Raw genomic sequence first — 60,948 nt, 5'->3', positions numbered from 1 at the left:
GGTGGGGACACTGCCCGCCCAGAAGCACACGGACAAGCAGGGGGACCACGGCCGGAGGACGGGCCTGGCCCTGCTCCCCCCTGGGCCTGCCGCGGCTCCGGGCCAGCCCAGAGCCAGGGGCACACGGAAGGAAGGAAGGAAGGCGTTCTGAAAGGGCCTGACTGCCTCCGGTGACCAAGCTAAGCTCGGGAGTAATCCGGTCACGTCAGGCCACGTGGACTGGAGCTCGCGCTCAGAAACCAGATAGGACGAGGTGTTCCCCTGCTCTGGCCTAGCGACTTCCCACCCCCAGGCTCTCCAGTGAATGGTGTGTCCCCTCTGGGAGTTGTGGTGGCGCAGCGGCTGACACAAGCCAAGGTCTAGTGCATGCTTCATGCCCGCCCCTGGGCCCAGAGGAGGCCTGGGGAGGGAGGACGGGGAGGAGCAGTCCCAGGTTCCTCCTCCAGTTATTCATCCCGCACCCAGCCGTGCTTGAGAGTGCCTCACCGGCTCGACAGTTCCTAACAGCCTGCAGAGGGCACAGTGTCCCTGTCCCAGAGGCTGCCGGTTCCGGAGTGTCAGGTCAGAAAACTTATCCACCCATCCATCCACCCACCCATCCACCCACCCACCCACCCATTCATCCATAAATCCACCCATCCACCCACCCACCCATCCACCCATCCATCCACCCATCCACCCATCCACCCATCCACCCATCCACCCATCCATCCACCCACCCATCCATCCACCCATCCATCCACCCACCCACCCATCCATCCACCCACCCATCCATCCATAAGTCCACCCATCCAACCATCCACCCACCCATCCACCCATCCACTCACCCATCCATTTATAAATCCACCCACCCATCCATCCACCCACCCATCCACCTACACACCCATCCACCCACCCATCAACCCATCCATTCACCCACCCATCCATTCACCCACCCATCCATCCATCCATCCACCCATCCACCCACCCACCCACCCATCCATTCGTTGGGTCATCTCTTCACAGCACCGAGCACTGTGCTGTAGGGAATATTGGAAGCGCAGGGGGGCATCCTCAGGCCATGAGAAGCTCTGGCATAGCGCCAGGGAATGAGGCAAGGCCTGGACCCAGTGCAGTGATGCCAAGGCAGGTTCGAGGTCACAGCCAAGGCAGCGTGCAGCTCTGGTGCCTAGGAATTCAGAGTCTAGATTGGCCCCAACAGTTTCTGAGGAAGATGCCTTGGTGTGGCACTGGGAGGAGACCCTGGCGGACGGGAGTGAATGCCAAGACAAGCAGAGACGGAAAATGGCAAGGACTGTTACAGGCTCTTGTTTACAAATTAAAAGTCGAGGTATTTTAATTGTTCACTTTAAAATGGCTTTTACCTTATGTGATTTTTGCTTTAATTTAAAAAATCTACACAAGATAGGTATGTGTATGTGTATATACATTTTGATTTATTGTTGATCTAGGTAACAATGCTCATGGTTCAAAATCCAGAGGTAAAAAGTAAAAATTCTTTATTTAAAAATTTTATTTTTCAGTTACAGTTTGCCTTTAATGTTATTTTTATTATTTTTATTTTGTTTTGTTATTTTTGCCCAAGGACACAGGTAAAAGATGCAGGGTAGGCAGGGCCGGCTACATAATTTGCGGGACCCAGAGCCAATGAAAATGTGGGGTCCTGGCCCATGGCAAGGGAGTCAGTGCCCTCCCTGTGGGGTCTGGGCGGCCCCAGGGGATGGCTGTGTGCCCGGCCACACCAGGGCATCGGGACGGAGTGGGTGAGAGGCCCTGACCAGACACTAGGGCAGGGATGGCTACTCATCTCACCACAGACACAGGAATGAGGGGGGACTGCACCCAGGCACTCAAGGGGGTGAGAGGTGGATGGTGACAGTGGAAGAGAGTCCACCCTTGTCCCTCCTGGCCAACGAGGCCTCGCTGCTCTGCGCTCACAAAAGTTGGCAGCTGAGTCTTAGATTGGGGGGGTAGGGCCAGGGTGCCAGGGCATGGTGGGCACCCAGCAGGGGTGGGGAAAGGATGGGAGCTGGCACTTTGCAGGAGTTGAGGCTGCAAGACGCCAGGTTGCCTCCATTGTCTCATCCCACTTCACTCCAAAACCACAGATTAGAGATACAGCGATTCCGAACCTCAAGCTGCGAGCGCAGAGCATGAGATGCCAAGCGCTTCTAAGTGTGGGCCTGTGGGGCTGCACCAGCGCATGTCCAACAAACCAGCCCGGCCATAGGGACCGCGCTGACATACCGACTCTGGTGGGAGATCACGGAAAACCCAAGTTATTTGAAAAGTAAGGAACTAAAAATTTGCTCAGAACGTCAGCCCTGCCCTGACAGGTTTGGCTCAGTGGATAGAGCGCCAGCCTGCGGACTGAAGGGTCCCGGGTTTGATTCCAGCCACGGGCATGTACCTTGGTTGCGGGCACATCCCCAGTGTGGGTCGTGCAGGAGGCAGCTGATGGATGTTTCTCTCTCATCGATGTTTCTGACTCTATCCTTCTCCCTTCCTCTCTCTAAAAAATCAATAAAATATATTAAAAAAGAAGAAGAAGAAGAAAAAAAGAATGTCAGTTCTGGTTGGGCGGCTCGGTTGTGGCAGCGTCGTCCGCTCACCAAAAGGTGGTGGGTTTGGTTCCTGGCCAGGGAGTGCACCTCGGTTGCAGTGCCCTGGCGGGGCTGCCTCTTCACTGTGAAAAGTGAAAAACTGTTGTGAGATATAAGGTGGTGTTCTCGGTCCTGACAGAGACCTTCATTCTTCAGCGCCTCCTGAAGGAGGGTCTTTCTTTACGAAGCTTGGCTTGGCCTCCCCCAGTAGAACGGACACTTTCACGGTGCTCTGTCCTCGTGGGCGTAATTATAATAAAAAGAACATGGGCTCTGGAACCTGCCACTGGCTGGAATCCCCGTTCTGTCGGTAACTAGTTGTCGGACCTGGGCAAACGACTTACATCTGTTCTCTCACCTGGAAACAGGCTAATGCAGCTCAGTGGTGGCGACGGCGCTGAAAACAGGGTGGGCTTACCAGTGGCTGTCTTGTGGGAAATGAGGCTGAGACCGTAGAGGAGTAACACACACTCCGTCTTCGCTGAAACAACTCCATCTCAGTAAAATTCTGCAGTTAAAATGACCCAACACATCCTAGGATAGTAACATCATGTTCTGCAAGATAGTTGTCTTGTCAATTAAATGGTAACGAGCGTTATTTTACAGGCCCTTTGGGGCCCAATGACCATGGGGAACATGGTGTGGCTCCCCCGAGATCACCGCCCCCAGAGGATGCTTTAGGGACCTCCGCCTCATGCCCAAACCCCGCACTCACCCGAGGCTCCTACAAGAACCCAGCCGAACCCGGTGGATAGAGAGTTGGCCTGCGACTGAAAGGTCCCAGGTTTGATTCTGGTCAAGGGCATGTACCTTGGTTGCGGGCACATCCCCAGTGGGGGGTGAGCAAGAGGCAGCTGATTGATGATTCTCTCTCATCGATGTTTCTAACTCTCTATTCCTCTCTTCCTCTGTAAAAAATCAATAAAATATATTAAAAAAAAAAAAGGAACCCACAAGAACACCCCAGGGAGCTCAAAGAGACGGAGAGAGGGACACACATACACACACGTTTGTTTTCTACTTATTTATGAATTCACTTAAGGCCCAATGCATGAAATTTGTGCAAGAGCAGGCCTTCCTTCCCCGGCTGCCGGCACTGGCTTCCCTCTGGCACCTGGGACCCAGGTCTCTCTTGCAGCCCAGCTTCGTTAGGAGGGTTGGCTGGAAGGATGTCCAGTCTAATTAGCATATTACACTTTTATTATTATAGATAAGTTGATTCTGGTATCAGCTCTGACAAGGTATTGAACTTGCAACCTTTACGTATCAGGAGAACTCTAATCAACTGAGCTACCCAGTTAGGGCCACAAGTTCTTTTCAATAAAGTAATAAACTCCAGCTGCTTGATCTTGTACTGAATTCAGTGCTTGTTTCTATGAGATTGAAACTCAAGACGTGGCATTCAAGGTCTGGGAACAAGGCTATAGGACTTGTCCTAAAACTATGTTTGCAAAAGCAAGTGCATTCATTATCTGTTAGATTTTGGATTTATTCAGAGTTGCTTGGAAGAGTGTGGGTGAGGAGCATTCATGGTAATGAAGAAGGCAAGAGCATTAGTTCTTGACATAGAAAAAATTAACTGCAAATATTTATTAGCGTTTTCCACTAGAATTTAATTCTAGTGGAAAACACTAATAAATATTTGCAGTTAATTTTTTCTATGTCAAGAACTAATTGGTTTTTAGAGAGTGGGAGTGAGGGGGAAAGACAGAGAAACATCCATCTCACACCCATTGGTTGCTTCCTGCATGTGGATTGAGCCTGCAACCGAGGTGTGTGCCCTTGGCTGCAATTGAACCTGGGACCACTCAGTCTCTGGGCCCACAGTCTATCCACTGAGCCAAACCAGGTAGCCAGGGCTAGACGGAATTCCTTGAAAGCTGTGCCCTGTATTTATCCATCTGAGCCTAACAGTGCGTGGCGCCAAATATGTTATTTCAATGAACTTTCTTTGCAATCTTCACTAAAAATGAGGGTTTTATTGGTAACTTGGGAGAGTGGTTAAGAGAAGTCTCTTACAAAGTCTTTGAATATTGTCAGAAACACAAAGAAACAAAAAAATTTTGGAAAACGAGATCGACAAGGCCTTTTATAATCAAACATTAAACCTATTCCCAAGTGCCTGTTAACTCTTGGTTTATCTCATTTTTTTTTTCCAACATTTAAAATAAACCTGAAGCCGTTAATGTGGATTTGGAACTCACACGTAGCGATCTGATATCCTATACTTCTGCGAAGTTTTTTTTTTTTAAGTTTTTATTTATTTTATTTTGTTATTTTTAATACACACACACACACACACACACACACACACACACACATATATATATATATTTTATAGAGAGGAAGAGAGAGGGATAGAGAGTTAGAAACATCGACAAGAAAGAGAGACATTGATCAGCTGCTTCTTGCACATCTCCTACTGGGGATATGCCCGCAACCAAGGTACATGCCCTTGACCGGAATCGAACCCGGGACCCTTCAGTCCCCAGGCCGACGCTCTATCCACTGAGCCACACCGGTTTCGGCACTTCTGGGAAGATTTCTTTCTTTCTTTTTTTAATTTTTTATTCTTTATTGATTTCAGAGAGGAAGAGAGAGGGGTAGAGAGAGAAAAATCAATGATGAGAATTATTGATCAGCTGCCTTCTGCACGCCCCCTATTGGGGATCGAGCCCACAACCCGGGACCCGCAGGCCGAGGATCTATCCACTGAGCCAAACCGGCCAGGAGGCTGGAAAGTCTCATTTCAAAGCAACAAGACAACTGCTGTGAAGCTGCTCCGAGTTTAGTCCCCGCCGGACCATTGGACGACGGCGACATGCTTGCTATCCAATCGCCGACGAGCTCCGAGAGAACCCTCTCTGGATTGGTCAGAGGAAACATCTCTCCAGGTGCATTCAAACAGAGGCATGGCGCAGGGGGTGGGCCGAGAGCGGTTCTGGCCAATCAGAGAAGCAGAAGGGCGGGCTTTCCCGCTGGTGAAACAGCCAATCTCAGATGGCGAATGTCCGCCAGTTGGACGAGGGGAGGGGGCGTGGCCCGGCGGGGAGTGGGCGGGGCGGGCGCGGCGGGCGGGGCGCGCGGCGCCGGATGCGGGCGGCGGCGGCCTCGCGGGCCTGGGAGGGGCGGAGCCGCGCCTGAGCCGGCGGCCGCGCTCCGAGCCGGGGCCCAGCCGCCGCCTGTGCCCGCGCGTCGCGGCCCCGGACGCGGGGATGCTGGGCAAGGGCGTCGGCGGCGGGGGCGGCGGCTCCCGGGCGCCGAAGCCCTCCTTCGTGTCGTACGTGCGCCCCGAGGTGAGCGGGCGGGCGGCCGCGGCCGGGAGGGCCCGGGGGGCGGGCGGGCGCCGGGGTGGAGGGCCGGGCGGGATGAAGGGCCGGAGCCCGAGGTCCGCGGCCGGCGCCCTGGGCCCGTCGGGGAGCAGCCGGGCCGGGGAGGAGGCGGGGGCCGGGCCCGCGGGGCCTGCCCTGCCCGGGTTTCCCGCGTCCAGCCGCGCCCTGAGCTCCGCGGGCGGGACTGCGGCCCGGCCCCCGCCTCCTCCCCGGGGGCGCCCCCTCCGCCGCTGCCGGCCCCCACCCAGCCTCCCCTTCGCCTCCTCCCCTCCTCCCCCATCCCCCGCTCCCCGCACCCCACCTTCCCTAGTGCTCCTGCCAAGCCCGTCCATTCAGTCGCTCACTCACTCACTCACTCATTCACTCACTCATTCACTCACTCACTCATTCACTCACTCATTCACTCACTCATTCACTCACTCATTCACTCACTCACTCACTCATTCACTCACTCATTCACTCACTCATTCACTCACTCATTCACTCACTCACTCATCCATTCATTCACTCATTCATTCACTCACTCATTCACTCACTCATTCACTCACTCACTCATTCACTCACTCACTCACTCACTCACCCACTCACCCATTCATTAACTCATTCATTCACTCACTCACTCATTCACTCATCCACTCATCCATTCATTCACTCACTCATTCACTGATTTACTCATTCATTCATTCACTCATTCACTCACTCACTCACTCACTCACTCATTCATCCATTCATTCACTCATTCAGTGATTCATTCACTCATCCACTCATCCATTCATTCACTCACTCATTCACTGATTTACTCATTCATTCATTCACTCATTCACTCACTCACTCACTCACTCACTCATCCACTCACTCATCCATTCATTCACTCACTCACTCACTCACTCATCCATTCACTCATTCACTCATCCATTCACTCATTCACTCATCCATTCACTCATTCACTCATCCATTCATTCACTCATTCACTCACTGATTCACTCACTGATTCACTCATCCATTCATTCACTCATCCATTCATTCACTCATTCATTCACTCATCCATTCATTCACTCACTCACTCATTCACTCATCCACTCACTCATTCACTCATCCACTCACTCATTCACTCACTCATTCACTCACTCATTCACTCACTCACTCATCCATTCATTCACTCATTCACTCACTGATTCACTCACTGATTCACTCATCCATTCATTCACTCATCCATTCATTCACTCATTCATTCACTCATTCATTCAGAACATGTTTCTTGAGCTCCTGCCCTGTGTTGGTCCCTGTCCTAGGCAGTCGGGACCTGCATCCATGGACAGAAGGGGCATCTGGGTGTCAGAGAGAGGAGCGAGCGGCGGGCAGGACAGCGGGGAGTCCCATGGAGTGTCTGCAGGCCGCCAGGGTCTGGGGGAAAGCGCCCCCATTTTCTTCCTTGCAGAGGCCTGAAGGGTGCTTGGGTGGGAGGACAGGCCTGGGTGTGTGTGTGTGGGGGGAGCACCCAGGGAAACCGCCTGGTGTGAGAGGGGCCTGGCGAGGGGACCACTTGTGGGTGCTGAGGGCCTCTGGAGCAGGGCCAGGGCTGGTGGGCTGTGAGGCCCCAGTCTGAGGCCTGTGGGTCGCTATCTTCAATGCCAAGACGTGTGGTGTCTTGGGTGGAGCCGGCGCCGGCCCAGGGGCTGATGGTTAGACCTAATTTTAAAAATAAAGTGCAAACCACTTCCTCTTCCTCTGTAAGTGCCTGATAAGGAGTCGGGGTCACTTTGAATTTCCAGCTGGCTTCCCTTGTCGTGTCCTGGGCAACCCTGAGTCCGTTGTCTCTCTCTCTCTCTCTCTCTCTCTCTCTCTCTCTCTCTCTCTCTTCTCTCTCTCTTCTCCCCCCCCCCCCCTCTCTCTCTCTCTCTCTCTCTCTCGGTGGCTTTTGATTTTTTTACTTATTTATTTTTTTATTGCGCCCTGGTTGAAGTACAACTGATCTTTAACCTTCCCTTGTAAGTGAGGTTAAACTGCAAGTGGAGAAACTTCTGAAATGTGGCCACAGTTCAGGAACGCTCAGATTTTTTCACCGGCCAAGTGCACATGTTGTAATCAGGCGTGCTTTCCCTCTGCCCGCAGCGCCGGTTCCATTTCTTCTGAGGGTGGCCAGGGAAGGGAGCCTGCAGCCTGCAGTGACCAGATCCCTACAGCTGGCAGTGTTTTCAGATCCTTATGGCTGGCAGTTTTTTTTCAGATCCTTAAAGTTGGCAGTTTTGTTTTCTTGCAGGAAAATAGTGCTGTGTAGGTTGTAAGCAGTCTCCAAAAATGTTTTGTGACAGAGGGTAAGGCTCTGATGTAAATTGTGGGTGGTTTTTAAGAGACGCGAGAGCGGGGGTGAGGAGACAGTTGGTGTGGAAGTACGTGTGCCGCTCTGCCAGATGTCACGCTGGAGATGGTGAGCGCAGCCTGGAGGCCCAGCCCGCGTGCGTCGGAGGGCGCTGGGCTGGTGGCACGCTCTGGCTCTCCGCGGGGGCGCTCCTCATGCTTCTCTGAGGACGGGCCTCCTGCCGTTTCTCCTTTCCTTGGGTTGCCTTCACCTTGCTGCCTGTGAAGGCTGGCTTCCTAGCCCACTGGTCGGCAAACTGCGGCTCGGCTCGAGAGCCTCGGTTTGCTGCTCTGCTGTAAGGCATTACCCTGACCCAGCAGTTTTGACTTCAGGTTAAAGACATCAGTACATCATTAAAATGTTTCTTAAGTGTTTTTCCCGAAGGCAGTGGTCTGCAAACCGCGGCTTGCGAACTGCATGTGGCTCTGGAGCCGCAGTTTGCTGACCACTGTCCTAGCCCTTCTTCGTATGCACGTTCCTTTTGTTAGCGGGAGATCCTGGGTTTGCGGGACGGTCTGAGCTGCCAGGACAGCCTGCACGCCTCCTGATACCATGGTATCTGTGCCTGGTGATGAACTTGGTCCTGGCCCATCAGGCCTGGGGCGTTCAGCGCGGCTGCTTTTGCTATGCCAAGCAATCTGTTAGGAGCCAGCACTTCCTGTTAAAGGCAGAAGTGTTTAACTGGAAAATGGATTTGACGATGATGCTTTTCAACATCATGGCTTATTTTTCATTCTTATCAGAAAGGATTGGCTCAGCCGGCCTGGCTCATGGTTGAGTGTTGACCTATGAACCAGGAGGTCACAGTTCGATTCCAGGCCAAGGAGGCAGCCGATCAATAATTCTCATCATTGATGTTTCTACCTCTCTCTCCCCCTTCCCTTCTCTCTGAAATAATAAAAACATGTTTTAAGAAAAAAAAAAAGGAAAGGCTTGCATTGGCCAGCTTAACTCGAGGGCTAGAGATTAGCTCCAGTTTATAACTGGATCTCCGCCAGAGTAACTGTCCTTCTGTTATTGATCCCTAACCGATGAGGGTGAGAGTTACATCCTGAACTGCCACTGAGGACCTTCGGTCAGTGTGTGAGCTCTGCCCAGACGCTTGTGAGGGGAGTGGAGGTGAGCAGGAAGGAGAGGGCTGGGCCTGCTTGGTGGTGCTTGACGGCTGGCACCATGTCTCCGCGCCCCACCCCAGCTTAGCCCCGGTACATGGTGCAAAGGGTGCTGGGGAGCCCCTGTGCGGAGCCCCTGAGCTGTGCCTCAGGGAGGCATCTGTTGATCGGGAGCCAGATCCGTTTTTCTTGTTACATAAAATGTTTGAATTATTTCAGGAGGTATAAGTGTTCACTGTAGACAAATAAGAAAATTGTTTGGCCGGCGAGGCTCAGTGATTGGACATCGACCTATGAACTAGGAGGTCACAGTTCGATTCCTGGTCAGGGTATGTGCCGGGGTTTGCAGGCTTGATACCCAGTGTGGGGCGTGCAGGGGGCAGCTGATCAATTATTCTCTCTCATCATTGATGTTTCTGTCTCTCCCTCTCCTCTCCTCTCTGAAATCAATAACAGTATATTTTAAAAAAATAATAAGAAAATATAGATATGCAAACATTTTACAGAAAAGTTATGTTTATTGACAACTTGGAGTGTATCCTATGGGTGTGTGTAGTGTATCCATATATATATATTTTTTTTTACCAAAATAGGATTGATATTGTTGATTATATTACTTTGTAATCTGCCTTTTTCGCCAGAAATATACCGTATATTGTAAATGTCTTTCCATGTCATTTGTTAACCTCATTTTGATTTGACCCCTTTTTCTCAACAGAGACATACGGTGTCTTGGGGAGATAGATGTTAAGTAGGTAGCCAAAGAACCAAGAACGTAATATGGTAATGTGATTGTGAAGTGTTTTTCCACTTAGTCATCTTCTCTGGTGATGAGAGACAGGTCTGATTCTTCAAAGCTGTCAGCTTTCTGCTCAGTTAGCTTGAAATTGTAAACACTGGTTTGGTAATTTCTAGTGATTAGAAATGCTTGCCTGGCCGGTGTTGCTGGTTGAGTTTCGACCCATGAACCAGGAGGTCTCAGTTCAGTTCCCCGTCGGGACACATGTCCAGGTTGCAGATTGAATCCCAGTGGGGGCCTGCAGGAGGCAGCTGGTCAGTGATTCTCATCATTGATGTTTCTATTTCTCTCTCCCGCTCCCTTCCTGTCTGAAATTAATTTAAAAAATTTAAAGAACATATATGTAATTAAAAAAAAAAATCTAGTGTCTGTAACCAGAAGCTTAAGAGGTCCTAAGAGAAAGCTGTGATTCAGTAATAGTCCGTTCCGTTGTGATAAGGAAGTTGAATGGAAACTTCGGGAACTTGTGTGTGTAGAGCTGCTGTACTTTGCCCATATTTGTGCAATATTCCAGATACGGTCACAACGCTCTTTCCAGGAGAATCTGGTCAGTGTTTGACTTCAATGCACTAATGGTAATAGTTTTCACCGTCTTCTTTGTGGAGATGGAGATTGGAAGGAATTTGAAGGTCATCCAGTCGATGCTGCGCCCTCTGTGACCAGATGTGGAAGCGAGGCCCGGGGTTCGTGTCCTCCCTGCAGCCAGCGCCATAGCAGGACAGCCCGGACCTGCCGCTGAGCCGCAGGCAGGGGCGCGGGAGAAAAGGCAGGAAGAGAGGAAGACGGGGAAGGGGCAGAACAAGAATCCAGACTTAAGAGCTGACTTTTTTTTCATTTGTCCCTTTTAGGGAAAAGAACCCATTTCATTGCTTGTCCTCACTAAGGTTATTTCTTCGGTGGGGAGAGGTAAGCCTGTGTCCTGTGTCTTCCCAGAGACGGGACTGTGGGTCTATATCAAAACTGAAAAACCTAGTGATCGCTGATGGGTGTAGGTCCGTCTGTGTTCCCGAAACAGCACTGGCCTTTTTCCTCCTTCCCCCCGTCTCCTGGGGGACACTGGTGCGGTTACCTCCCTTTCTGTGTTTAGAGGCGGAAAGGGGCCCAGAGAAGGCGAGTCGTCAGGGTCCCAGCTGGCGAAGGGTGTTGGGTGTCCACATTCTTCCTCCTCATGTGTATGAGTGCAGAACATGTTGTCCGGAAGCATGCGCACACCGAGTGCCTCCTCACAGTGTTCTCAGCAGCAGTGTCTCCTTGGCTCTTGTTAGTTCCCCTCCAGTGACAGTGGAACAGGCTCCATGGAGACACGTTAGTTAGTTCCTCGGTGTTTCCTCAGCACCTAGTTCCAGGCACTGCTCAGTGCCGGGGTACAAACAGATGACGTATTTGAGCTTATTTTGTGGTAAAAGACTACTGTATTGGACCACTCATTTTGATGGCTGATCAATAGATGACAAGAAGAGATTGTTTTATCCTAAAATAGCTCTACTTCCCCAATCCCAGCAATAAAACTACCTTTAAAAGCAAAATCTAGATCCATTACCTTTTTCTTTATTTTAAAGATTATAACTTTTTCTTTTTCCAAAAGACTTTCTAAATGGCAGAATTTTTTCCTTTTATAGAGTCATTGCTAATGACTTAACAGGCCACTAAAGGACATGACAAGTTCTTCCTGAAATGACCACTTTCTTAGCTGTGGCTTCAGCCTGCTGACCTGGCCCGCGCTTCCGCTCTTTCCCTGCTGCATGTGCTTCCTGCGGGTCCGCCTGGCCGCGTCCAGCCCACACGGCTCCTGCTCGGGGCCGCCAGAGCCTGTCAGGAGGCTGCCAGGCAGCACTTCCTGGTCCCCCAGCTGCCATCCGGCAGCCGCCGCCCCCAGAGCCAGACCCGCCTCCGCACGCCTTCCCTCTCCGGCTGCCCTCAGAATCTTGGGCTCTGGGGAACCCGGACTTAGAAATCCAGAGTTCTAGATTTTTCTCTGAATATCTATCCTCAACAGGACGTTAATGGTCTTGGACTACTTCCACATTAAACCGTCCTGTATGGTAGCGTACGCTAGAGAAACCTAGTTTCGGGGGCCACAGTGTTTTTTATCACTATGAGATGTGCACCCTATTTTTATGATAAAGACAGTGTAATAAAGTTGCAGACTTTACAAGTTAGAGAAATAAAGTCACCCTTAGTTATGCTGTCCTAATGGAAGCACTTGTTTTCTAGCATGCCCAGGCTCTGTGTGTGTCTGTCCTACATGGTTGCAATCACATGTGTACAAATTTTCACCTGCATGTGGTTGCCGCGTTTGACCGTGTACTGCTGGTCTGTGTCAGGAGAGCTTATACTGGGAGTTGTTTTTCCAGCAGGAAAACACCCTCAATTTCTCTTCACATTCTGCTCCTGACTTCTGATGTGCTACTTTTTAAGACCATAAGGACAGTGGGTTTGCAGTTTAATGAATCATTTAAAAACACTTGGTAAGATAGTGTAGATCGAACTGGAATAATTCTTAGGTAGCCTCTAATCTTCTGTTGCTTTGGGAAGGAAGAGAGGAGGTGAGGGGGAGAGGGGAGGACAGGAGGAGGGAGTGAAGCTGCAGGAAGGGCTGCAGGGTCTACGGCCCAGGAGTCCCTTCTGCCTGCCTGCCTGCCTGCCTGCCTATCTGCCTGCCTGCCTGCCTGCCTGCCTGTCTGCCTAACTGCCTGCCTAACTGCCTGCCTGCCTAACTGCCTGCCTGCCTGCCTAACTGCCTGCCTGCCTGCCTAACTACCTGCCTGCCTGCCTGCCTGCCTAACTGCCTAACTGCCTGCCTGCCTGCCTAACTGCCTGCCTGCCTGCCTGCCTGCCTAACTACCTGCCTGCCTGCCTGCCTGCCTGCCTGCCTGCCTGCCTGCCTAACTGCCTGCCTGCCTAATTGCCTGCCTAACTGCCTGCCTGCCTAACTGCCTGCCTAACTACCTGCCTGCCTAACTGCCTGCCTGCCTGCCTGCCTGCCTGCCTAATTACCTGCCTAACTGCCTGCCTAACTACCTGCCTGCCTAACTGCCTGCCTAACTGCCTGCCTGCCCAACTGCCTGCCTGCCTGCCTAATTACCTGCCTAACTGCCTGCCTAACTGCCTGCCTGCCTAACTGCCTGCCGAACTGCTTGCCTGCCTGCCTAACTGCCTAACTGCCTGCCTGCCTGCCTAACTGCCTGCCTGCCTGCCTGCCTAACTACCTGCCTAACTGCCTGCCTGCCTGCCTAACTGTCTGCCTGCCTGCCTGCCTAACGCCTGCCTAACTGCCTGCCTGCCTAACTGCCTGCCTGCCTGCCTGCCTGCCTGCCTAACGCCTGCCTGCCTGCCTGCCTAACTGCCTGCCTGCCTAACTGCCTGCCTGCCTAACTGCCTGCCTGCCTGCCTAACTGCCTGCCTGCCTGCTGCCTGCGTGCGCAGCTCCAGGAGTCAGCAGCCAGTTGCTCTCCCATGTTCGCCTCTGTGTCTCAGTGGCGCTGCTGCATGAAACATGGGAATAATAATAACGCCTCTTTACCTGCAGTGTCTGAGTGGTTATGAATAGTAAATGTGATTTATGAACAGTAAATGTGATTTGCAGGGAGAGAGAGCCCTGAGCAGGGTCCAGGCGCAGGGTCAGCCTTCAGGAGCTGGGCTGTCACGGTTGCTGTTCGGAGCGGTGGTCAGAGCCACCTGGGTGGCTTCAGAAAGTGCGTGACCGTTAATCTCAGCACGCAGACATCTCCGCTAAGGCGTGAACGAAAGTGAGTGTCAGTGGTGTGCAGCATGGCATCATGCAGGGAAGTCCGCTGGGTGGGACGCGCACAGAATTTTCCACTCTCTCTCAGAGCTCCTTTTCCTCTTTTCTTGTTCCTTCGTGTCTGAGAATGGTGTGATTACATGTAAAATTCCACCCGAATGGAACACTTAGGAGTTGACTTTTTTCATTGTTCACATTTGGCCTTTGACATTTTGCTAGTTTCAGCCTGTGTGCCTATTTCTCTCTCCTCGCTTCTAAGTCTGTCTGTCATAGAGCAGAATCTGTCCGTTTATCAGGTCCGGTCAGTGGTTCACATGAGATCTGGGTAAGTAAAATCAATGGCCTCCGGGAGTAATAATGATTTCACAGGCAGTTGCAAGACCGTGCTGTTTTGATTCCATATGTAAATCCTGAGCTAACACCGTCGCCCCCTCCTGTGCCGGTCCTCATTGCTCCCAGACACGGCTGGCCGCAGCCTTTCCCTGGCAGCCTGGCGGCCTCACGGCTGTGCTTCGGGGGGAGGGAGAGGTTCAGCCACAGCAAAGCCAGGTGTGCCTGGAAGCCAGGCCACTGTGGTGCGAGGTTGTGGGCCTGCCTTTCCCTGCCAGAGGGCCAGCCCTGCTCCACACAATGCCCTGCGCTCTGAGGCTTTGTTTTTGCTCCGAGAGTTTTAAATCCTGAGAGAACCTCGCAGGAAATGAGCCCAGTGTTTCAGATGAAAAGTCCACTGTTCCCGCCTTTTCTCCAGACTTAAAATGGAATTCCTGTTCTGCTTCTGTCCCGTGAGCTCCGTTTCCCGTTGTGACGTGGGCTTTCTGACTTCCTTCCTCACCTGTAGCTTGGATGGCGTGTGCCCTGCAGGCTTGTTTGGAGCGCAGGGTGGACATGTGGTGGACACTCGGCACAGCTGGATGCTGTGGTCAGCAGTGACGGATCGGAGGAATTCTGGATTGCCTGCCTCCCCTTCGCTAAGCACTGAGCTGGAGTTAGGAAGGCAGGAGGCCAGCCCCGGCACCAGGAGTTCTCCTGCGGAAGAGGGCGTCAGCAGAGGCTGCCAGCGGCTGTCCGGAGCGGTGCTGCCTGCTGTGCGGGAGCACTGAGGAGGGCACCGTGGAGCACGGAGCGCAGAGGAGGAGGGCTGCTGAGCACAGCCTCCGCAGGCTGTAGGGGGACTGGAAAGGGCGGCGGCAGAGGGGCCTGGTGGGGAGGAGGCTGCTGTAGCTGGCAGCCAGAGGGGCGACTCCGAAGGCGCATTGGGACCAGGTGGCTGGAGCGTCCGTCCTCACCCCCACGGAGGCATGTGCACGTGAGAGCGCCCGGAGAGGAATCCCGGCCGCTGCGAGGCCCGCAGGACTGTCTTCCTCTGGAGCTGCTGGCTCCCCTGGCACCGAGCCCTCAGGCAGCTCCTGCTGAAGGCGTCAGCTCGGCACCACTCTCCAGCTGGTCTGGCCCTTACGGGGCAGTCCTGGAGGGGGGGGGCGGAGGCAGAGGGCAAGGCCATGTTCTGCAGCTGCCGCCGGTCACACCAGTTAGCTGGAATGATGAGACCCTGACGCCCCTCGCTGCCACCTGCCACCCTCTCTGAACACCTGCTCACACCCAGTGCTGCCTCTGTCACTCGGGGAGAGCGTGGCTTTGGGCTTGGAGCTCTGTGCTGGCACTGTGGGTTTGGGCTGGAATTTAACTCTCTGAGCTGCAGTTTTCTGACCTGTGAAGTGGGAATTAAAACAATAGGATCGAGCCCATAGATTGTTGTTAGTTCAGTAAGGCAATCCTCGTCACAGTACCTGGCGTGCAGTAAACACTAACTGAATTGTAGTGGCCGTTACTCCTCTCCCAGAAGCTGCAGCCGTGTGTGTGTGTGTGTGTGTGTGTGTGTGTGTGTGTTCACATGTTCTTTGGGCCACCAGTGTGGGTCCCGATAGAAGCAAGACTTGGCCTACATTCTACCGCCCCTCCAGCACTGCTCTCCCTGGCGCCCGTGGGGGCTGTGCCTGGACTGGGTGCTGTCCGTCTTGTGGGCGCTGCCCTGTCCCACAGGCACCACCCCTCTCCCCGGAGGGCCTCTTCCCGCACTTTCCCTCCCAGTGAGCTGACCCTTCTCTGCCCTCCTGAAGCAGTCTGACTCCTGTCTGAGGGCTCCAGCAGGACCCGCCAGCGGCCCCTTTTCCCCGCCGCTGTGCTCCCACCAGGAGTGGTCCCCGGACCTTTGGGGAGGGAGGTCTGTCTGCATGTCCATCGCCATCCTCTCCTGGCATCTCCTCTTGTGCCTGGGACCACACCCCACCGCTCCCGTCGGCAGCGCCCGAGGCAGCCCGGGCACTGCGGCCTGGCCTGCTGCAGCCTCCGTGCATCATTTCCACTGGAGTTCCCTCCCGGCCCCCCACGTCTCCTCTGAGCCACTGGAGTTCACTCCCGGCCTCCCACGTCTCCTCTGAGCCACTGGAGTTCACTCCCGGCCCCCCACGTCTCCTCTGAACCCACTGGAGTTCTCACTCCCGGCCCCTCCACGTCTTCTCTGAGCCACTGGAGTTCTCACTCCCGGCCCCTCCACGTCTCCTCTGAGCCACTGGAGTTCACTCCCGGCCTCCCACGTCTCCTCTGAGCCACTGGAGTTCACTCCCGGCCCCCCACGTCTCCTCTGAGCCACTGGAGTTCTCACTCCCGGCCTCCCACGTCTCCTCTGAGCCACTGGAGTTCACTCCCGGCCCCCCACGTCTCCTCTGAACCCACTGGAGTTCACTCTCGGCCCCTCCCACGTCTCCTCTGAGCCACTGGAGTTCACTCCCGGCCTCCCACGTCTCCTCTGAGCCACTGGAGTTCTCTCTCCCGGCCTCCCACGTCTCCTCTGAGCCACTGGAGTTCACTCCCGGCCTCCCACGTCTCCTCTGAACCCACTGGAGTTCACTCTCGGCCCCTCCCACGTCTCCTCTGAGCCACTGGAGTTCACTCCCGGCCCCCCACGTCTCCTCTGAGCCACTGGAGTTCTCACTCCCGGCCTCCCACGTCTCCTCTGAGCCACTGGAGTTCACTCCCGGCCTCCCACGTCTCCTCTGAACCCACTGGAGTTCACTCTCGGCCCCTCCACGTCTCCTCTGAGCCACTGGAGTTCTCACTCCCGGCCTCCCACGTCTCCTCTGAACCCACTGGAGTTCACTCCCGGCCCCCCACGTCTCCTCTGAGCCACTGGAGTTCACTCCCGGCCCCCCACGTCTCCTCTGAGCCACTGGAGTTCACTCCCGGCCCCCCACGTCTCCTCTGAGCCACTGGAGTTCACTCCCGGCCCCCCACGTCTCCTCTGAGCCACTGGAGTTCACTCTCGGCCCCTCCCACGTCTCCTCTGAGCCACTGGAGTTCACTCCCGGCCCCCCACGTCTCCTCTGAGCCACTGGAGTTCTCACTCCCGGCCTCCCACGTCTCCTCTGAGCCACTGGAGTTCACTCCCGGCCTCCCACGTCTCCTCTGAACCCACTGGAGTTCACTCTCGGCCCCTCCACGTCTCCTCTGAGCCACTGGAGTTCTCACTCCCGGCCTCCCACGTCTCCTCTGAACCCACTGGAGTTCACTCCCGGCCTCCCACGTCTCCTCTGAGCCACTGGAGTTCACTCCCGGCCTCCCACGTCTCCTCTGAGCCACTGGAGTTCACTCCCGGCCTCCCACGTCTCCTCTGAGCCACTGGAGTTCTCACTCCCGGCCTCCCACGTCTCCTCTGAACCCACTGGAGTTCACTCCCGGCCCCCCACGTCTCCTCTGAGCCACTGGAGTTCACTCCCGGCCCCCCACGTCTCCTCTGAACCCACTGGAGTTCACTCCCGGCCCCCCACGTCTCCTCTGAGCCACTGGAGTTCACTCCCGGCCCCTCCACGTCTCCTCTGAGCCACTGGAGTTCACTCCCGGCCTCCCACGTCTCCTCTGAGCCACTGGAGTTCACTCCCGGCCCCTCCACGTCTCCTCTGAGCCACTGGAGTTCACTCCCGGCCTCCCACGTCTCCTCTGAGCCACTGGAGTTCACTCCCGGCCTCCCACGTCTCCTCTGAACCCACTGGAGTTCACTCCCGGCCCCTCCACGTCTCCTCTGAGCCCCTGGAGTTCACTCCCGGCCCCTCCACGTCTCCTCTGAGCCACTGGAGTTCACTCCCGGCCTCCCACGTCTCCTCTGAGCCACTGGAGTTCTCTCTCCCGGCCTCCCAGGCCATCGGCGAGCGGCCTCTCAGTTGGGATCGAGCCGCTAGCTGTCTGTGCGGTCAGATCTGTGTTCGGAGGCTCACTGGCATTTGGGCCTCACATTTCTCTGCAGCTGGAGTGGCTGACCAGGGGGAGTGTGACAAAGCGTTAGGATTGTTCCAGGCCAGGCAATGTGGTGAGAGCGATCCTTGCTGAGGAGCTTGAGTGAGTAATACTTTCACTGCCCTCAGTAAGTGCTGAGCTGTCAGACAGTGAGGGCTCTGGTTTGGGTCTTAGTGAGCAGTTCCTTCCTTCCTTAAAAAAGAGAGACTCTGAGGTAAGGGGAAAAGCGGTCTAAATGTGAACAACGGACTCGCGAGTAAGTATGGCTCGGGCTGGGGTAGCGCGCCGCCAGAGGTGCTGCCTGCTCCTCTGCTGCAGCCGTTACCGCTGGCAGGACACACCGCGGTGGTTTATAACCGGAACCCAGTTTATGATTGGCAGTTGCCTAGGCTGGGGGCGGGGGTGGGGGGCGATAAGGAGAATGAGGGATGAATGCTAATGGGTACAGGGTTTCATTTGTTGTTGTTTGAGAGAGAGAGAGAAAGACTGAGAGAGACAGACAGACAGACAGACATTGATTGGGGTGTCTCCTCTAGGCACAGGACTGGAATCGAACCTGCAACCTTTGGTGTACGGGATGATGCTCCAACCAACTGAGCCACCGCCCAGGGCGCGTATAGGGCTTCTCTGAGGCACGAAAGGGTCTAAAATGGATTGTGGTCATGGCTTTACAACTCCGGGAACATACTAAACCCCACTGGGTTGTACACTCAGGTGAACTGTATCTTACGCGAATTACTAGTGTGTCTTAATAAACGTGGACAGAAACGAAGTTGGCATCAAGATCACTGAATTGGTCACCGCGTGTGCAGCTGTGTGGCCCAGGCCCATCACTCACCCTCGAGGGGCTTCGTCGGCCTTGTCTGGCAAGGGGGTGGGCATACTTACAGGGTTGTTGTCAGGGCAAAGACATAGGCCTGTGGGAGTGGGCACAGGAGAGCCTCCAGCAGATTACACATTGGCATGTTGAAGTTAGATGTATGTTTTGTGGATAATTAATGCTTAGCCCCGAATGCTCGTCGAGTTCCCTGAGAGATGAGCATTTGCGGTGGCTGAGAACTGGTTTGCGTGCTGGCGAATAGCAGTCCCTCAGACAGGGCGCAGTGCCCTCGTGCCGCCTGTCTGCCTCCTGGCTCCAGAGGCTGGCCGCGTGGTGTATCAGCGGAGTAGCTGCTGCAGGAATTGCCAGAGCCAGTGTCCAGTGGGTCACGTTGAGGCGAGCTGGTCATGTCAGAGGAGTGAGCCTGCTGGTCCTGCCGCTGGAAGGATCCCAGGAGCAGGGAGCCAGCAGCCCAGGAGTCAGTTCTAGGAAACGGGTCCTGTTCTGATTCCCAGCTTCCTGGACCTGGACAGTGAGAGTGTCGCTGAGTCCCTAGTCCCTGTCCTCGGTGCTAAGGCTTCAGATTTGGAGTCTGGCTTTGAGAATGCCCCTCCTCGCTTGGTGAGACTACATCAGTGGCCACCAACTGGGGGTTCGTGAGGTCCGGAAGGTTGGCGACCCTGGGCTGGAGTGTATTTCAGAAAGCTGCTAAGGGATGGTCTCTAGAGGTTCCGTAATACCTGGCACTCATCATACACTTAGGTACTGCAGTTGTTTCTCTCTTAACTGTTTAGGATTGAAGAATAGCACCAGGATCAAAAATTATTTGCCTCTTTTTATGCTTTTGTTTATTCATTCTTTCAGTAGACTTTTATTGACAGTTTACTGTCAGGACAGGCTGCTTCTCCATCACATTGGAGTGGGGGACAGTGGATTACCCCAGTGCAACCATGATCATGAAGCATGCAAGGCAGAGCTAACCGTATCCTGGAGTAAGAGCAGCAAGAGGGATGGGCAGACGTGGATGCGTTCTGGGCTGTTGAGGAAGCAGAGCAAACAGAATGTGGAGGGCAGAAAATACTAGTGCTCTTGGGTGTCTGTGTGGCTAACTGGGTGGCTGGCGGGCCATCTACTGAGTCAGAGTCCAGGAGGGTGAACTGGCTTGGTGAGGGACGGGAGGTGACAGGGCTGTGACATGGGCACACTGGGAGGACCTGAGGGACATTCCAGGGCCGTGGCCCGGCGGCTGTTTGGGTGTCCAGGTCTCCAGCGCTGAGGAGAGAGGTGGAGGGAAGAGCCGTTTGGGGCCATCAGCGTCTGTTGTTGGCGATGCTGTGAGTGGGAGGCTCATCCAGGAGCACAGGCCGCCCAGGAGAGACATGAGGAGGGCAGCTGGAGAGTGTGGGTCGTTTGGCCTGTCCTCATTTCTGCTGATTTTCAAGTCTTAGCTGCCCTCTGACTGCGGCTCTGCCATGCTGCCGTTCCCATCAGCCTGGCCTTCCCGAGCAGAGTGAGCAGAGCGTGCTGCCCTGTCTTTATCATGTGTGGCTCCGGGCGCTCTGGGCAGGCCCAGCCGGTGCTTGTTCCTCCTGGGCCCGCAGTGCTGGCTCAGCGCGGTGCAGTGAGGTGACAGCTCAGCAGACGGCAGTGTGAAAGCTGAGGAGGAGGAGCCAGCGCCTGGGGAGGATGTGTTGTAGTCAAGAGTATGAGCGGCCAGGTAAACTGAGGCTCGAGTCCCACTTCCTTAACCAGGGCCAGCTTCATCGCCGGCTCTGGAAGGACAGTGCTGGCACTAAGGCTTTGAGGACTAAACGTGATGAGGAGTCGAGAAGTCACCTTGCAGGCTCTAGGTTACTGCCTGATCGCCCAGCGTTCCAGGTATTTTGTGTGTGTGCACTTGTTGAGAGCAGAGGTCAGTTCTCACTCGTCTTATCCTCGGCATTTGATGCTTAGGGGAGTCGGAGCTGTTAGTGAAATGCATTGGTTTGTGTTAGAGATGGGTCAGCTCTGAGGAACCAAATGTAGGCGTGAGTGCTGACTCACAGTTTTGCTCCTTGCGTCCATAGGAGCCTGTGCCGTGGGCACACCCTTCCTCAGAAACCTGTTTCCGAGGAGCCAGCAGATGGCAGCTTGGTAAGGCTGCCAGCTGTGGGCAGTGGTCCCAGGAGGTCTCCTTTGGCCACAAGCTTGCTGAGGAGCGCGTGACAGTCTCACCTCTAGTCAGGCGTGGCCTTTGGGTGAGGTTCTTAGATAACGGGGGGCATGGCAGCTGGGGGGCCCAGGGGATTGTTGTTATTAGCAGTGGGAGCAGGAACAGATGTCGCTCCTCGTCATCAGTGGGGTAAACCCATGCTCTTATCCTCTTTACATTTTTTTACTTATCGAGTTGAGAGGTGGAGCGAGAGGGACAGAGAAAGAGACACATTGCTTTGTTGTTCCATTTACTTATACACTCATTGGTTGAGTTTGTATGTGTCCTGACCAGGGATTGAACCCACAGCCCTGGTATATCAGGACAGTGCTCCAACCAACTGAGCTACCCGGCCAGGGCTTGTCCTGTTTTTTTTTTTTTTTAAGGATTTTAAAGTTGATTTTTAGAGAGAGAGGAACGAAAAGGGAGGAAGAGAGAGAAACGAGATGTGAGAGTGAAACATTGCAAGGCCCCCAGCGGGCATGGAGCCCACACCCTGGGCATGGGCCCTGACCGGAATCAGGCGGGCAGCCTTTCGGGGCACAGGACATTGCCCAACCAACCGAACCACATGGCCAGGGCTTATCGTCTTCTTAAATCAACCCAACAAAAGCAATTGGCCTGCTCAAAATGGGTCTCTGAGGCAGCCACAAATTTTCTGCTTCTGCCTCAGTGGGCTGCCTCGCCTCTCCCTGACTCAGCTGTACCACATTTCTTCTGATTCAATCGGGATCAGCATCTTCAGAAAACTACCCAGAGCCCCTGTCAAAAAACAAAACAAGATGAAACAAATTTCAGTTGCATTTGCTGACAAACTGGTGGTGTGTTGCATTACTTTTCGGAGTCAGGCTTGACTGACGGCATCTGCATGCTGTCATGGAACACGTCTCTCTGCCCGGTGCTGCTTGTGAGCGGGTGTTAGCAGAGATGCTCCCGCAGACAGATGAGCCGATGGGCAGGACTACTTCCTGGCTGAGTGGAGGGTGCATTTGGAGGCCCCCAGGCCTCTCTTGTGAGGCTGACAGCCATGCAGGACTATTGCTTTGGCCGTTAATTCATGAAGGATTGCTGCCTGTCTTGGAATTTTCAATAAACACTGAGCCCACCAGGGAGGCATTTGAAGACATTTTCATTGAGAAACAGCCACACAGAGCCCGGCCTTAATTCCTTAACCCATTGGCACTGTCCTGGGGTCGTGGGTAATCAAAAGGGGCCCTGGCATTCCAGCTGTCTTTGCTGGTCCTGGTGCCACAGAGCGGCTGCATGGCATTGGCTTCTTTGGTTTTTTACTGTTTTATTTTTTAAGATCAGAGTATTGACTCCATACGTTCATGTTTTCCTGTTCTTCCCGTTAAGCTCTAGGACAGCGGTGGTTTACCTGTCACCCTGCTTCTCCCTGGAGGGGCCGTTCTGTGGGCTGCCTTCCGCCCTCTCTGCCACGGCTGCCTTCTTTCTGTGGGGCCTTTATCCTCAGCCAGGGAGTACCCCTCCCGCCCCTCCACTCTGCCTGGGCGGCGAATAGTTGTCAGTCCTAAATAATTATCTTAGTGCATTGAACTAATCTGTTGGAATTTTCTGTTATCCTTTAGTTATAAAATACTCTTAAAAAAAGTAATTGGCTTGTCAAATAAACAAAAAACTCCTGCAGGCATATTTTCATGAATATTCTGAAAGCATGGCCTTATTACTCATTTTGAGCCCTAAACAAATAAAATATTACCCTTTGCTCTTGTCTTTTAGGAAATTCACACAAACGAAAAGGAAGCAGCAGAGAAGGAAGTCACGCTTCACTTGTTGCCAGGTAACAGTCATGTCAGCATCATGTACAGCTCAAAGCCAGTGACCATCATGTCATTCCTCTGTCACTGTGTGTGCCTTTGTTTCCATCACACAAAACGTAACGGCCGTGAGCTGGACAGAATACCAGGTTTTTAGCTCAGTACTTACACACTGGGTGCGAGGGCTACAGCGGTGTGAAGACCCCCCCACCCCCAGGTGAAAGTAAACCTGGGCGTCCTCATCTCTGTCCGGTCGCTTCACTGGGCCTGTCCAGTATCTGGTCCTCAGTCAGGTCCCCCACAAAGCCTGCTGCCCACACTCTGCCTGCTGCCTAACTGTAGCCGCCCTTACCTGGCACAGCTGCCCTCACCTAGCGCAGCGGCCCTTACCTGGGCTTCCCCAGGCAGGCGTTGGTGAGTGGCCTCACCTGTCATCTCTGCTTGGTCATCAGAGCACCAATGCCAGGTGTGCTGGCTCACCAACGCCATCCCCGGCCACCACGGCTACCAGGACTTGGCTCTGTGGTCATCACCAAGGAGCGTGGGTTGGTGGGTATTTTTTGTTGTGGCTAATCCTCACCAAGGATATTTTGTCCATTGATTTTCAGGGAGTGGAAAGGAGGGGGAGAGACACAGGGAGAAAAATTGGTGAGAGAGAGACACATTGATGGCTTGCCCCCTGCATGTGCCCCGACCAAACTGAGGATGGTCAGTGCAGGGTCAGTGCTCCAACCACTGAGCAGTACTGCCAGGCGGTGGTGTTTTTGAGATAGGGAAAGTGTCTCTGTGACTTAAGTCAAGCTTTTGTCAGATCTGAATTCAGAACCGGAAACTACTTGATGGTGTGTCCTCTTCCTACATGGGGCTGTCCAGTGCATTCAGTTCTTACGCTTTGTTTTTTCTAACCTCAATAGCTTTTTAACATAAGTGTTTAAAGGTGCGTTTTCCCAAAACAATAGGGGCTGTTCTGGTGCTTTTTATTATTTCCATTTTTGGGGGAGTATGTGAGTATGCACAGGTTTCTGGCTGATCCGCCTTATTTGGTAAATATGTTGGAATTTTATAACTTTTAAAAAAAATGCTTTAAGTTTCAAAGGGTTTTTCCCAAAATAATGGCCTAAATCTTAGTCCATATATCCTATTGTATTTCCTTTTCTTGGACTGTAGGTTCAGAAAAATACTTTGTTTTAAGCTGAGTGTTACCTGCATTCTCCCACTTCCTGGTTACTGCTGGTCTCTTATGGGTGTGCAGTGTGAGCTCCCGCCGGCTCCCCCGTTTCTGAGATAGACTGAGAGCCTGTCTGCGCCCACGACCCGGATCCTCTGCGCACACAGGCTGACACGCTTGCACAGCCTCACCGTGTCCATGCTCGGCGCAGGCTGCAGCCCTGTTCTGGGGAGGCCCACCCAGGAGCCGGGAGCTCAGGAAGCCTTGCCCACAGGTCTTCCACCGGGACTTAGGAGGCACCTTTTCTGGGACTGTTTGAACCCCGAGGGCCCGGACCGCATTGTTTTCTGCAGGCTCTGCGGTCTGGCTGGAGGGGCCTGACAGCCATCTTCTCGTCTCCTTAGCAGCTAGCCCCTGGAAGGCAGAACCATCCCCGTGTGTCCCTGACCGCCCAGCGATGTAACTTTCCGTTCACAGGCTGGAGGTCAGGCTGAATGAATCCGAGCCAAACGGCCCTGGAGGAAGCAGCCAGCGCAGGTTCTGGGGTTACTGATTGGGAGGAGAATTTCCTTCTCCTTTTTGTTGCAAAGTGTCTACACTTCACTTCCCCCTAACCTTCTCTTCTCCTGCCTCAGCCGGCCCCCCGCCCCGATGGGCTCCTGTGGGAGCAGACTGTCCCCGCGCCCTCACCTCTGTCCGCAGGACGGCGCTGGCTCAGGAGGGCAGCTTTCCCGCGGGCGGGCCTGGGAGAGAGGAAGGTGACACACTGGGAGGAAACGCTCCCAGTGAAGAAAGAGAGGAAACCGTTCTTTCCCACAGACCTCTGACCTCCCCTTCCTCCATCCCGGACGGCGGGGACGGCGGGGCCAGGATGCTGTGGGCACGTGCAGCCCGGGAGGCTGCCGGCCAGCCCTGCGGCCAGGGAGACGCCGCTCCTGTCCCTGCTCCAGTGGCTGGAGGCCGGGAGGCTGGGAGGCCGGGGAGGCTGGAGGCCGGGGAGGCCGGGGAGGCTGGAGGCCGGGAGGGCCGGGGAGGCCGGGGAGGCCGGAGGCCGGGGAGGCCGGGAAGGCCGGAGGCTGGGAGGCCAGGAGGCTGGGGAGGCCGGGGAGGCCGGGAGGCCGGGGAGGCCGGGAGGCCGGGGAGGCCGGGGAGGCCGGGAGGCTGGGAGGCCGGGGAGGCCGGGAGGCCGGAGGCCGGGGAGGCCGGGAAGGCCGGAGGCTGGGAGGCCGGGGAGACCGGGGAGGCTGGGAGGCCGGGGAGACCGGGGAGGCCGGGAGGCTGGGAGGCTGGGAGGCCGGGGAGGCCGGAGGCTGGGAGGCCGGGGAGGCTGGGAGGCCGGGGAGGCCGGAGGCCGGGGAGGCCGGCGAGGCCGGCGAGGCGGTGAGGCCTGGGTTGGAGCGGAGCAGGGGCAGGCCTTGCTGCCTCCTGTTGCTCCTGGAACCTCTGCTCAGGCCAAGCAGTAACGCCGAGGCCTTAGCTGCGATGTATTGATAGCTGTCACCCTCCCCTCCCCAGGAAACGTCCTGGATTCATAGTGAGAGGCCAGAGGGCCCTGTGTGGAGGGGTATCTGAGGGGCCTCTGCTCCCGTTGAGCAGCTGTGGGAGGGGAGGCCGTGAGGGCTGTGGTGCGGCCTCTGAAGGGCAGGCGGGAGGCTGGCTCGGGGAGCTGGTGCCCGGGGCTAAGAGGACGTGCTCCGTGTCCAGGGGAGCAGCTGCTCTGCGAGGCCAGCACGGTGCTCAAGTGCGTCCAGGAGGACTCCTGCCAGCGGGGCGTCTGCGGGAAGCTGGTCTGCACGGACTTCAAGATCGCGTTCCTGGGCGACGAGCCTGCGCTGGAGGGCGATGTATGTCCGAGCGCCTCGGCTGGGGCGTGCAGCCCCGATGTGTTCCCTCCCCAGCCCCGCTCCCCAGCACGCACGGCGCCGGGCAGGGTCACACTCTGCTCCCTGTCCTCCAGGAACTCCCGCCCGGCCTCCGCGCGGGCTGGGTTTGACCGCAGGCCGGCGCTTTCCCTCGGTCTCTGTCACCCAGTGTCTAACTCCCTGAATCCGGGTCCTCAGATACGCGGCCCCGTGTTCCCTGTACTGAGCTCTCAGTCCGGGAACGGCTCATAGGCACAGGCCCGCGGCAGCGCGGCGTCGGTGTGCTCTGCACCCAGGGGCTGGGACGGGCAGCGCAGCGCGAGGCTGGCCACGCCGCTCGGGAGCGCCACGCCGGCCGCCACCCTCCGCGAAGCAGCGGCTCCGTGGCCTGTGCGCCCGCGGGCGGCTGGCCCCGGCCTGTGAGAGCACCTAGAGAACGAGCCTGCCATGCTCGTCCTGTGCAGCCCTCACCTGCTGCTGTGACCGATCGCAACATCTCCCGGCGCTCCTGTGTGCTGGCCAGGGCGGCCCCGGAGCGGCGTGCCCGGCCTGGGTCTGACACCGGATCCAGCTCTTCCCACACGCTTTACTGCCCCTGCCCAGGCACGTGGCCGCACTTCTGTGCTGCCTAACATGCACACGCAGGACAGCCAGCTGCCCATGCTAATGTCCGGCAGTGCACGGAAAGGAGTCACAGTTGTTCCTTCTGAATCCTTTAGGAAACCCAGTTTAAGAATAAGATCGTAGGAGCAAATGACATCACACTGCACTGTGTGGATCAGATTTATGGAGGTAAGGATCTCTTTTCCCAAGGTGGAGGGGGGAGGGGGTTCTGAAAGTGTAGCTGATAATGTAGTTCCTATGGTTTTCTGTAGTTTACTGAAATTCCTCCACAGGTTTGTCCTATTTAAATCAGTGCCGTGGTTGATAAAATGAGATGGGAAGTGATTGTTTGGGGTCACTTAGCTGCAGGAGCTCGGACTTGACCTTAGAACCGGTCTTTGCAGTGCCCATGGTGCCGCTGCGGAGGAGGTGGCTGTGCCGTTAGCGTGGGCTTTACTGTAGGGGGAATCTGGGGAAGGGCGTGTCCTGTGTGTGGCTGTCAAGCCTCTCGGCTCCCCTCTATTTCTGCGAGAAGGGCTTTTCCAGAAACCACGCAGCAGCCATTTGTGATGCTTCTAACACCAGCAGGAGCCGCACGGTCAAACTTGGGGCCAGGGAGGTGGCAGAGGGCCCCAGCCACGGACCAGGAGTTGACTGCCCTGAAACCATGTTTCTGGGCCTCCGTCCGTCGTCCATAATCTCAGCTTTCAGAGCTGGGTTCTCTCCTTCGGAGGAGGCCGCTCTCCCGGAGTCTAGTGCCCCTCCAGAGGAATGAGGGGCCTGAGCGTCTCAGAGCCAGGCGCTGCGGGGTGCTGGGGGGCCCTGCTGGCTGCTACGGCATTGTTTCTTCAGCTTGGTGCCTTATAACATCGTTTCCCTTCTGACTTATCACGTGCAGTGTTTGATGAGAAAAAGAAAACCCTCTTTGGACAACTGAAGAGATACCCCGAGAAGCTCATCATCCATTGCAAAGACCTGCGGGTATTCCACTTCTGTCTGAGGTACACAAAGGAAGAGGAAGTCAAAAGGGTAACTAGCTGCCTGTGCTCCAGGCCCTTTCCCCCAGGCTCCCACTCCTGTTTGCTTACATTGCATGAAGGTTGAGGGGCGCCGTTTGCTCTGCAAAGCTGAGCTTGGTTGTAATCCCATCGGCTTTGATCAGAACTGAGAGATATTTGGTAAAGCGTGCCCATGTCTTATCCTGGCAAATGCCACTTTAGTCCACAATGTGTTTATTCCTGGAGCCGCTGCAGGGGCCAGGAAGCAGTCAGGGGAAGGGAGCGGCTAAAGCGGCCTCTTACCTGCCCCCAACAGCCTTCCGGGGGCAGCAGCAGGGACCCCAGCTCCGGGGCAGATGGGGTCTGTCTGGGAAGGAGGAGGCGGCACAGGTCAGATGAGCACAGCCGGGTCACGGGTGACCCTGTGTTTGGGGACACTGGAGTAGACTCCATCTACTTACCACAGCAAAAAAGATGAGTAACGGGGTCAGCCGGTCACAGTGGTCACTGTGACTCCTGAGCTCTCTCTCTGAGATACTGAAGAGGTCAGACCTGCCTCCTGCACCAGGGCAGCCCGGCGAGACCCCGTTCATCTTTTCTCTGGCCCCTGAGTTACGCACACTGACAGGCAAGTCCTGATGTTCTCTCGTTCAGACTAGAGAACGGGGCCCAGGTTCTCTCCAAGCCGGAGAGTGGTGTAGACACGGAAAGTTCCCCAAAAAGCTGAAACTCGCTCTGAGCGATGGTTTAGTCATCTACCCAAACTTGCTTTGGCTTGGAACCTCGAACAAAAAAGCACAATTGATTAATGACTTCTTCTGATCTTCTAGAAGGAAGTCCTAAAGGCCAGAAATGGGCCAGGATCACTCCATGTGTTGGTTATTATCTGAAATCAGCTGTATGTTGTTAATGTCATATTTTTAGAGTATCTAAATATAGCTTTTGAGGTTTTTTAGCACTTAGTTTTTGAGAAATTTGACTGGGCTTAAGAAATTTCCCTAGAAATTCAAAGCTCTTAGAAAACCTAGAAGAATGGCTAGCCTGTGTTTGTTGGGTGTTATAAGAGCCTAGAGGCCCAGTGCATGAAATTGGTGCACTGGGGGGGGGGTGTCCCTCAGCCCAGCATGCACCCTCTCCAATCTGGGACCCATTGGGGGATGTCCAGCTACTGGTTTAGGCCTGATCCCGGGACTGCTGGCTCCTAACCACTATCGCCTGCTTGCCGTCTTGCCTCCTAACTGCTCTCCTGCTGGCCAGATTGAGGCCTAACTACTCCCCTGCCAGCATGACCGTCCCCAGCTGCCCTCCCATGCGGTCCGATCACCCCCAACTACCTTCCCCTGTGGGGCTGAGAAGACGAGGGGTCTCTGGCTGGAGGAGGCAGGGCTGAGGGGACTGGGCACCGCCATCTTGTTGCTGTGGGCGCCTCCATCTTGTGAGGGTGTGGTAGTCAATTAGCATATTCCTGCTTTATTGGCTGTGGGCACTGCCATCTTGTGAGGGTGTGACAGTCAGATAGCTTATTCCCCCCTTATTAGATAGGATAGCATCCTGGAAGCAGATCTCAGCACATTGTCGCATGCTGCCTGAGGTGCCTCTTAGCAGAATGAAAACTTAGATACTCTGTGCTTTCTGCCAAAGACATGACGGCTCCATTGCCTGCTTCTTTTCCAGATTGTCAGTGGCATCATCCATCACACCCAGTCTCCTAAACGGCTGAAGCGATTGTTCCTTTTCTCCTATGCAGCTGCTGCGCACAGCAGCACACGTGAGTGTCTTGTGGGCTGTAGTTTGTAGGGGGCGGAGCTTCCGGTTTCTGCCTGAAACCCGTGGGAGCAAACCCATTCATGGGGCATTTCTCCTCTGCTCTAGCAATTGTCACCTTTGCTGAAATGACACGTGCAGGATTCTTTAAATGAAAAAAGTTTCTCCCCCCTCCCCCTGTGATTTTTGTTGCTTTAACTCATCTTTTAGGTTTGTTGCCTTTTTGTGAAGATTATTGGTTTGATTGTTTCTTATGAAAGATAAAATCAATATATTATAACTGGGGATGTGAGACTACAGAGAAAGAAAATTGAAAATTGAGACAAATTTAAAATTGTCCTGTTTGTGCCTGGATTCTTTTTTCCACTTTAATATACTTGGTTCCATTTCATAAGACTCTAGAGGATGCTTTACATTCCAGAAAGTTTTTTTTAATGTTTATATTTTTTAATCCTTACCTGAGGATATGTCTTTATTGACTTTAGAGAGGAAGAGAGAGAGAAAGAGAGAGAAACATTGATTGGTTGCCTCCTAAAAGTGCCCCAACCAGGAACTGAACTTGCAATCTGGGTACACACTGTGGCCGGGAACCGAACCCACCATCTCTTGGTCGATGTGGGACTGTCTGGTAGGCACACCAACTGAGCCACACTCGCCAGAGCCTGAAAGTTTTTAAACAATCAGAACATGCTTGATAGCAGGTGCCCGGGGGAGAGTGGGCAGCTGTACATAGAAGGACACATCAGGCGACAGCCAGAGGTTCATGGGACAGCCTGAGAGGCGGTGTGGACACCGGCGCCAGAACGCCTGCCTGGGTTTGAATGCCACGTCCACACACTGCTAGCTGCGTGGTCTTGACCAAATTATTTACCTTTTCTGTGTCCACTTTAATCATCTGTAAAGTGGAGATGATAATAATAGTATCTACCTCACTGAGGTGTTTGGGAGATTAAGTCGGGGAATCTGGGTGAAGTACTCAGAAGGTGTGCAGTTAGCATTATTTAAAGGACACCTCAGAAAACTAGCTGGTTAGGACACGTGAGAGTCCACACATTTTCCGCTCGGCTCTCTGGAAAAGAGCGCGGCCGCTTAACTAAGAAAGCTCAGCCATCTGAGTTAGCTCTCAGCGAGGCCTGGCACTGCCGTGGGTCCCAGTGTCCGCCTGCCTGCTCCGGGCTCTCCCTCTGCTGGTCCTCTCGCTCTGCCCATTGCTCCTACCGGGAAATGGATGTTTGGTGCTCCCGTGCTGTGTGCTCCATCAGGGGAGTGGCATGTCAGTCAGCACCGGATCAGGCTTTCTGGAATGCGGAGTGCTTGCCTTTGCTGCTGTTCAGCCAGCACTTGTGCACGGCTTGCTGAGGGGCAGGTGAGGGGCTGGGGTGAACAGGACTGAGCCCCCGCCCCAGAGCACCGCTCGGAGCAGCTGAGGGTGTGGGCTCTGTTGGAAGGGCTGAGGAGCAGGAGGACGCCCGGCCGCCTGGGGAGGCGCAGGCTGTGCTGAGCTGACAGGCAGCACGTGGGAATGTGCGGTGGCCCAGAGGGGACGGGCAGAGCGGAGGCGGCTGAGAGCAGGTGGCGTTTAGGGAACTCGGTGATGCAGTAGAAAGGTATGGCTCTCGGGGTCTATCCCATTCCAGTTCACATCCTTGCTCAGCTGCTTAGTAGCTGTGGGGCCTGGGGCCTCTGTTTTCTCATTTTAAAAACCAATAGTATTAATGCTTCCTTTGAAGTGAAGATTATAAATTATTAAATGTGCCACACACCGAAACCGGTTTGGCTCAGTGGATAGAGCATCGGCTTGGGGACTGAAAGTTCCCGGGTTCGATTCCGGTCAAGGGCATGCACCTTGGTTGCGGGCACATCCCCAGTGGGAGGTGTGCAGCAGGCAGCTGATCGATGTTTCTCTCTCATCGACGTTTCTAACTCTCTGTCCCTCTCCCTTCTTCTCTGTAAAAAATCAATAAAATATATTAAACAAAAATGTGCGGCCCAGAGGGGACGGCGATTAAGTTAGAGTAGGGGTGTCGAACTCAATCAGAGAAGGGGCCAAAATCTAAAATCCAGCCTAAATCGCGGGCCGAATGGTTTACTGAACAGTCATAAACTGTCATTGTGATGGAAACGCAGCGGAGTGCAGTGATGACAGCGCGGTGCGGGCCACATTGCAAGGCCTGGCGGGACGGATTTGGCCCGTGGGCCTTGTGTTTGACACATGTGAGTTAGAGTATTACTGCGCATTACACAGGACGGGTTATGCTCAGAGAACTACGATGACATAACATGTAGTTAGCACGACTATTAAGCTGAACATAAAACTTGTTTCTTCATTCACTAAGTTCATCTTTTCACGTTAAAAAAAAATATTTTAAAAATTGATTTTAGAGAGGAAGGGAGAGAGCCAGAGAAACATCAGTGATGAGAGAGAATCATTGAATGGCTGCCTCATGTGCACCCTCTACTGGGGATGGAGCCCCCAACCTGGACATGTGCCCTGGTCAGAAATTGAACCCAGGGCCCTTCAGTCCTCAGGCTGACACCCTATCACTGAGCCACACCAGTTGGGGCCATCTTTCACTTTAGCTGTATGTGCTAGCTTACACCTGCTAGTTGCAATACAAGGTATTGCTGACTACTGTGATTTAAATAAACCTGTATTGGGTTTCCACATGAAAAACCCTCCACTGTTTTTAGGGATTTTGCTTCCTCCTTATACCTGACTCTTGGTCTGGACGTAGCACAGGGCAGTTTTTCAGCTGGCGAGCATGTGCCAGCTGTGTGCCGATGCCCCTGGCAGTTCCCTTTCCTTGTGGTGACTGGTTGTGCCAGAGGCGCAGGGTACGAAGCATCTTGTACTCTATTTTAATTCCAGCTTCTTTTCTCCTCATAACCCACACTTTTGATAAGTAAAGATTATAACAGATCATTGTGACTTGACCAGGTAGTTTTTTCGCTGAGTAGGCGGGTGGAGAGCTGGCTGCTTTGCAATCTGAACACGGGTAACTATTCTCAGGCTGAATAATTCATCAGGGTGCTTGGCTGGAAGGTCTCCTAATTCCTATGATGGCGTTTTGGGGGAGGACCTATCTGTATTGTGGAGAAAATGATCTGTTATGCTTGAATGGAGTGGTGTTATTTATGTCCATGGGGAAATTTTTCTGCATTTATTCTTTTATGGACTTTTAAAAATATTTGCCTAGGTTTCAGTTACAGTTCTGCCATGGCTAGCTCTGTGACTTGGGAAAGTTATTTGACCTTCCTGTGCTGCATCTGTAAACTGGGAGAAATAACGTCACCTAACTCATAGGGTTATAGGACTTAGCTCATTCACGTAGTATGCTCAGAACAGTGCCTAGCACATCCAAGTGCTATATACTTAACTGCTGTGTTTTTAAAATCATTTTTCTTGTTATCATCCTGAGTACAATGATCAGGTTTTATTAAAAAGAGCAGGGGGGAGTTTTATCAAACATTTCACTACCCCCAGAATGCTTGTTTTTTTTAAGATGTGTAAAGGCTTAACTAACAGATTTGTGTAAATACCCCAAACGTTGTGCACGTCACCCCAGCCAGCAGTGCTGTGGCCTGGGCAGGGCCAGGGCCAGGGCCAGGGCCGGGGGCTGAGCTACAGAAGCAGTCTCCTGGGGGTGCCCTCCCTGCAGGTGGTCGCCGGGCAGGGCAGGGGCAGAGGCGGCAGCGCGGGAGCTCTGTGTGGCCTCAGGAGCGAGGTGTCTGCAGAGTGAAGGAGGATTTACACCCAGGGGTCTGGCCTGCTGTCAGATGAGTTTGCGTCCTGTGCAATAATGGTAGGGCTAAAGACACTGTTTAGCATTTGTGCTGCGCCCGTCTCTTAGTGCCTCTCAGGATCTTCTATGTCATATAAATCACCTCACGGTCAGAAGACTGAAAATGGAGCTGTAATGACTTCAGCAAGAGGAGAATGAGAGCGAGTCCTTTGTTACAGGATGAAAAGACAGCGCCTCACCCGCTGGGAGGGCTCAGTGGGTTGACCCGTGCACTGAAGGGCTGCCAGTTCGGTCTCCAGTCAGAGCATGTGCCTGGGTTGCAGGTTTGATCCCCAGTTGGGGCCGAGGTTAGGATGAAGCAGTGGCTCATTCTGCTTGGATGGTAATGGGCTAGGAGAGGAATTTGGGCCTGAGGGTTCACTTTCACATCCTTAGCACACTGGTGCTTCATGCTGAGAGCGTGTTGTCTTTTACATTTGTTTTGTTAGCCGCCAGTCCCCAAAAACACACGGTGATGTTCGACACGCTGGAGGACTGGCGCGGGGAGCTGGAGCGCACCAGAGGCAACATGAAGTACAAAGCAGTGAGCGTCAACGAAGGCTACAGGGTCTGCGAGAGGTAAGCATTAGGCGCCTGCTTCTGGGAAAAGCTTGTTGAGATTTAATTCACATGCCTCACGGTTCGCCTGTGGGAAACATACGGTATTTTCAGTATACTCACACGCTCTGCACCCATGACTCCGGCCAGTTTTCCTCGGCCTCATTGGGAGTCTCCCCACCTCCCACCACACCTCCAGCCCCGGCAGCCACTCACCCACTCGCTGTCTCTGCAGACTGGCCTGCTCTGACATTCCTATGATGGGATCATGTGACACGTGGCCTGTGTGCTGGCTGCTTTCACTTGGCGCAGTGTTATTACGGCTCATCCCTGTGGTGGCATGCATTAGGAGGCCATGCTTTTCTGTTGCTGAATAGTGTTTCACGGAATGCATGTGTGAACCACGTTTTATTCACCTGCCGTCGGTGGGTGGGCATGTGAGTAATTTCCACTCTTTGGCTTTATGAGGAACGCTGAGTGGACATTGAGGCCAGGCTGTGTGTGGGTGTAATTTCCGGTTCTCTGGGTGAATACCTGGGAGAGGAGTCGCTAGGCCAGGCAGCAACTGAGTTTACCTTTTTGAGGAACTGCCGCTCTGTTTTCCACAGCAGCTGCTCCATTTACATTCCCATCAAGTTCCCCCTTCTCCACACTAGTACCCGTGAGGTGTCCCTTAAAACATTCCAACGCAAATTTGTGTCTTTCCCCCCATTATTGTATCTGTAATCGAAGCATAAAGTTTTTTGAGGTATCTCTAAATTTATATTGTGTATTTGCTTTCCTCTTATCAAACATTTCAATTTATTTATTCATTCCATGAAAGCTCTTAGTGCCTCCTCTGTGTCACTAAGGACACAGCAGTGAGCTGTCATTGCAGGAGGAGAGGGGACGGAGCGGGGGGGTGGGGGCGGGTGGGGGTATCTGCAGGGGGCGGAAAGGCAGTGCCTGCGAGGGGAAAGGGGAGCAGGGCAGGTGAGGGAGCGCCTGGTGGGCAGGGAGCGAGGCCAGCGGAACCAAGGCCTCGGGAGACTCCTGTCCGCTGGGTGAGGAGCAGCGAGGCCTGGGCTGGAGGGCGGTGAGCAGGGCCGGAGGAGTGGGAGGAGAGGGTGGGAGGAGGGAGTGGCTGGAGGTGACTGCCCGGGAGGGAGGCTTCAGAGGATCGTAGCTCAGGGAGGAGTCTGAGCAGAGGTGGGATGTGCTCTGACCTACATTTAAGGATGACTCTGCATGTTCTCCCTGAGGAACTGGAATCTTATCATTTTGGAACGTAGCGCCCAGCACTCTGCTGACAGCTGCATCAACTTGGTACATTCACGTATGTGCCTGGAACAGCCCCTTACCCACAGTTTTGTTTTCCACGGTTTTAGTTACCTGTGGTCAACTGCAGGTCAAAATATTACACGGAAAATTCCAGAAATAAACAATTCATAAGGGTGAAGTCGGGTGCTGTTCTGAGCAGCATGAAGGAACCGCATGCTGTTCACCCGCGTCGCACCCAGGATGTGACTCATGCCGCCCCGTCCGCGTGCCCATGCCTCCCGGTGGTGAGAGGGACTGGTCAGTCTGGACAGGAGTGAGAGGCTCCGTTCTCATCACCTCCCCACCACCTCCACCGTCAGAGTGGGCTGCCCAGCACCACAGCCTGCTGCTCCCCCCAGAGCCTTCTCTCCCTGCCCAGGAAGGTGGCGGCGGGCCTCGGCCTGTAGGACTCGTAGGGCAGGGCCTGTGGACAGACAGCACAGCGCGACATTGCTGCTCTGGGGTGTCGCCCTGGGTCCCTGCCCCGGGAGGCTTTCTCTCAGGCTCTCTGAGTGAAAGAGCTCCCAGCCACACAGACAGCCCGAGGGCCATAGCTGTGGGCGGCTCCTTGGAAGAAGCTGTCCTGCTGACGGAGGCCTGGAGCCCACGGAGCTCTGTGCTTGGCCCCTCGGACCCTCTTCCCCACGTCCCGTCCAGCGGGGGTCATTGTAGACAGTCCCTGGGAACCTGCAGTTGCAGTGCTGGGCCAGGTCCCCCACGGCTGCTCACTCGGTGGAGCCTGGGAGGCCTTAGCTGTGCTGTCTCCGCTTCTTCACCTGCCGAAAGGAGTAACCGCAGTACAGGCCTCGGCGTGCTCTCGGGAAGGTGAAGTAAGTCCATGGTGGGGGATAGGAACAGAGTCCGCATACAGTAACACCGAGGGTTGTGAGATCCCTGGTGAAATGGGCAGGAGTCACCCTAATTACTGCTTTACTAGTAATCCCACTGAGAGCAACACAGTGGCCTATGTTGTCAGAACGTGATGGCAAAGGCCACTCCGTGCTGGCATTTGTGCACTGTGGAGATCACCAGTCCAGTCCCTCCTTCTGGGGTGAGGCCTGGCCCAGAGGTGGGTCATGGACCTGCGGGGACAGACGCGGCAGAGCGCGGCTGTGATGCAGGCTCTGCTGACGTGGCTGGAGAGAGCTCACCTGCGCTGGTCCTCGCAGCTCGGCCTCGGAGCCCACGGAGCTGCGCTGTCAGACGGGGACGAGCCCGCACTAACGCGACGCCTCTCTCCGCAGGCTGCCCGCGTACTTCGCCGTGCCCGCGCCGCTGCCCGAAGACAGCGTGTCGCGCTTCCAGGGCCACGGCGTCCCGGTGAGTGCACGGGTCCCTGGCCGCCTGGCTGCTCATCGCTCCGCTCGGCACGGTCTGTGGAGCTGCGGCTTTAGCGCCAGAGTCTGCCTTCAGCCCCAGAGTGATCCGGGAGGAGCGAGGCGGCTCCCTCGGGGGTGTCAGCCTGAGGCTGCCGGGAGGGGCCGCACGGCGAGCTCAGCAGACGCTTTGGGAGCTCGGCTGTGGACGAAGCGCTACGAGAGCTCCAAGTCACCTGAGGCTGGGCCGACCCTCGAAGGGCGTGGGGTCCGAGCTCCTCCTGGGCTCCCCCACTCCCCTTGGCGGGCAGGGCGTCTTCCCCAGAGACTGGGCTGGGAGCACATTTAACGTCTCACTGAGCAAAGGCAGGACTCTGGCGGTGACGCCAGTTTCTAGTGGGCGGCTGGGCGTGGCCGAGCTGGGGAATTCAGTGAGGAATGAGGACTGCCCACGGGGCTCTTTCCTGTGAGGAGAGGAAGGCGCTCACTCTGGCGGGAGGGGTGTGGAGCCGGGTGCCTGCCCAGAGGTGCGTGCGGCCGGGCGCCGTGAGTGCGGCCCTGACAAGCCGGCCGGCGGCCTGTGCCAGGGAACATGGCCTGGCGTGGCCAGGGCTCTGACGCCTCCAGAGGAGGCTCAGACAGGGATTTCTGCGCGTCTCCTCATTTCTAAAAGCATGCGTCTGAGTCGAAGGTGTAAACAACTTGTCTTTGGGCCCGAGTTGGATCATGTCCACCTGTTTGCAACCTTACATTTAGAGCAGCCGTTCTCAAACTTCTTGTCTCTAGACTTTTTCACTCTTAAGAATTATTGAGGATCTCAAGAGTCTTGGTTTCTGTGGCTGCGTGCACTGATGTTTGCCATATTGAAGACTAACCTGGCGCAGGCCGGGGTCTCGGCTGTGTGAGCATTGTCCCATGCACCGAGGCAGTGAGTACCTAGCGGGGTGGTTGTGCCGCAGCAGAAAACGAGTGACGGTGATCGCCGGAGCCAGCCGTTCTGCTGCGGGAAGGGAGGGAAAGGACGAGAGGCACTCGGTTCCTTAGACCCCGGCACCGGCCAGGCTGGAGTGTCGCGGAGGAGTGGCAGCTGGAACCCTCCGGCCCGCCTGGGAGCCCCGGGCCCGATGCCGGGCAGTGGAGCGGTAGCCACTTCGAACCCTGAGCCAGGCTGTGTACCAGGCACCAAGCCCAGGCATGGGCTCAGTGGCCCCAGCTGCCTCGCCTGCCTCCCTCCCAGGCCCTCCTGGCTGGTCAGTGCCCCGAGCACTGCTGATCTGCTTCGGCTCCTGCAAACCGCAGACCAACCAGCCAGGAGAATGGCGGCGTGTCCAGAACAACAGGAGACTGCCACTGGTGGCTCGCAGGACTCCCCCGCCCTGCCCGCCTTCCCTTTGTTGTCCTGGCGTTCTCTCCCCGTGGCCGCATCCTACCTACGTTGGTAGACTCCTGTCCCTTTGGAGGGTGAGCTAGTGCTGGCGGCCATGTCTCAGCCCCTGTGCTTCCTCTCGCAGCCCCAGTCAGTGTCTGTCGTGCCTCGTATCCACGTTCGTTCAATGGCAACTTGCCGTTCTGTCTCGTGTGAGCTTTCTCTGCGGACAGCAGCTGCCCCTCCTGCAGAGCACACCCCTCCCAGGCGGGCTGCTGGGGCCGTCCGTGCGACTTTGGGAAGTTACTGGTCTGCAAGCCTCAGTGTCTTCTTGTTAACGGGGATGATAATCATACCTGCCCCCGGGCGAGGACTGAGTGCGCTGACTCAGGTGCCGGCCCGGCAGCAGGAGTCACACCGCAGTAATCACGGCGATGGTGTCGCCGTCCTCCAGCTCCAGTGCGCAGGCCCGGTCGGACGGTGTGTGTCACCACGGCAGTCTGCGCGTGTCCACCCGGACCTTGTTGTCTAAGCCAGTCAGCCTTTTTCGTGTAGCTCTTCCTTCATGTAGTATTGAACTTACACATTTTTCTCTGAATTTAAAGGCTGTTCCCTGTCGGTCGTGGGTATGGTCTTAGAAAACCTTCCCTTCCCCTGCAGATCTGGTGCTGGTCCTACCACAATGGGTGTGCCCTTCTGAAGATGTCCGCGCTGCCCAAGGAGCAGGACGAGGCCGTTCTGCAGACCCACAGGAGCTTCCTGGACGGGTGAGTCTCTCAGCATTTGTGATTGTCAGCTCTGTTCTTGTTGTCCGAGAGGAAGGGACAGTTCCCAGCAGCGTCTCCACATCTGTATGCCTCAGAGAGCATGGCACCGCCTGTGCACCCTCCATGGCCGTCTGTAATGATGCACGCTGAGCACCGGGGGGCAGTGGCGGGTGTCTGTGCTGGTCACAGCTGTCCAGTTGAGGTCACACTGCCCATCACTGTGCTGCATGTTTGACATTTTCAAAATTAAAAGTTAAACCCCAAAGTCCATGGATTGAGAAGCACAAATGGATAGTTACAGAATAGTCACGTTGACATAGGTAGAGCGGAGGGAATATAATCGATAACATTGCAGTACATATGGTCCCAGGTGGGTATTGGAACTATGAAGAGGAACGTTATGTAGAGGATGTGATTGTCTAACCTAGGGGTGTCGAACTCAATCAGAGAAGGGGCCAAAATCTAAAATCCAGCCTAAATCTCGGGCCGAATGGTTTACTGAACAGTCATAAACTGTCATTGTGATGGAAACGCAGCGGAGTGCAGTGATGACAGCGCGGTGCGGGCCACATTGCAAGGCCTGGCGGGACGGATTTGGCCCGCGGGCCTTGTGTTTGACACATGTGGTCTAACCACTAAGCTGTCCACCTGAAACCAATTCAGAACAAAACGGAGAGGAAAAGAGCGTTTGTGAGATCTTGGACGTTAGTTACCGTGTGGTCATTCACAGTAGCTGTAGGCCAGGCTCTGCACTCCGCAGACAGAGCTGTGTGTCAGTTATATCTCTGTAAAGCTGGAAACCAAACAACGCAGAAAAGGCATAGACGTGGGTGGTGAATGGCCGTAGCCAAACCACACTCCATCAGTGTCCAAACGGCCTCATCGCGGGCCGGAAGCTGCCGCACCGCACACACCTCATTGCCACGCGCACTGCCTGGCACGGGGCCGGGTGCCTGCCTCGCTCCAGGTGAGGGTCACGTGGAGGGTCCGGCCGGAGTCAGTGCTCAGGACTCATCCGCCCCTCTGGCCCACGCCTGCCTTTCTGATCACGCGTTACTTTCGGTCCCTAGAGTTTACAGGGTCATCCACAGGCCACCCTATGAGATGGTCAGAACTGAAGACCTGTCAAGCAACTTCCTGTCCCTGCCAGACATCCAGACCGCGTACTCCAAGTTCAAGCAGCTGTTTCTGATAGGTGAGAGCATGCGGGGAAGGCGGCTGTCATGAAGGAAGACAGCCAGCGGGCCAGGTGGGCGGTGCTGCCTGGTCCCTGGGCCCTTACCTCGCAGATGCAGGACTGGAGTGTCCTCTGGAGTTCACCGTCCGGGCCCTTTGGTTGACTCTGCAGCTTGAAGCAGTAGGCGCCTGCGGGTGCGGGCTGTGGTCAGGTGGGCTGGCCGGCAGTGGTGTGCGAGGTGAACGTAGGGGAGTTCTTAGGGCTCCAGTGGAGGCTGGGTCTCCCCCGGGCCCTCACGGCACCAGGATGTGCCCACTTCTAGGAGCAGCGGCCTGTAGCCCTTCCCTGGGCTGTGGTGAGGGTGAAGCAGGAGGACACGTCCCCAGGAATCCACCGTGTCCGCCAGAGCAAGCCGCTCCCTCCTGGCACCAGCGGGCATGGCTCTGGTGTGGTGGGCGTCCTCTCCTTCGGCACTGCGCCCGGTTCACTGCCCCACGCTCCGGGCGCCCAGCTCAGCCCTGCAGCCGCAGCCCGGACGCGCCGTTCGGGACGGAGGCCGGTGCCGGGCGCAGCAGCGGGAGCAGCAGAGACCCAGTGCGCCGCCTGACCTCTGCTCTCCCCCAGATAACAGCGCTGAGTTCTGGGACACGGATATCAAGTGGTTTTCCTTGTTGGAAAGCAGCAGCTGGCTCGACATAATCAGGTATTTGAAGCCGTTGTTTTGCTCCTGACTTTTATAGTGCTCTGACTGCCGTAAAGCAGATTGACAGATGGTTTACGTGTCTGTTTCACAGTTATTCATTCTCTCTGTGCACATTGGGTCCGAACGTACAGACTGCTCCCTGCTCCCCAGGAGACATGCTCTCCACTGTGGACTAGGCCTTGAGAGAAGCGACAGGGCGAGGCAGCCAGAACCCTGCTCCGGCCTTGTGGTGGGGGGCGGGGGCGGGGAGGGGTGCTGATTGTGGACTAAACACCTTTGCTCTGGTCCTGGGCTTAGCGTGGGGGAGGAGGGCCACGCGCATTGTGGGAGAGCCTCCTGCCCACGTTCCCTCACAGACACGCTTCGAAGCGCTGGCTGCATGTCTCAGACTCGGAATATGTTCTTGCGAGCAGCGACACGTGTCCACAGGCCTCTTTCTGTGGGGCGGGGAGGGTGATGTCCGCAAGCAGATGAAGGGGCGGAGTGGGCGGTGCCCTGGGCAGAGGACTGTCCACGGGGGCCCTGGGATGAGGAGAGGCAGGCTGCCCGCCTCGGCCACCGTCCTGTAGGGAGCAGTGATCTGGGGACTCGCAGGACCTTGGGGTGGGGGAGTGTCTCACACACCGACCCCTGGCTGTGACCTTGAATGAAGCGGGGGGCATGCAGCACCTGGTGGGGGCTGGCAGGTATCTGTCCGAGTTCCCACTGAGGATTTCTAGTTAGAAACCACCTGGGAGCATTTTTACATCTGTCTTGAGATTCCCTTCTGAAAGGTTAAGTTTCTTTTTATTTTTTATTTTTATTTTTTTAAATATGTTTTTATTGATTTTTTATAGAGAGGAGAGAGGGATAGAGAGCTAGAAACGTCGATGAGAGAGAAACATCGACCAGCTGCCTCCTGCACCCCCCCACTGGGGACGTGCCCGAAACCAATGTACATGCCCCTGACCAGAATTGAACCCGGGACCCTTCAGTCCGCAGACCGACGCTCTACCACTGAGCCAAACCGGTTTTGGCTGAAAAGGTTAAGTTTCTAATAGGCAAACGAGTGTCTGGCAGATCTGTTTCTTTTGGAGGGTTTTAGCGAAAGTGAGTAAGAGGGAAACTGAAGATCAGCGTGGACTGTCTCTCAGTCTCTTCCTGTTTGATGCCGAGCCCAGACGGACGCCTCTTCTCTTGTCTCGTCACGCAGACGCTGCCTGAAGAAGGCGATCGAGGTCGCAGAGTGCCTGGACGCGCAGAGCACCAACGTCCTCCTCGTAGGTAGGAGCCCGTCTCCAGATCCCTCCTGAGGCTCGTTCTGTGGGCATAGCCCATGCGCCCCGAAGGAACGACCAGCGTGGGCATCTGCCCGCTCCGCCTGGCCTGGCAGAACTGGGCGCCCGCTTCCGTGCTCAGCTAGACACACGCTCCTTCCCCGGAGCTCGGCAGCGTGTCCGCAGCCCAGCAGGGAATGGTTCCGTGTCCGTACAAGGCTCGCTTTCTGATGTCTGGGATCTGGTTTTATATTAACTGGTCTTGGTTAAAGTTACAATCTTTGGATAATCCCTTTTGTAGAAAGAGACCCGGGGGAGGTTTAATTATTGTCTTTCTATGTTTCTGTTCAACAACCTGGGCAGTTGCCGCAGGAGCTCTGTTCCTCGGCTCGGCCTGCGGTATGTGGGACAGACAGGCACTCCCCGTGTGTGAGGCTGGAGCCCAGCGCGGCCTGCTGCTGGGAACACTGGGTTCTCTCAGCCCCACATTGCCCGTTGGGTAGGTCGCCTCGGGCTCTCTGACACGCTGCATGGCGGCTGAGCGTGAGCGTCTATGGGCAGGCGGGAGAAGTGTCTGTCTGTGCTTCCACCCCACGTGACGCAGGCTCGCTGGCCTGGATTCTAATACGTTTACTGAGCACTTACTGCGTGCTGAGCTCCGTGCTCTGCCTTCCAGGAGCTCACTGCCAACTGGGAGAGTTGGCCTAAGCACGTTACTGAGAAAGACCTAACCAGCAGCCACAGAACAGTCCTGCCAGCGGCAAGGAGGTGGGGTGAAGGCGGGTCTGAGGGGGGTCCCAGGGCCAGACTGCTCCCCCTGCTCTCGGTGCCTTCTTACCGTCTCTGACCCCCAATGCCAGCACCGCCGTCCTCGTGGGACATTTTAAAATAGCAACTGGAATGACACTTCTCTTTATGGAGAGGAAACCCGGGTGTTAGAACCTGACTTAATATTTTAAAACACTCCAAGACAAACGCACAGTTGCAGATGTGTTTTATTGGCCATGAGCGTACGCAGATGTTTGCGTGGCGTTGTCATGGAGTGGGCTTTGTGCAGTGCCCCTCAGGGCTGGTGGGGACTCGCCATGGGAGCTGCCCGGCCAGGCAGGGAGCGCAGCCCTGCACCCGCAGACGCACAGGCGTGGAGCCCTGGGCGCTTTCTCCGGGCGGAGGGCAGAGGGCAGAGGGAGGGGCTGGGCCGGAAAGGAGTTCTGAGGAGGGTCCGAGAGCAGCTCCTGCGAACTGGGCTCCGTGACGGAGACGTGGACACGCAGCCCGGGTGGTGAGCGTGGTCTACAGGCCCAGCAGGTCACCATTGCGTGTGTGACCCAGCCCTCAGGCGTGCTCCGTCTGCGGTGCTGCGTTCACTCCTGCGGGCACCGTGTGCTCAGTGCCGTGTGCGGGCCCTGCTGGCTCTGGACGTCGCCGTTTGCCGTTGCCGAAGTTCTTGGCGCACTCCTGAGGGCATTGGAGCGGGCCGTCCATGGCGGGCCGGGTGCTGGGGGCCTGCTCTTGCGTGCGCTGCGGGTGCTCTGGAGGTTTAACTCTCTCCCTCCTTCCGGCTCCTAGAGGAGAACGCTTCCGACCTCTGCTGCCTCGTCTCCTCGCTGGTGCAGGTGATGATGGACCCGCACTGCAGGACCAGGGCCGGCTTCCAGAGCCTGGTGCAGAAGGAGTGGGTCGCCGGCGGCCACTGCTTCCTGGACCGCTGCAACCACCTGCGGCAGAGCGACAAGGAGGAGGTGCGTGTCCGGTCTTCCGGGCGGGCTGTGCAGACGCCCGGGGCCGCTCGGCGGGAAGGCTGTGGTGGCCGCCCTGCTGCCTTTGGGGTTTAAACACTGAAGCCCTTCCCGGAGGACAGAAGTGATGTTAGCGAGCGGGCTCAGCTCCTCTTCTGCAGGGTGTGCAGGAGGATGCAGATGTTTCATGGCGGGGGAGTACCGATGTGTCAGACTTAAACGAAAGTTGGCTCAGTAAGAGATCATTTCTGCTAAGTTACTTTTTGCAAAATGATGGATTCTCAGGGTGTGAGCTTCCTATAGAAAACGCGTGACACAGGATCCATTTTCCTTGCACATAAATGGTCCAGAGTAAAGCAGAGGGTGACGGTAGCGCCACCTGCTGTCGGGGCCCGGTGGTGTGTCTGAGTGACCGGCCCTGCCTCTGCCTGTGGACTGAGTGCAGGGCAGTGCGGGAGCGGCAGCGTTGGAGTGGTTCTCCTGGTCCTGCTGGGCCCCGGGGCGGTGTGATTAACGATCACAGGAGGAAAAGGGAAGCGCGTCCGCCCTTGAATTGAATCACCTGCAGAGCAGCCGTATGCTAGTCGCATGCCTCGTGGCTTTTCTCACTCCAGATGACGAGCGTGTCTGTTCCCGGCGGGCCTCTCGCTGGCCTGGAGTGCCTTTCTTTCGTGCCGGCTGGGTCTCCCTGAGCTGGGTGGGAGTCACCGTCTTCGTTCTCGGGCGGAGCTTGCCTTTCAGGGACATTAGTTTGAAAGCTTCTGGGACTCACGTAATACGATGGGCAAGAGAGCTGGGACCGTGGAGGAGAGTGTTCGTGTCTGAGAAGAGGGGAGCCGTGCCCAGGGGGGAGCCCAGAGAACGCTGAGCAGCTCCCGCAGCGGGCCGCGGCCCGTGCTTTCCGAGGCCGGCAGCGGTGCTCAGGCGGCCCTCCGGCCGGCGGGGGCTCCGAGCCCGGGGCGCGGCCTGGGCCGCAGTGACGGGCCTTGTCCCCGCAGGTCCCCGTGTTCCTGCTCTTCCTGGACTGCGTGTGGCAGCTGGTGCGCCAGCACCCCCCGGCATTCGAGTTCACGGAGACGTACCTGACCGTCCTGTCCGACAGCCTGTACATCCCCATCTTCAGCACCTTCTTCTTCAACTCGCCCCACCAGAAGGAGACCAGCACGGTGAGCCCCTCCGAGGGCCGCGGGGGGGAGCGTCGGCGAGGAGGTGCGGGAAGGGAAGGCCGGTGACGGGGAAGCGGCCGCACACGGCAGTGGGAGCCGCGCTGAGTGCCTCCTGGGCGCTGTCCCTGTCCCCGAGGGGCACAGCGGAGCCCTCGCTCACCTCGTGGATGGGAGGACGGAGCGGGAGACAGGCGGGAGCCGGGGAGTGGACCGCAGTGAATGCCGTCCTTCCTGACTCGGTGGATCGAGGCCTCTCCTGGCCGCTGATGCCTCGATGCGGGAGCCCCGCGGGGGAATGGAGACCGGCAGCGGGCAGCGCGGCCTGTGCTCCCTCGTGTCCCGAGCCTGCAGCCGGGGGCCTCCTGCCGGCCTTCCAGGAGGGTTTGCCAGATCCCACGGTGAGGTGGGGAACAGTCCTGAGCCCCAGCTTCGTGACCTCAGACGGGCACTTAGTTTTCTGAGCCTAATGTAAAATTGGAAAAAGAACGGACTTCACAGGTGGTTGTGGAAGTGCCAGGACAGCGACTGGCACGTGCCCTCTCCTGTCCCAGCCCACAGCCTGGGGCAGGAGCCTGGGACGCGAGGCGCGTGGGTGCTGGTCCCAGCAGGAGCCTCCCATGCCCGCCGCTGAGTCCGCCCGCCTCTCCCTGCCCCCCGGAGCGGCCTGACCGTGCTTGTCTCGCAGGGCGGGGAAGGCCTGGATGTGCCCAGTGCGCCTCTGCACCTGCTCACCGTGTGGGACTGGTCCGTACAGTTTGAACCCGAAGCCCAGACCTTGCTCCAGAACCCTCTGTACGTGGAAAAGCCCAAACTGGACAAAAGCCAGCGGAAAGGCACGCATCTCAAAGTAAGGCCCCTGCCCGGCCCTGCACCCGCCGGCGAGTGTGGAGGGATGAGCGGGACGCTGGGGCTGGCCTGTCCGCAGAGCTGGGAACCAGTGGCGGGTCCCTGTGGGGGCGTGCAGGAGGCAGCCTCAGTGATTCTCTCATCACTGCTGTCTCTCTCTCTCTCTCTTCCTCTCCAAAATCAATAAAACATATAAAATCAACCAACCAACCAACCAACCGGCCAACCAAGTAAGGGTTAGGCCTTGCCACCGCTGAGGTCCCTCACCACAGGCCTGGGGCAGGTCTGAGATCCTAGCTCCGCTGTCACCAGAAGTGGGCATGGCACCACCAGGGGGCGCAGCACACAAGCAGAAGCTAATCTCTGGCCGTTCTGGAGGCTTACAGGCAGGAAAGAGGGTAGCAGTGAGGGGACAGCCACCCTGGGCTGAGGCCTGGCTGAGGCCCCCGGAGGGCCCAGCAGCAGCTGTGCCACTGGAGGGTGGCCACGGCCCACACGGAGCAGCCAGGCTCCCGCCTTTAGGGGCGGGAAGGGGACCGTCAGGGGCTGGGGATTGGCCTGACTGCCCTCCCTTTGTGGGGTCTGTGGGGAGAAGTCCGGACAGGCGTGTCCCCGAGTGAGCTGAGTTACTAACTGGTAAGCCAGACACGCCCTGTCTTCCCAGAGCTGTCCCCCCGTCCCCCCCCCCCCAGCACATGCTGGGCGGCAGGGAGAAGGACCAGGTGAGCGCACTCACCTTCCCTCCTGCAGCTTGTCAGAGGAGACCATCTGGCCAGGCAGTCCGTCCTCACATGTCCCCCCCCCCCCCCCCCCCCCCCGGTCTAGAGCAACCTGCTGACTTGAGCCTGAGCTCCCCGCCTGGAGACCACGGTCATTCCCCTGAGGTGGCCAGGTGGTTGGCGCTGCCTCCTCCGGGTCAGAGGGGACGCTTGTTCCCAGAGCTTCCGGCTCGGGAGACCCGCCCTTCCCCGTGCCCGGTGCCGTGGCGCCTGTGCCCGGGGCGGCCTGTGCCCGGGGGCACCTGTGCCCGGGGCGGCCTGTGCCCGGGGCGCCTGTGCCCGGGGGCGGCCTGTGCCCGGGGCGGGCGGACGGCTCCCCTCGGTGGCACAGCTCGCGCACGGGGCTGTGGAGGGCCACGAAGCCGCCCTCGGAGCGTTCTCGGGGCCTGGCGTGCACGGGGCCGTTCTGAGGCCGGTGTCTCGCTGGCCGGGCCGGGCCGGCCCTTTCTGGGGGGAACAGCGGCCGGAGCGGCGGGCTGAGGGCCGTTGGCTCGCTGGCCGGGCCGGGCCGGCCCTTTCTGGGGGGAACAGCGGCCGGAGCGGCGGGCTGACCAGGCTGTTTGTGTTTCCTCTCAGCACCAGCGACAGCTTTCTCTGCCGCTCACCCAGTCCAAGTCATCGCCCAAAAGAGGGTTTTTCAGGGAAGAAACGGACCATTTAATTAAAAACCTTCTGGGCAAGAGAATCAGCAAACTGATCAACTACTCGGATGAGCTGCAGGACAACTTCCGAGAGTTCTACGACAGCTGGCACAGCAGGGCCCCCGACTACCACGGCCTGCTGCTGCCGCACGTCGAGGGCCCCGAGGTGCGCGTCTGGGCGCAGCGCTACCTGCGCTGGATCCCCGAGGCCCAGATCCCGGGCGGGGGCGCCGGCGCCCTGGCCAGCAGCCTCCTGGGGGTGATGGAGGAGGTGCGGCGCCTGCAGGAGAGGGTGGGCGAGCGGCCCCAGCCGGGGGCGGGGGCGGGGGCGGGGGCGGGGACGCCGGGCCTGCCGCGGAGCGCGCGCCTGTCCTCGCTGTTCCCCTTCGCCCTGCTGCAGCGGCCCTCCGCCAAGCCCCTGCTGCCCACCAGCGGCTGGAAGGCCCTGGGCGGCGAGGACGACCTGGCCACGCGCGAGGACGAGTTTGTGGACCTGGGGGAGGTGTGAGCCGCTGCCGGTGCTGCGGGGAGGAAGCTGGGACGGACGAGGCCGCACGCACACGCCCATCGGACTGTTGTGGGGGCCCGAGCCCCCGGGGAGCGGCCTCAGGAGAAGAGCCGGCTCTGCTCAGGTCCTGGGAGAGGAGAGCCGTCTCCAGGACCGTCACTGACCCCACACACTGTCACCGGATCGCCGCAGCCCGTCTACTGGGAAGGGCTCTGGGTCGTTCTCTCTCAGGCCCTCTCGCTGCCAAGATGACGTGTCCGGGCACCGGGCCCGGTCAGTGTCCCTAACAACGGCTCAGTGCGGGGCAGTCAGCCGTGGATGTGAGTGGCCCGGGGAGTGTCCAGGGGAGGCACCAGCTGTGTGGCATTCCCTTCACACGCCCGCACCATTCCTTCCGCATCGCTGCCGTCACCATCCTGCGGGCAGACTCCCCCCCTGCCGCCCACCACGCCACCCTCCTCCCCGCGCTGGTCCTCCAGGTCTGCCCGCTCCGTCCATCGCCCCGTTCCTCCGTGCGGGTGGCCCGGGGCCTGCTGCTAACCCTGCGGTGACATGGGGGGCTCTGCCTGCCCAGAGGCGCTGCCGTTCTGGGGCTCAGCGTGCGGGATTGCTTGCCTTTTCCCAGCCGCACGCCAGGCCTCCCAGCCTTAGTGCCCAGAGCCCTGCGGATGGCTCCTGCGCCCTCTGGCCCGACAGATGGTGAGAGACCTCACTGGCCGTGGCCCCCAGGAGGATTCAGGTGAACATCAGAGGTGGCGGCTGCCCGATTGTGCCTCAGCCACTTAAAGCCATAGAGAACCTTCACTGCTGGCAGCCTCTCGCACCTGCTGTCCTCATGGCCCGCGTTTTAAATGCGGGAAGTACACCTCGCAGGGACCCGCTAAACCACGAAAGGAAGAGAAAGAACACGCCTGAGGTCAGGCTGTCTGAGCGGGAATGTTTGCCCTTCAGGCCACGTGCTGTCCGGTGCAGCCCCCGTCAGTACGTGTTCAGAAGCACTGCGCTGTCCCCGGCGGTGAGGGGCGGGTTTCTCGGGGTGCACGGCTCGTCTTCTGTCCGACCAGAGACTGCAGGGTGCTCCCCGCTCGCGCTGACACGGGAGCCGGGCTGGTGTGATGGAGGCGGGCTCCTCCACTGGGGGCCAGCCTGGCGGGTGGGTGCAGTGCCCTCGCCCACGAGCCCTCCCCGCTCTGGGCCTGTGCACAGCACTGGCCGCCACTCTCCGCCCGGAGCCTCCGAGCACACGCGGAGCTGTTTGGTTCTTATTGGAGCGGGAGTGTCTACGCGGTGGCCTCCGGCCTTGGGACCTCAGCAACGTTCATTCCAGAAACGCCCGGGGCGGCACTTTACACTTCACAGCATGGTTCAAAGGCACAGGTCACGGCCCCTGTCATAGCAGCTGAATGTGCATTGGAATATTTTTCTATGACTTTAAAAAACTACAGTAGAAAAATAAGCTGTTATAACATGGAAGGTCATGACAATTTATGTATTTATATTTGAAGTCAGATTTCTATAAACTTGTATTTCTGTACAGAATTCTCAGTGGGTTTATATATTGTGGTGTTTTTATTCAGAACTGAAATGTGGGTTATGCTGAACCGTTAAAGCTGAAAGGAGACCATTTGCCTTGTGTAAGATGCTGCACTGTGCACGACAGGAAATGTCCATTAACTCACCGCGTATGACGTCCTGAGTTTGTTCATACCTCCAAGTTTTTACACTGAAGACAACTTAGCTTTATTACACGCAAGACTTTTTTTCTAAGGGAATAAGCTGTTGGGCTAAACCTGTATAAATGTGCGTTTTATTTTTTGAACATACAATGGAAGTTTACTTGTATCTCACTGCACGTGTCTGACTGCAGGAATTAAAGCACAATTTACCAGCATTGCATGCTCAGTGTGGCTGATAAAACATGAAACAGTTCCTTTCACACTTGCTGTGTGTGTCTGTGTGTGTGTGTGGTTGGAGGGGATGGAATAATCAATAACCAAATATTTAAATTTCCAGTGGTGACAGAGTACTCGGAGGAAATCAGACGTGGGGGAGGCCTGTGGGAGTGGCTGAGGGACAGTTTAAATCCTGGAGTGAATGCCGCCTCTGCTGGGAGCTGTTTGGGAGGAGGATTGGTGTTCCGCTGGGAGGGCTCTGGTGCAGGGACACGGTGAGGGAGAGGCCTCGGTCCTCCTTCCTGATGGGGCACCGGGCAGGGGGCACCAGGCAGGGAGTACCAGGCAGGGGGCGCCGGGCAGGGAGTGGGGGTACCAGGCAGGGGGTGCCAGGCAGGGAGTGGGGGTACCAGGCAGGGGGCGCCGGGCAGGGGGTGCAGGAGGCCTGTTACCACCGCTGGGCGGAGGCCCGGCCCCTGTGTGGGGGAAAGAGGCCCATTTCTCTGCCTTTGCCTCCGCCGGGACCAGAGGCAGTGCCCTCTCCGGAGGTCACAGCCAGACCCTGGGCCCGGCTGCCTTCACGTCCTGTGCTCGGGTCCGTTACTTCGTTGATTCCCCGGAGGGCGGGCGCCTGCGGTGAGCAGGCTGGTGCGGTTCCCCACGGAGGAGGCTCCTGGCTGGGGCCTGGCCGTGTCCCGAGTGTCTTGTTCCTTGGCTTCCGGGTGAGGGCGGGAGGACAGAGGGGCGGGAAGAGGGGGCATTTCCCATGGGGGGCAGGCCGGGCTAGGGGCAGGGCCCCTGCGCCTTCCTGTGCCACCTCCAGGCCTGACGGACGGACGGGCGGACAGGCGGGCAGGGCGAGCCTGGACTGCAGCTGCTTCCCAGGCCCACGGCTGTGGTCCGAGCCGCTCGGCAGGAGGAGAGGCTTCGCTCGGGCGTTTAGAGAGAGGGTGGGCCCCCGGCGTCCCTTCGCCGTGAGGGACAGGGCCGGTGACAGGCTCTGCTCCCAGGGGCCTGAGTGCTCCCATCACAGGCCTGGTTGGGAGAAGCACCTGCATCGCCAGCACCGGGTCAGATGAGGTCGATCAGGTCACCGGACAGGATGGCAGGGATCCGCCCAGCCATCGGGTGGGGTGATTGGATTAGGAGGTGGCGAGCATGAGGAGAGAAGCGGGAGACCACGGGAAGTGAGAGCATGAGGCTTGATTCGCCGATTAGCTCGGCTTGTTGGGGCTACGCCCGGCTCTTCTGGGCTCTGCTCAGCTCTCAGAGGACCCTTCACCAGGAGATCCCTGGCAGCATTCCCTGTGGTTCCCTTGGAAGTTCTGGGAGGCTGCCAGCAGCTCCCAGGTGGGGGCGCCCGGGATTGCTTCCTCTTCGCCTCTTCCTCAGGAGATTCCTGCGGTGGAAGGCTTCACGGCTTCTCCAGGCTTAGGGTCAGGGTCAGGGTCAGAGTTAGGGTCAGGGTCAGGGTCAGGGTCAGGGTCAGGGTTAGGTTAGGGTTAGGGTCAGGGTCAGAATTAGGGTCAGGGTCAGGGTTAGGATCAGGGTTAGGGTTAGGTTAGGGTTAGGGTCAGGGTCAGAATTAGGGTCAGGGTCAGGGTTAGGATCAGGGTTAGGGTCAGGGTCAGGGTCAGGGTTAGGTTAGGGTTAGGGTCAGGGTCAGGGTTAGGGTCAGAGTCAGGGTTAGGGTCAGAGTCAGGGTCAGGGTTAGGGTTAAGGTCAGAGTCAGGGTTAGGGTCAGGGTCAGGGTTAGGTCAGGGTCAGGGCTAGGGTCAGAGGGTCATGGTTAGGGTTAGAGTCAGGGTCAGGGTTAGGGTCAGGGTTACGGTTAGGGTTGACTATCAACTACGGGAATGCCACAGAACCGCAGTGCCGCCATGGCTTTGGGGGGAAGGGACTCCGTGTCAATGTTGACATCCTTCAGAGGTTCACAATCCTGGAACTGATCTTGAAGGATTCTCCAGGTAAACAGGATGCATTCGGGGCTCCCTGGGAAGTGGACAGGGTCCAGGTAAAGCGAGCCCGGTGGGAGCGTGTTGGGAAGGGTAGTGAGCGCCAAGACGAGTGTTGGCAAAGCTACCGGGTCAGTTCCCCGCCACCTCATCGTCAGCGTGTCCTGGAGGGGGGCCGGTCTGCACGGGGCCCCGTCCCTCAGTCATTACATAAACGTGGCAGATACTCCAGCTCCCTCTGCATCGCAGTGTCCTCATCTTTAGAGTGGGGAAAGGAACACCAGATGCATAAGCTGTCCTCTGGGATGAGCGGAATGCTGGGGGGTCTGGGGGAGCGTCCGGCCCAGAGAATGTGCGCCATCCAGAGGGAGCCCTGCGGTGAAGTGCGGGCTGGGGCGGCGTGGCCGTGCAGGTCCCTTAGTGACACAGAGCAGAGCCCTCCCTCGGGAGGGGGGCGATAACGGGGGAGGCAGGCACGTGTGAGATAAGCGGGTCCTGGGAAACCTCTGCGCCGCCCTCAATTGTAACTGCACTTACAGCTGCTCCACAAGATTAAGTTTATTCTGAAAGCACAGGCGAAGGAGAGAGTGAAAAGAAAAAAGAAGGAAGAAAAGAGATGTACAATCATTCAAAGAAAAAAAAATACTTTCATAATAAATTTAATAGAGTAGACGTTCAGACACACTTGAAAAAATAATTTCAAGATATTCTTATTAAACATTCCCCAAAGAATGATTTGTGCTTGGCAAATAAATAAATAAATATTGTAATTTACTTACTTGACTTAGATGTCATTTCTACATACAGTTTCCAGACATTCAAATCTCACCCTGTGAAATTCCCTTTAAAAATAACTGTCCGTGAAAATCACAGAAGGGGTCCAGGTGTCAGCACGTAGCAGCTGGCTTCAGAGATGAATCAGACCGTCCGAAGTTACCCAATAGAAGTTCCTGTGTGGTCTTTGGGGAGAAGGGGAAATCCGATGGAACTAAGGCCTGTGAGAAGCGATCATGGGATCCCAGGCACCTGAGCAGTCAGCCCCTCCCAACGTGTGTCCCATGGTCATGCCGACCGCGTGTGCTCAGGGACCGCGTGTGCTCAGGGCGCCTGCTGCCTCCTCTGCAAACGCTGCTTCCTTTTCTCATTTCGTCCCTGTGTGTCCTCCATCGGGAGGCCCTGAGAGAGACGCTTGTCTTTCCGTCCTCTTGATTTCTTTCTTTAAAAAAAAAAAAAACTGCCGGGACCGGTTTGGCTCAATGGATAGAGCGTCGGCTTGGGGACTGGAGGGTCCTGGGTTCGATTCCGGTCAGGGGCATGTACCTTGGTTGCGGGCATATCCCCAGTGGGATGTGTAAGAGGCAGCTGATCGATGACACTCTCTCATCGATGTTTCTAGCTCTCTGTCTCTGTCCCTTCCTCTCTGTACAAAATCAATAAAAATATATTAAAAAAACAAAAAAACCCCCTATATTTTTAGTGATTTCAAAGAGGAAGGGAGAGGGATAGAAACATCCATGAGGAGAGAGAATCATTGATGGGCTGCCCCCTGCACGCCCCCCACTGGGGATTCAAATCGCAACCTGGGCCTGTGCCCCTGACCGGAGTCGTACCCGGGACCCTTCGTCTGCAGGCCAATGCCCTATCTACTGAGCCACCCCAGCCAGGGCCTCATTTGACTTGAGAGCGCATGTCTGACCAGGTATCAAGTTCTAAAAACGTTTCTGGAGACAAGAAACGGAGGCTGGCAGTTACTTCTTACCTGCTGTCTTCGCCTCCAGCTGGCGGCAGGGGAAGGAAATTCTAAGGTGATGGCCACAGGTCCGCCATTTGCTCACCGATGGCAGAAGGTGCCTCTGGGTTTAAAAATAGCCCTGCCCGGCGCCTGCTGATCAGCACTATTCCTGCCTCAGCTGCTAAGGCGCCTGTGACGGCGGCTAAGACACTGCCCTCGCCCTGCGGGAAGGTGGGGAGTGGGCGGCTTTCTAAAACACCCGTGCGTCCCCTCTCAGGGGACCCCTTCTCGCCATCCCACCGCGCCGGCCGCACCAGGCTCTGGCCCTAACTCCACCTCTGACCTCCTCCAGAGTCAGCTTCCCAAACACCCTTTTCCCAGTTCTTGTCGTATCTAAAAGGGCGGGCGCGTGGCTTCATAAGGCTGGAGTCCAGATCTGTCCAAGCCCTGCCACTGGCGCTTCTCCCCGGCCAGTCCCTGCGGAATCAGCCTTCGGCTCCCGTGCCAGGCTGGCCCTCACCAGAACCCGCCCGGCGGTCATGTATGTCGGCCTCTAATGCCCGCCCTCCCGGCTGCTCCCGCTCCGGAACCTTCGTCTCACAGCCCCTCGTCTGTGCGGCCCCAAGGCAGGCAGATCCCTGCAGCGGCCTCCCTCTCAGAGGAGGCCCAGTGCCCATCGGCTGCCAGGCCTCGGGGACGGAGGCTGCTTTGGGGAGGGGGGAAGGAGGGAGGGGGGGTCCCCGCCCCCTCCTGCTGAAATGTTTCCAAGAGCCATGAGGGCTGTGGTCCAGGCTGCGGGGCGCTGCCCAGGACTCGTGGGCACCGGGCGTGCCCCCAGCGCTTGCTGCTCGCACCGGGGGCCCTCTGGGGAGGAGCAGCCCGAAGGTTCCGGAGAACTAGCGCCAGGAGGGCCCTCAACAGCGCAGGGGAGTCTGAGGGTGAGCACCCCGCTTTCCTCGCCCCTGGGGGAGCACAGTCCGAGGAGAGCTCCCGACGGCCTCCCGGAGGCCTCAGGGGGCCAGAGTCCCAGGGCCCGTGGGTGACCTGCCCACAGTGTTCCCTGCCACCTTCCTTCCTTCCTTCCTTCCTTCCTTCCTTCCTTCCTTCCTTCCTTCCTTCCTTCCTTCCTTCCTTCCTTCCTTCCTTCCTTCCTTCCTCTCCTTCTTTCTCTCCTTCCTTCCTTCCTTCCTTCCTTCCTTCCTTCCTTCCTTCCTTCCTTCCTTCCTTTTTTTCTTTCTCTCCTTCTTTCTCTCCTTCCTCCCTCCCTCCCTCCCTCCCTTCCTTCCTCTTTCTTTCTTCTTCCTTTCTTTTAAAAAAATATATTTTATTGATTTTTTACACAGTAGAAAGGAGAGGGATAGAGAGTTAGAAACACATCTTTGAGAGAGAAACATCGTGCCTCCTGCATGCCCCCTACTGGGGATGTGCCCGCAACCAAAGTACATGCCCTTGACTGGAATCGAACCTGGGACCCCTCAGTCTGCAGGCCGACACTGCATCCACTGAGCCATACCGGTTTTGGCTTCTCTTTCTGCTCGGGCTTCCTTCTCCATTGCCCTGTCAGAACTCTGGGAGGTCAGCTTCCATGTAAACTGCTCGCCTGGCCAGCATAGCTCAGGGATTGAGCGTCAACCTATGAACCAGGAGGTCACGGGTTTGATTCCCAGTCAGGGCGCGTGCCTGGTGTGGGCTCCATCCCCAATGGGGCATGCAGGAGGCAGCCGGTCCATGATTCTCATCATTGCTCTCTCTCTCTGTTTCTCTCTCTCCCTTCCTCTCTGAAATCAATTAAAAAAAAAAATAGACTGCTCACACCCAAATACTTATATTGGGGTCTGCTTCTGAGGAAAATGGATAGGTTTTTATATCTTTTATTTTATTTTATTATTTTTATCTTTTTCCTTTAGCCTTGGTTTGATTTACATACTTGAATCTTTTGAGAACATTATAATTTCATTTATTCTTGAAAATTTGCTGATAAATATTTGTGCATTATGTTCTCTTACAAGTTAAAAAGTTTCTAATGTAGGTTCTTTGTTTTCATTCCTAATACTGTACTATTTTTTACTTCATTCTCCAGGTTTTGTTTACCACGCTTATAGGAATATCTAATTTATTTTTCTTTCTAATGGATTATCTTTTAGTTCTGTTGATCATTATTTCTGATTTGGGGTTATAATTGTTTCAGTTACTTTTGTGATTTTTCTGTTTTATTAATTTCCACTTTTACCTTTAGTAGCTCTTCCTCTGCAGTCTCTCAGTTTGTTACATTTCTGAGATAGTTGCCAAATCCATTTATTCTCAATTCTTTTAATTAATGGATATGAAATTACACATTCACATCCAAATATTGATTTAGGAGCACCAGGTGGACATAATGTGCCTTTTTGGTTTATTAGTTTTGGACATGATTAAATCTTCATTGTTATTTAGCAATGTGATAGTTTATTTCCAAAATTACTGCGTTTTTGTTTCTTTTTTATTGAATTTATTGGGGTGACTCTGGTTAACAAAATTGTACATGCATCTGCCATCTTGACCTTCAAGTCTAGCTAATTGATTCCTAAATAGAAAACGTGGTTAATTGGCATTTCCATTCAATTTCTGGAATTGCAAATGCAGTTGTTTCATTTGGGATCAATTTCCCTGAGCAACTGAGTGAACAGTCTCATTGCTCGCAGGTGGAAGTGGCCCCACAGATTTTATAAAAGGTGCTGATGATGGCTTTGCTGTTTCACTGGGAACGCCTGGCTGCCCTCCCCGCCCCCTCCCCAGGATACCACCAATGAGCTCTGCGGGAGGCCTGGTCACACGCTCAGCACTGGCACAGGGCGGATGCCCACGCTGCACCGAGAAGGGAATGGGATTCACGTGCCTTTACAAAAGCATCTTTTCTAGCCAAGCAGGAAGAAAAAGCTCTTACTCCCATAATATGCTTTATGTATTGCTATCATCATTGTCAATTACAGCATCCAAATACAGTGTTTATTTCTGAGGTCTGTTTAAGTTTCCTCAATTAGTAAAATTTATTACCCTGTCTCAGTAAAATTTATTTCTTCCTATTAACATTTTATAAATTTGATTGGATAAAGGATATGGATGGATGACCAGAATACCTAATGGCGGAGAGGCTGTTTTCTTTGTCATTCTATTGAGATGTTAAAATTCAAGCTCTTTTTTCCTTTCTAAAATGAAAAAGGCTTAAGGAGTTCTAAATCTCCTTCACCTAGACACAGCACCTTATATCGCTAACAATTTTGAATGTGTTTTGACAGATTTTCTTCCTTTGCCATCTACAATAGATTATAATACAGGGTTTCATTTTATAGCACTTAAATATTATAGTCATTTTCAGGAAGAGAAAAAGTTACCCTAACCTAGCGCCCCCCCCCCCCCTTTATACTGTCATGCATGAATCATCTAGAAAATTTTAGGAATCCATCCAACTGCATTTCTCTTTAAAAAAAAATTCCCATATCTGCATACTGTGCCAAGAATTCTATTTGTGTAGTTTAGAAAATTGGTATAACTGAGTAAAGCAAAACAAAAGAAATTAAATAAAGCAGGTTTTGCAGTACCATCGAATAAAACAAACTTTATTCAAATGCATTTTCTTACATAACAGTTCCCAGAATTTTACATAATATGCTATGAATAATATATAAAGTAAATCTTCACATATATGCCAAAAAATCTATATTTTATTGTCAAATGGTCTATATTCTATTGTCTATAAAATCTGTTCTATGGAATCCTATTCTATAGAATCTATATTCTCAAATGATCTATATTCTATTGTCTATAGAATCTGTTCTACAGAATGCTATTCTATAGAATCTATACTCTATTGTCTGGCTGTAAATGATAAAAAATATGTTTTCTTTTCTCATTAAGACTCCAATTGTTATCCCAAATATAACTGAAGTTGATTTTTAAAGAGGTAAAATAAATGGCTTATTTATGTTTACATTATATAGTTATTTAAACATCATAGCTTGTGTTTATTGCATTTTCAAATCAGATTTACACACATTTAAAAAAAGTCTGTTCTTGCCTAAACCGGTTTGGCTCAGTGAATAGAGCGTCGGACTGCAGACTCAAAGGTCCCAGGTTTGATTCCGGTCAAGGGCATGTACTTTGGTTGCGGGCACATCCCCAGTAGGGGGTGTGCAAGAGGCAGCTGATCCATGATTCTCATCGATGTTTCTAACTCTCTATCCTTCTCTCTTTTTCTCTGTAAAAAATCAATAAAAATATATTAAAAAAAAAAAAAAAAAAAAAAAAAAAAAAAAAAAAAAAAAAAAAAAAGCCTGCTCTTTCGCACGTGTTTCTTCTGACAGTTGGCCTGGAAGTCAATCTAAATTTTCTAAAGCAAAACAATGTTATTAATTGATATTACCAATAAGTTACCAGATGAAGGTATCATTGGTTTAGATATGCTTTCTATTTTTAATATTTTGTCATGGCTTGATTATCTTAATTTATTCTCTTTTAAAAAAAATATATTTTATTGATTTTTTACAGAGAGGAGAGGGATAAAGTTAGAAGCATCAATGCGAAACATAGATCAGCCATCTCCTGCACACCCCTCACTGGGGATGTGCCGCAACCGACATACATGCCCCCGACCGGAATCGAACCCAGGACCTCTCAGTCCTCAGGCCGACGCTCTATCCACTGAGCCAAACCAGCCAGGGCTTAATTTATTTTCTTGAGAATATTGTTACGTTTCAGGTTTTCACATTTAAATGGCAGGTACTTAGTCATTAAGTTCTTTTTAAACGTTCTAGTATAGCTTTTAGTTTATGTCCCTGCTTTCATTTTCAGTGAAAATGGCTATCATTTGCAATGTGCAATAAAAAGAATTACTTTGGTTATATGTTAGGATATATTCAGTCTCTTTCAATGGTGGCATTGACTCCTTTTGATGTTAAAATGTTCACAGTCTTTGTCACTTTCTATTATAAAGCGTGGTCATTGAAATCGCCTTCCTATTTATCCGATGCCTTCGGATCTCTGGGTGGAAGGATGTGGTGGCAGAGTATTGGAGTCTCTTTCCCAGCCGGCGTAGAAAGAGTTCCAAGTCAGGGTTCAGGTTCTGGAGAAGGGCCGCACACAAATGAAGAGACTTAAAGAAATTTAATTTGGCGATTTGGGGGGCCAGGCGATAGTCCAACTCTAGTGGGAGAACTACGACTGCTCTGGCCCTGCCATCCCCTTTTATTGAGGCTTAACAGCTGCTTCAACTTAACATAATCTCAACTAAAGGTTTAAAGCAATTGAGGTTGTTGACCAGCCTTCCTGGCTTCCTGTCAACATCTCTTTCCCAGCTGAATAAGATTTGGTTTCCAGCATCTCCCCCGTTTTCTTTCCCTAAAAAATTTTACATAAGCAGACTACAAATAAACAAATAAAAAATGAAATAAGCAACAATGGCTATGCTGAGAGTCAAATGAAATCAGTCTGCAGTACATTTCTTTCTGGGCCAACAGTTTTTGAATCCCAGATTCAGTGTCACACAGTTTTTTGAGTCCAAATTTTAATGTCCAACAGTTCTGAGTCCATGACAGCAATGGTATCCAGATGGTGGAAAAATGGTGTCAATGCAGGTCCGACCTCTGGTTTGGTCCTGGACAACCTGCAGCGACGTACATCTGCTGACTGCTAGTATGGCAAGGCGTCGTCAGCATCTTCCATCTCTGGTCTGTTTTTCCTCCTGTCTTTATGGCTGGAGTATTCCTGTCAATTCTTCTCTGTTGCAGGAATCCACATGGTCTTAGAGTTGTTTTCTGAAAATATACAAACATATCTCGACCAAAATTAATACAGGAATCTTTTCTATAAAGTTTATTTGGGATACTTTTAATTTTTTGCCCAAACAATTTTTCTTTGACTTATTTTGGTACTATGTGTGTTTTTCATGGCTGTCTTACTGTTATCATTACAAATGATTTTGAAAAATTGGTTTTCAAAAGAAGAAAAATTTTTCTAGATGTAATTTACTTACAGGACACTTTTTTTTTTTTAACATGGTATTTTCCACTATCCCCCTTTTTTTATTTAATTATTATTAGGCTTTTGGAAAAATTTTATAATGCTGTTTTGATAACTTTTAACTTTTAATTTTTTGTACAAAAACTATGACTGCTTTAGGGTTTATTGTATGTTAAACAATTTTACCATGAAATGGACTACCAATAGAAATTTTGGTTAATACTTTAGGAACAGCCTGTTGTACAATTAAATTTTATTGAATATTAACTCATTTCATTTAGCCAATTTAAATTAATTTGAAAACTTGACGATTTTACTGTCAAATTTAATACTTTAACAACATTTTTAGTTTACTCTGTAAATATTAATGGAAAGGATTATATGCATCCTTAAGAAAGTCCTGAGCACTCATAGATTTAGGCTGGATTTAGATGTAGGACAGTCGCCATCAGCCACTTTTCTGTTGCGTAGGTCTCAATAAGAGCCGTGCCAAGTCTCTTGTTTGTAGCTGGGTCTCAATCTGAGCTGGACCAAATCTGTTTGTTGCCTGGGTCCCAATCTGAGCTGGGTATGGGAAGCGTGAAGCAGCCATGGGGCAGGAGACATCCCTCAAAAGGGCGAGTGTTCAAGCCTCTGCAGCGTTGGAGGGGTGAGGATCTGTGCCCCACCTCTGTTGGCCCCCAGGTCCTCTCCTGATGGCCCTCTGCGGCTGTGCCTGTCTTAGGTTGTCCCTCCCGTGAGGAATCTTACCCGTCATTGGCTAACCAGCCATCCTCCAGGGCCAAGCAGGGTGATGTGAGGTTCAGTTCTGTCTCCTTGTAGCCTATGCCCCTATGGCCTCCATGCCCAGTACCTGCCTTGGGATCCCCTCGCCTGCTGGCGGGGCCCCGGCATTGATCACAGATCTTAGGGAACCCAGGTTTCTTCTCCAGGGAGGATCCAGCTCACCCCATTGTGTGAGAGACGGATCCATGGTACCAGCCACCATGAGGTTTTAACCTCAGCATGAACTGAAAACTCAAGCAACAGCTGTGGGTAATTATTGTGACGAGAGGGTCCCTCTTCGCAAATAAAGCAAGAAAGGCCAATATAGAATGCTCAAGTGCCTTCCCAGTGAGGCTTTCCACGCAGTGGAAGGGATTAAATCCTTTCATGTCCTTTTCCAGGATTAGGACATGGAGGTGAAGGGGGCCATAAAGGCCATTCCTTCAAGTTTTCTTCCTGCTCTTCTCTGGGAGGAGCAGAGGGAAGCAGGTGAGGAGCTTCCTCCTCAGCCTCTCATAATCTAGATACTGAGTTCCCCATGGTAAAACAGTTTTTCTGAGGTGCCTTGTTTCCTGCTGCTAAGCCCCTTTTCTTAAACACTCAAGATCTAATGTACCTTCTTCAGGAAACAAAGGGTTGTATTCTATATTTTTATAACCGAATTCTTCCCCATTAGCCTGGCTGAAAAGAGACGTTCCCACCCTGCTTACAGTTCGCGACGCTGCAGCTGGTCGTGGGCTTTGAGTGCGGTGAATTTCCCTCACCTTTTTTCTGGTGAATCTTCCCTCACCTTTTTCTGGTGAATTTTCCCTCACCTTTTTCTGGTGAATTTTCCCTCACCTTTTTCTGGTGAATTTTCCCTCACCTTTTTCTGGTGAATTTTCCCTCACCTTTTTTCTGGTGAATTTTCCCTCACCTTTTTTCTGGTGAATTTTCCACACCTTTTCTCGGTGTATTTTTCCTCCTTCGCTCTAGGCGAAAAATACCTTCTCCTCCAGAAGTCCCGCGTTGAAGGCGCCAGATATAGGACTCTCTTTCCCAGCCGGCGTAGAAAGAGTTCCAAGTCAGGGTTCAGGTTCTGGAGAAGGGCCGCACACAAATGAAGAGACTTAAAGAAATTTAATTTGGCGATTTGGGGGGCCAGGCGATAGTCCAACTCTAGTGGGAGAACTACGACTGCTCTGGCCCTGCCATCCCCTTTTATTGAGGCTTAACAGCTGCTTCAACTTAACATAATCTCAACTAAAGGTTTAAAGCAATTGAGGTTGTTGACCAGCCTTCCTGGC

General features: G+C 54.7%; 1 protein-coding gene across 2 annotated transcripts; it reads left to right on the top strand.

Annotated features, from left to right (window-relative positions):
- The first annotated feature begins 5,716 nt into the window (after nt 1-5,716).
- MTMR12 (myotubularin related protein 12) lies at nt 5,717-49,215 on the top strand. Of its 2 annotated transcripts, XM_036410546.2 has the most exons (16): nt 5,719-5,899; nt 22,989-23,049; nt 25,899-26,038; nt 26,776-26,848; nt 27,558-27,688; nt 29,332-29,425; nt 33,653-33,782; nt 36,305-36,380; nt 38,403-38,509; nt 39,580-39,704; nt 40,311-40,389; nt 41,582-41,652; nt 43,215-43,387; nt 44,383-44,550; nt 45,236-45,397; nt 46,752-49,215. In XM_036410546.2, the coding sequence occupies exons 1-16, from the start codon at nt 5,819-5,821 to the stop codon at nt 47,322-47,324; spliced, it is 2,244 nt and encodes a 747-aa protein (XP_036266439.1). In that variant the 5' UTR covers nt 5,719-5,818; the 3' UTR covers nt 47,325-49,215. The 2 variants fall into 2 exon arrangements, with proteins under 2 accessions (XP_045427469.1, XP_036266439.1); XM_045571513.1 differs by lacking the exons at nt 29,332-29,425; nt 36,305-36,380 and having other exon boundaries at nt 5,717-5,899; nt 27,558-27,660.
- The last annotated feature ends 11,733 nt before the right edge of the window (nt 49,216-60,948 follow it).

This window comes from Pipistrellus kuhlii, unplaced genomic scaffold (genome assembly GCF_014108245.1).
Source record: "Pipistrellus kuhlii isolate mPipKuh1 unplaced genomic scaffold, mPipKuh1.p scaffold_m20_p_4, whole genome shotgun sequence".
NCBI lineage: Eukaryota > Metazoa > Chordata > Mammalia > Chiroptera > Vespertilionidae > Pipistrellus > Pipistrellus kuhlii.
This window is presented reverse-complemented; position numbering and strand designations above follow the sequence as displayed.

Excerpts from the sequence above, each read along its gene's own strand:
- MTMR12 (XM_036410546.2), top strand. The coding sequence starts at position 5,819 with ATGCTGGGCAAGGGCGTCGGCGGCGGGGGCGGCGGCTCCCGGGCGCCG. Across the intron at positions 23,050-25,898 it reads CACGCTTCACTTGTTGCCAG|GGGAGCAGCTGCTCTGCGAG; the intron begins GTAACAGTCATG and ends CTCCGTGTCCAG. Across the intron at positions 43,388-44,382 it reads GGCAGAGCGACAAGGAGGAG|GTCCCCGTGTTCCTGCTCTT; the intron begins GTGCGTGTCCGG and ends TTGTCCCCGCAG.